General features: G+C 43.0%; 1 long non-coding RNA gene across 4 annotated transcripts; it reads right to left on the reverse strand.

Annotated features, from left to right (window-relative positions):
- Window positions 1-12,744: 12,744 nt before the first annotated feature.
- On the reverse strand, window positions 12,745-26,703 carry LOC115280546. Of its 4 annotated transcripts, XR_003903835.1 has the most exons (9): window positions 26,525-26,703; window positions 25,120-25,188; window positions 24,665-24,759; window positions 23,873-23,973; window positions 22,825-22,969; window positions 19,492-19,631; window positions 17,455-17,586; window positions 13,336-13,468; window positions 12,745-12,910 (listed from the first exon to the last, which is right to left on the reverse strand). It is a non-coding gene; the product is annotated as an uncharacterized LOC115280546 (long non-coding RNA). The 4 variants fall into 4 exon arrangements; XR_003903836.1 differs by lacking the exons at window positions 23,873-23,973; window positions 24,665-24,759 and adding an exon at window positions 22,623-22,690; XR_003903837.1 differs by lacking the exons at window positions 23,873-23,973; window positions 24,665-24,759 and having other exon boundaries at window positions 13,367-13,468.
- Window positions 26,704-72,089: the final 45,386 nt, after the last annotated feature.

Raw genomic sequence — 72,089 nt, forward strand, 5'->3', positions numbered from 1 at the left:
ACTTACACTCTTGCTCTCTCCCTCGTGATGTTGGGCATGGCCATATGATTTGCTTGCTGGCCAGTGACATTAAGGCAGGAGCCTTCACCAGGCTCCTGTGCCCCTGTCACAGCTATCACACAGGAAAAGATTCACATGAAGGTGTCATGAGACCAAAGCCATCTTGCGTGGAGGATAACCCAACCCAGGAGCCTAACTCAACCAGCAGCAAACTTGCCTTGAGTGAAAGACAAACTCTGCTACAGAGATTTCGGTGCCGTGGTTGCCTAACCTAGCCTTTCGTGACCGGTGCAAGGCTACAGTAGGGTGCGTTTTTGGGAGAAGGAGAGAAGTTGTTGGCTGCTCTTCCCTGTGGTGTGGTCTTTCTAGGATTCTTTCTTCTGTTCTGGGGGAGATGGATCTTCCACCACCGATGGGGTTAAATTGGCTTGGTGTTCCCTCCTGCTTGAGAAATGTCTTCTTCCATCTCCCTTTGCCCCACCTTAGAAAGCCAAGCAGAACCAAGGGGAGACCCCACCACTCTCTCTGAATCAGAAGCTCTGAAATTTGATCCAAGCTATTGTGATGTGTATCTTAAGTTTGAGTTCCCCTGGCTTGGATGCTCCTTCACTTCCTCTCCGTGACTTATCTGTTGTTTTCTGAATCTTTGAAAGCCTGGAAGTACTGCAGCTCTGGCTTTCCACCAGTATGCGTGGAATCTAGGAATACCTTTTTAAAAATTATTCTCAAGCTAGTTAATATACTTGGCTTCAGGGCTAGAATCCAGTGATTCATCACTTGCATAGAACACCCAGTGCACATTCCAACAAGTGCCATCCTAATGCCCATCACCCATTTTCCCCAGCCCTATCAAACCTCAGTTTGTTCTCTGTATTTAAGAGTCTCTTATGGTTTGCCTCCCTCTCTGTTTTTAGCTTATTTTTCCTACCCTTCCCTTATGATCATCTGTTAAGTTTCTCACATTTCATATATGAGTTATATCATGTGATATCTGTCTTTCTCTTCTGACTGACTTATTTCACTTAACATAATACTCTCCAGTTCCATCCATCTTGTTGCAAATGGCAAGATTTCATTCTTTTTCATAGCCAAGTAGTATTCCATTATATATATATGTGTGTATATATATATACATATATATACACACACATATATATGTACACACACACACACACATACACACACACACACACACCACATCTCTTAATTCATTCATCAGTTGATGGACATTTTGGCCCTTTCCACAATTTGACTATTGTTGATAGCACTGCTATAAACAGTGGGGTGCATGTGCCCCTTCGAATCAGCACTCCTGCATCCTTTGGATAAATTCTTAATAGTGAAATTGCTGGGTTGTAGGGTAATTTTATTTTTAGTTTTTTGAGGAACTTCCACACTGTTTTCCAGAGCAGCTACACCAGTTCACATTCCCACCAACAGTGCAAGAGGGTTCCCCTTTCTCCACATACTCGCCAACATCTGTTGCTTCCTGGGTTGTTCATTTTAGCCACTCTGACTGGTGTGAGGTGGTATCTCGTTGTGGTTTTGATTCATTTTGAGGGGGGAGGGGGAAGTGCAGAGAGAGAGGGAGAGAAGGAATCCCAAGCAGGCTGCATGTGCTGTCAGCACAGAGCCCAATGTAGGGCTTGATCCCACGAACCATGAGATCACGAAAATCAACCAAAATCATAAGTTGGCACTTAGCTGACTGAGCCTCCCAGGTGCTCCTCTAACAATGCCTTTTAAAGAAAAGACAGAACATGTTCTGCTTTGCATTGGTGTAGGGGCAAGATTTGTATCACCCTCACTGATTTTAAGTGAAAGATTCAGGCTGAATGGGGCCTGAAGTTCTCTCTCTCATTACTGAAAATTCTCCTTTGGCTATTTGTTCTCTTTGGCTCTCACATGCTCCACCTCAGATGCAACATTTAGATTCATGATTGGCTGCCTTGCTGATATTTTCCACCTTAATTCTACAGGAGTCCTCGGCATATAATGACATTTCTGTTTTGAGAGGGGAAGAAACTCTAGGGACACCCACCCAGGTGGCTCAGTCAATTGGATGTCTGACTTCAGCTTAGGTCATGATCTCCTGGCTTGCAAGTTTGAGCCCCACATCAAGCCCTGTGCTGACAGCTCAGAGCCTTGGAGCCTGCTTCAGATTCTGTGTCTCCCTCTCCCTCTGCCTCTACCCTGCTCATGCTCTGTCTGTCTCTCCTTCCAAAATAAATAAACATTTACAAGAAATTTAAAAGAAAGGGGAAAAAATTCTAATGGTGCAAGCACCGGGGAAAGACTATTACTCTCTACACGAGGCTTTCATGGCTCCTTGGTGAAGATCCACCAAAGCCACCATAGCTTTGGCTGCGGTGCTGGACTTCATTCATGCTACTGCAGTCCCGCACTTGGATACGTAAACTTCACATTAGGCCTACCCTGGATACAAAAGCTCCACAATGCTGTCATATTTATCCACAGGCAGCAAAGAAACCCCTTCAACCCTTTCTGAGCCCAGCTGGTCCCACCAAGCATCACCCTAGCCAAAGCAAGAGTCAATACTTGCAGCTTGGAATCTTATTAGCGGGCCCATTGTATAGACCGACATTCCTGCCAAGGGGAATGTGGCTAGAGAAGCCCACCTCTGGTTCCCATTTGGAGGGGTAGCAGGATGCCTTAGGCAGAGGTGGAGAAGAGGGGCAGGCTTCATGAGATGGGGCATGGCATTATCTACAACAACTGCGACTTCCACCCCGTGACGGGCAGCGGGAAGACAGAACACTGTGAGCTGAACTACAGACGCTATGGTATCACATTTTGCTTCTGTTAGAAAGGAAGAATTCCAGATGAGTAACGGTGACATCGTGCCGACATTTGGGCACTGGCTTCTCCTCCAAAGCGATCCTCACATGTGGGAGTATTGCATGTCAGAGGCATTATATTGACACATCTTGGGGACTCTTTATGGTGAGACAACCAAGCACCATTGAGCTGCAGTAGAAGCAAGGGCCGCATCTCATCTCTCATTTTTATTTTATTTTTTACTTGTTATGACAAATGATGAGTGTATAACACAGAAAAATGAAAAGGTAGAAAGAAATAAAAAGAAAGTATAAATTGCCCATAATGGCCAAAACAGAAGTAACGTTTATTAACATGCTGGCCTGGGTACTCTCAAAGTTACATATAAGTATAATCAAATCCGACTATACAGAACATATATTATTATATCTTTTTTTTCACTGAACAATGCAGAGTGAGCTATTTGCCCATATTATTACCAAATCTCCAAAAATCTTCAAATCCCTACACGATGATTCAGTTTTTTTTTTTAATGTATTTATTCTTTGTTGGACAGACGTGTCCCAGGGCTGGGCTGGGCCCTGGGAATACAGTGGTGAGGAGCGATGCGTTTCGCTGCACCCACCTCTCTCTTGTTGGCTGTGGGGGTCAGAAATCACACAGACACTCAGGAGCCCCCAGGTATCACCCACAGGTGCTATGGGAAATGGTGGTTCGTGATTCTTGTACTCTGAGTGGACCTGCCTATACTTTGGACTTTCTAAGATTCAACTTGCTGCACACAAATTGGAAACCGCTGCTCTGGCTGCCTGCGGGGCGAGGCCTGATGTCTGTATGGTTTCGATCAATGACAAGGTGAGTGTAATAAGCAGACCGCCTCTCCTCCTGGGGGGCACTCACTGATTCATGGCGCCACATCCCGGGTTCCCTTCCAGCTCAGTGCCACTCACTGGGCCTGGCCATTAATCTTTGACAAAATCTCCACCTGAAGCTTTCCCCAAACTCCACTGCGGCCCATGAGTCCCAGACGTGTGACTGGGGGAGGCTCGCAGGAGTAAATGAGGGCATCCACGTTTAGAAAATGCCAGCCTTTGCAGCGTGAAAACAGGACACACCATGGGGTGTGTTTGGTGCCACAGAGGAGTTGTTGAGGCCCACATCCACGAAGTAAGTGTAATTTGTTTTTTTCAGTAAATTTCACCATCGGTGCTCAATATTCTCTTGGGGCTTGGGCTCATTCTCTGCTGTTTGGTTGGCATAATGGCTGAGGAACCTGTACTTTCAAGTGCGTCATTGCAAAAGCTAATAGCTTGTTTGATTCTTGGGGATTCTGAGTCCAATTTTTTTTTTTTTTTTTTTTTTTTTGCCCATAAGAATCATGTGGATAGTAGTGGGTAAGATGTTGTGGAGGTCGCTCCAGAGCATTTTCATGGAGGATGCAGCCAAAGGTAGCATCCGTGTGCAAGGACGAGGTTCCCATCTGGGAGCAGGGATGGGTAGGAGGCAGTCTTGGCTCTCCATCCTAGTAGAAGACTGCCCCCTAATGGAACTTTCAAATAACTTAAGCTTGCTTTTGACTTTTTTCTCCCTTCCTGGGCCCTTCTCCCACCTTTGAGGACTCCCTGACTGTCGGAAACTCTCACTAGAGGACCTTGACCCCCCCGCCTGCCTCATTTCCTCATGGCACCTGCCACCTGCGGGGCTTACAAGTACAAAGCTTAAGTGGTTGACGTATGCTGGCCTTGTCACAGATCCAGGATTGTCTTCTGAGGCTTCTATTTGGTGGATTTCTGGGTGGACCAGCAGAGCGAAGTAACACAATTTAGGTGGGAGTTGTGGCTCTCTTTTTGCTTAGTCATCTAGGAGAGTGTGTGACCTCACTTCTGCCTCTTTGTGTCTCTTTCCCTTTCTGCGTTCTTCACCAACAGCCTCCCTGAACTTGAGTTAGAATTGGAGTCTGAAGGCTGAGGGTGTTGGGGTAGAGCCACGTTCTGACAGCTTGTTAGTCACACAGTCATATCCACCTGCAGGGGAGGCCGGGGAAGCCGTCCCTCGCTAAGTGGCCTGGTCCTTAGCATTTTCCTTCACTTATGCAAGTAAAGGAAAATGAATCTGGAGCATGTCTGAGCTTGCTCAGGCTGCCATAACAAAGCACGACAGACTGGATGGCTTAAAACAACAGAAATGTATTTCCTCACAGTTCTGGGGGCTCCAAGTCCAAGGTCAAGTTGTCAGCAAGTTTGTATTTTTCTGGGACGTCTCTCCTTGGCTTGTAGATGTTTACGTTCCCCCTGTGCCTTCATGTGGTCTTTTCCTCTGTGTCCTGATCTCTTCTTCTGAGGATGCCACTTGTACTGAATCAGGGCTCACCTGTATGACCTTACTTGTCACTTTAAAGACCTTATTTTCAAATAGTCACATTCCGAGGTACTGGACATTAAGACTTCAACTCATGAGTTTTGGGAGGCACACAATTCACACCACAACAGGGAGGATCTGAGAATTTCTGCCACAGTGCTATATCCCTGCCCTGCCCGGGATGTTGTCCAAATTTTCTTATTCTCATTGCAAATTAGACTGAAGGCTTTCTGACGGAAGTGGTGATGGCTCTTGGTCTTGATTTCCCTCTATAGCATTCGGCGCAGTTGCTGTACACCGTGAATGTTCAATAAATGTAGTTGACTGAGTACAAGTGGTAATGTTAATAATAAATGTTGTGGTGATGCAAAATAAGACAGTAATCGCTAAAATATATTTACAGATCCTGCGTAAGGCAAAAATCATTTGGAAAGGGTTAAAATAAAGGAGCGGGATATATATGTTAACTTACTCATTCATGTTCTTTGTTAAAGAACTATTGATTTGGTACCAGTTATGGACCACTTTGTTACAGGCGTTGGGGATACCACGGTGAACAAGACTTTGTCCTCACAGAAGTTACATTCTGGATGGACAAACAGTGACAAGTGAAGTAATTAATAAGATAATACAAATTTGTGCTAATGGCTATTCAAGATAAAAACAAAACAATAAGAAATTTAGTTTGAGAATGGCACTTACGTGTTCAGAAGGGTTCACTGTGGGGAAGGCACTGGAGGCGAGGCCTACAGTTGAGGAAGGAGCAGACCCTGGAAGGGGTGAGGGGAAAGCAGCAGGAAGAGAGAGCAGCGAGGGCCAGGGCCCTGAGCTGTGGCCCCGCCTGTCTGTGTGAGGAACAGAAAGAAGGCTGGTGGGCCTGGAGCAGCATTAGGGAGTGGGGTGAGGTGGGAGGTGACTAAGCTGGAGGTCAGGAAGACCAGAATGTGCAGGGTCTTGGAGGCTAAAGTGAAGGCATGGATTTTAATCTAAGGAAAATTAAAGCAAAGAAGTAATGATGCCGGATTAAACTCATGGATACACTACTAATAATAACTTCCCTTGCTACCCCACCATACACAGGCCACCATGATGGTCATGAGTTTAGTGGTTTGAATATTTTTTAAATGTTTATTTATTTTTGAGAGAGAGAAAGAGTATGAACAGAGGAGGGGCAGAAAGAGAGGGGGAGACACAGAACCTGAAGTAGACTCCACGCTCCGAGCTGTCATCACAGAGCCCAACATGGGACTTGAACTCACAAACTGTGAGATTATGACCTGACCTAAAGTCAGACAGTTAATCGACTGAGCCACCCAGGTGCCCGTGGATTGAGTATTTGGATCCCCTGACTTATGGAGAGGACATAGGTGCATTCTAAGTTCCAGAAAATATCTAAAAATAATAAAATGCCTGCAGTGCTAATGCTAGAACTAGACTGAGTATAGCTAGTATCTGATGTGTGCAAAGGCCCATTGAGATCTGTCTGGGTTTTGGAATTATGATCATTACAAACACCAACTCTTATTGTCTGGCTAGAGATCAAATTGAATGTGCAAAGGTCTTGAGATAGATCTTAGAAACTGCTTTCCAAAAATATATATGCTGCTGTAATTATAAAATGTTTATTAATTTATAGGTGTATATTTACTTACAAAATTATTTCAAAAATTATTTCTAGCGTGGCTTCCTTGCCTTTGTCAGTCAAGCCCTTTCTTGTAAAAGTGCTGGAAAGAGTTCCTGTAAACGGAGCCCTCTAAGTGTTTGGATGCGGGGGCCTGAGAAATCACTGGGTTGTAATTAGAGAGTTGGCCACCTTGATTGGCTGCAGAGAATTATAGGAACACCAAGTAACGATGCAACAATTATGCCCCAGCAATTAGCAACCAATAAAGCAGCAGACCTCATTGATATAGCTGTCCTACTTAAGAAAAATATTGGAAAACAAATACCCTACAAAACAAATAACATGCAACTAGCTCTGGAAGAGGAGCAAAGTGAACTTGTTTATAGGAAGGAATCTAAGAGCAATGGGCCTGGGCTGACGCGAAGCGATTGCTGAGTTCGGGGCGGCTGACCTGACAACCTGGAGAGCTAACCCATGCCCCTCCCCCCGTAGGAGTGCGTAGTGTGTGTCGAAGGGCCATTCTAAGTGTTGAACAGGCTTGGCCGGCTGTATTTCATCCTCACCACAACCCACAGAGAGAACTACATTGTCAGCCACATTTTACAGATGAAGAAACTGAGGCCCAGAGAGATTACGCCATCATAAGGGGCAGAACCTTGATTGGAACCAGAATTTAAATTAAGCCTAGAGTATGCGTGCTCCAGGCTAGGTCATCTGGCATTCCTGACTGAGCCAGTCTTGGTTGGAGCCCCAGGGATGCTTCTTAATGATGTCTCCCCCACTCTCAAAACTGATTGCTATTCAGCCCCTGGATAATGGATCCTTGTTGTAAAAGTAAGTCCCTTCTGATAGACACAAACCATTTAAAGCATGTTTGATGGTGTGTACTCACCACTTGTGTTTTGCCATTTAATTTTCAGCAAGCTACGGTGGTGATACAGCCTGACCTAACACTGGGATCATTGGACTTGGCCAAGATTGCTTTTTTTTTGGTATTGTTTTTAGTGTTTATTTATTTTTGAGAGACAGAGACAGAGCACAGGTAGGGGAGGAGCAGAGAGAGAGAGAGACACAGAATCTGAAGCAGGCTCCAGGCTCTGAGCTGTCAGCACAGAGCCTGACATGGGGCTCGAACTCACAGACCACAATATCATGAGCTGAGCCGAAGTCAGATGTTTAACTGACTGAGCTACCCAGGAGCCCGGACTTGGCCAAGATTTCTATGAATTGGGAACACTCCATTCTGCCCTGAACACGTTAAATTGACTCACTGCCCACTCACCACTGTTCTCCGTTTCCTGGACCCATCCAGGCCCCTCCCTCTTCACCTCCACTTGCCATACTTACTCTCCTCTGCACCTGGTCCCTCAGTATCCAGGCTTCACCCGAATTGGGTTATGTCCTCCCCCTGCGGTGCTCCAGCTTAGAGGACCTGCTTTATCCTCCCTCTTCCAGCCAGCCCTCAGAATCCCCTTACAGCCCTGCCCCAGATCCACATAGGAAGGAGAGCCACGTGGTGCTTAAAAGCTTGGGTACATACTTCCCTATGTGGCCCTGGGTGAAATGTTGAATTGCTGTGAGCCTCAGATTCTCCACCTGCAAGCTGTAAGCATCAACAGCATCCTCTGCTCTTGGTTGGCACAGAGCCAGTGATGAAATCACGCTCAGTACCTGTATAGCACTGTCCTTTCTCTAGCACGCACCCAGTATGGTTGTGATATGATTGAACCGTGGCTGGCACTTTGGGTGTGTTCGGTACATACTAGCTACTAATGAAGAGAAACCTCTGTCCACCCTGTCCTGGCCAGCAATCCAAGGCTGTTCTCCAGCTAAGGGCTGAATTGGAAGAGAGATGGTTGTGTCAGAACAAACGTTAGACTTGTGTTCCTTCTTTTGTAGTCCCCGCATCTGGCATAGCTCTCGGAAGATTACAATACTAGCTAGAAGAAAATTCGTGCACAGTTATTGAGCACATACTAATTTCTAGGAACTATAGTAAACACTTCATCTGTGATATCTAATCCTCACAAGGATTCTCTTGGTAAGTCCTTTAATATTTCCCACTTTATGAAAATGAGAAAGCCAAACTTTGAAGAAGTGAAGGGATTTGCACACACAGTTAGTGGCAGCCAAGCAGGAATTCCAAGTGAGGATGGTCTGTCTGTAAACCCTGAGCTTTGACCATCAAATATGATGCTTTAGTACACAGTGTGAAGGAAGGAGGGAGAGATGGTGATTGGAAGGAAGGAAGAAGGGAAGGAGGGGGAGGGAAGGAGAAAAGAAGAGAAAAGACCCCTTCTGGAGTCCCAGACCCTAAACTTGGTTGCATGCTGGAAATCCTTTGGCCAACTTAAAAAAAAAATCCTGATGCCTGGGTCCTACCCCCCCCAGAGACTGTACTTTAATTGGTCTGGTCTGCAGCCTGGTCATCAAGATTGTGAAAACTCCCAGGGGATTCTTGGGTGCAGTAAAGGTTGAGCCCTGCTGTCTTAGCCAGAGCACATTGCCTCTGTCCTCCAAGGTGGCCAGAGAGCGCTTTTCATCAGCACATGTGAGCAGCACCTGAGGCCTCCGATGGCAGCTGCAGGTGCGCCGGCTGGGCCCTGACAGGGCAAGGGTACGTGCAGGGCCGTACGGCAAGGTTGATGTAGAACCCAGAGGGGCACAGAGTTCAGGAAGTGGGGTTTATTACAGTCCAAATGACAAAACCTCCTGTGGCGAGTTGCATGCTTAGACTGCTGGAGGGGATTGACACAGTCCCTTCTGGTGAGTGTCCCCCTCACTGCTGTGACAGGGCGCCTTGTGTCTGGAATTTCCTGGACGATGGCTTTTTCAGATTGCCCCAGCTGGTTGCCCCAATCCACCCCCAGGTCTCGCTCACTGAGGCTGAGCAGCTTCTCAGCAGCTGGGCCTGGGGACTCCCCGGACCACCGGGCTGGGTGAACCCTGGGGCTGGGCACCGGGAGGGGAGGAAAGATGACAGCCTATTGTAGGGGGGCGGTGTCTGAATCGCAGTAGGAGTCACTCAAACTATTTGGGCTGCACTGCCAAGGGATATAGCATTTCCTTTGATTCGGGAAGGAAACAGAGCTTTTAAAAAAATACGCGTTGGTGAATATTCCTCAGATTCCTTGCCAAGCCTGGAACTGGAGGCTGGCCTGCACAAGTCCCCAACTTTGCACTCCGCGGAGAGCCACGCAGGTGGTCTGCGCTGCATCTCTTGGCCACCACAAGATTCATCAGTGCACGGGAGATCTGCCCCCTGCAAAACACAAACAATCAAACAAAAACAACCATTTTCCATGCTTGGCCTTGCTATCAGCTCAGAATGTTCTCGAAGCTCACAATAAAAGTGGCTACTTATGTTGCTTGGGTCCCCGATCGTGTGCTAAGTGCTTTACATTATGAGATCAGCTAATCCTCTCTTGCTCTCCAAGTGGTACATGATATTACCCCCATGTCAGAGAAATGTTTCTGGGGTTCCAGAGAAGTGAAAATGCACTACTGAAGGTCAGAGAGCTTGCATGTAGCTGAAACAGGATCTGGACTAAGTTCCACCACAATATATGTACTCAGTGACCTCACTGCATTGCCTGCGTTTCATCTGCCTGAATTTCAGGGCCCTTGCACAGAGTCCAGTGCCTAGAAAAGCCACAGTAGTGTGTGTTGGATGGATGGAGGGAGAGATGGCGGGATGGAGGGATGGAGGGATGGGTGGATTACAAAGGAAGCTGTTACAATCATTCTGTTCTCAGTTCTTCACCTATGGAACTGTAAGAACAAAGAAATGATGTGTGTGACCAAGCTTTGAAGTGGGGATGTCCTACATAGCTAAGGAAAGCTTGCTAATATTCATTAACGCACTCAGAAAATTGTGTTGAAAGGGTAAAATTTCTCACTACAGCTATTCAGAATCTGCCTATTTATTTTCCTGAAGCCCAAAATAATCAGAGTAGTGAGACATCAGATATGAAAGATCTAGAAAATTTTCTAGATGATAGAGGGTTGACGTGCGAGGAGATTCCATTTCAAGACACTCATTTTTTTTTCTTTCCGTCCAATAATTCAGTGCTTGTGGAGATGGGAGCTAGAGGGAAACTGTGAGGCTGTGTGTGCAGTGTCTCATGCCAGAGATTAGGAGACACAGAGGAGGCCGGCCACTTAGCCAAAGGCACAGAGAAAGTCGGAGGAAGAGCTGTGGGAGCATTGAGGTTCTGATATGCAGCCTCACTCACACCCTTCCTCCTGCCTGGAGCTGGGCTGAGCCCGCTGGAGCTGAAGGGTGACCCACGGCAGCATGATTGATGCTTCCTCTGCTTTTGTCATTTATTTGCCTTGTTTTTTTTTTCCTTCCCCCCAACAGAGCTGATAAGGAAGGTGTTGCTAGAGAATCAGGTATCTCTTCTTCTTTTTTTTTTTTCCCTTTGACCAGTGAGATGCAGTTTTCATTACTCCAGCCACTTTTCAAGGGTAAGCACTCCTGCATTATTTAGCACCTAAACTGGGCCTAGAAAGAGACTCCATGGAGGCCTCTTAATGTTGGGGTGATGTTCTCCATTCTCTCTGTCCCAACAAAGACACCCATCTTTTCAGGCCCGCATTTCCATCCAAGATTCATCGGAATCTTTTGTTATTCTTGCTGTCTGTGTTTTTGTGTTTGCTGGGAACACGGATGGGAATTTGCAGGCTGGGGATGAGGGTTCATCCACACACTCCTTCTCGGGTGGTGTGGTGTGGCGTGGAGCCGTGGGCAGCGGGCTGAGGGATCGCGAGCCGGCGCTCTGCCAGTGCCGAGCACGATGGAGCCCAGCACGTTACTCTGCTTCCCCGAACTGCGGGCTCCTGCGTCAGTGAAGCTGAGACCTGGGTGGGGACGAGGGTGAGGCAAGAGAGGCCTCAGGGCGCAACATTTACAGAAGCACTGAAAGTGCCTGCCCCTTAGACATGGCGCTTGACAAGACACCTCTGCCTCACGTAGTGCGTGCCCTGGTAGAGATGGTTAAGATCATAACCACTAACTGTTATAAAGCGCTTACTATCTGCCTGCCACTCTCTCAAAAGCTTGATGTACTGTACAGGTGTATACAGTAGGTGTTATTTTATCCCCACTTATTATTACAAATTTTTTAATGTTTATTTTTGAAAGACAGAGGGACAGAGCATGAGCGGGCGAGGGGCAGAGAGAGAGAGAGAGAGAGAGAGAGAGAGAGAGAGAGAGAGAGAGAGGGAGAGGGGAGACACAGCATCTGAAGCCAGCTCCGGGCTCCAAGCTGCCAGCACAGAGCAAAACACAGGGCTCGAACTCAAGAACGGCAAGATCATGACCTGTGCCGAAGTTGGATGCCTAACTGACTGAGCCACCCAGGGGCCCCTGTTACCCCTACTTTGATCAAGAAACGGATCTAGAAGCTGGGGCCCTCCCGATCACAGGGCTTGTAAACGGTAGAGCCTAGATTTCTCCTCGGCCGGCTGACACTTAGTAGATGCTTAAATAAATGCGCGGCAGTTATTCACGCTGCGGCTGTTACTCAGGTGTGAAATCAGCAGGCACGCTCCTGCCCCGCAGCAGCCAGAGTTTTGCCTGGGACCTCAAGCGGCGTCTGACCACCTCCACCAGTCCTGGAGATGACAGATCCGTTTACAGCGCTGCTGAATGGAGTCATATTAACTTATCCATCTCTGCCAAATGCTATTCATTGTGAGATCTGCCCCATAATGAAGCATGATGGATTGCTTCTTTTGGCCAGAGAATAACTTAACCTCTGACTCGAGTCGGAGGTATGTTTTCCATGAAAAGGTGGTTAACAGCTTCTTGCAGTCGTCGAAAATACTGGCCAAGGCTGTGTGAAGTTCCAAAAGCCGTATTACATCCTCCAAGTCTGTGAAAATACATTCCTCTCCATATATTATGTATTTGGTTCCCCATCTGGGTTTCCAGGAATTAGAGCTGTTATTGTACAGTCTAATTTTAAATCTGGAGCTTTATTATTCGAAAGAAATGTCTTTTTTTCCCCCTCTTGTTCCTTTTCCTCCTTGCTCTGTGTGCATTCTGTAGCAGGTTTAATTGAGTTTTCCCCACAAGGATTCCATTGCAACTCCAGGGCTTGAATATCCTGATAGTCAATGGAGCTTAAAAAAAAAAGAGAGAGAGAGAGCTTTTGCAGCCGTGACTGTATTCAAACAGAATCCCTCATTTCCATGGAGAAGGACAACATGTCCAAGTGAGCTGGTTTTATATTAACTTCAGGGCAGGAGTGGAATCTGAGAATTGAGGACAGGCTGTGTCGAGGCTGTCCCCATGGGGGGCTGTGTGGCTGTGAAGATGCTTGTCAGGGGCGGGGCCTAGGCAGACAATCTGGGGCCCCCAGCACCTCCCCACTAACCTTTTCCTCTCCTTCCTCCCTGTCTTTCCTCCCGCCCGGGGGTGGACGCACTCCATATCAGATGGACGTTACCCTTAAGACTCCTAGGTTGTGATGTCTTTACCTACCAACTCTTTCTTTCCTGCCTTTCTAGGTGCATGTGTTTTAGGGGGAGCGTAACAGGGGACTCACAGCTAAGTTCATGTGCTTTGTCCTCTTTCACCTTGCTCCTTTGGAACTGGTCTTCTACACACAGATCTGAGCCTTCACTGTTTTTGCCCTGTCCTGGAGACCAGAGTGCTCATATTTGAAAGAGATTTGTAACCTACGAGGCACATGCAAAATAAGTAAAAATCAAATTGGATTTAAAAATATTCTTAAATATTCTAACTGTTTTTTTTTTTTTAACATTTTCTTTTTAAGGGGGGCTTGAGTGGTTCAGTCAGTTAACCATCCAACTCTTGATTTCAGCTCAGGTCATGATCTCAGTCTATGGGTTCAAACCCTGGCTTCAGGGATTCTTGGGACAATGAGAACCCCAAGTTTTATATTAACTTCAGGGCGGGGGTGGAATCTGAGGATTGAGGACGTGCTGTGTTGAGGCTGTCCCCATGGGGGGCTGTGTGGCTGTGAGGGTGCTTGTCAGGGGCAGGGATTCTCGTTGACTCCCTATTTCTCTGCCCCTTCCCTACTTGTTCTCTCCCTCTCTTTCTCGAAATAAATAAACCTAACTAAAAAAATTTTTTTAAGTAACATCCACACCCAATGCAGGGCTTCAACTCACAATCCCAAGATCAAGAGTCATACATTCTACCAACTGAGCCAGCCAGGTGCCCCTCTTAAACATTCTAAAAAGTGTTGGGGGGCAGCTGGGTCGCTCAGTTGGTTAAGCGTCTGACTTCAGCTCAGGTCATGATCTTGCAGTTCGTGGGTTCGAGCCCCATGTCAGGCTCTGTGCTGACAGCTAGCTCAGAGCCTGGAGCCTATCTTCAGATTCTGTGTCTCCCTCTCTCTCTCTGACCCTCCCCTGCTCGTGCTGTCTCTCTCTCTCTCAAAAATAAATAAGAAACATAAAAAAAAGAAGAGAAAATCATCTTAACAAATAAAAAAATAAAAAGTGTTGGCATAGAGCATGACAGTACTTTGGCGCTAACACACCACAAGCCCAGCTCTTTCTCCTCTTAGCTGGGTGATATGGATCACGATCTTGGCCCCTTGGGTTCTCAAGTTCCTCATCTCTGAAATAAGGCTAATGTCCTTTTTATTTCAAAGGCCATCTTGCATGTTTAATGAGACGTAATTCTCAAACTCCTCCCATGGCGCTGACATTAACCCTCGATACTTACTTGTTGGTGATGTTGATGAGGGGGGAGAAGGATATGATTGTTTATTACCATCTCTTGGCGGGGAGCCTTGCTTTTACTCTGGAGTATTCCATTTGAAGGCATGCGATTTTTAGAGTGGAAAGTGACTCCTGTTACGTCTGCCTTTCAGCGGCACCAGGAAATGGTTCCTTGAACTGTGGACTAATGCACATGTGGTCTCTAGTAAAAGCCATGTGAGGAGTGAGGGTGGAAAATTCCAGGTCTGGCTGCTGTGTGGGTGGCTGACCCTATTAACCATTAACAGTTTATCTTGAATCTGATTCTGATTCTATCTCATTTGTTCTCTTGGCCCCTTCCTTCCTTGGTTCCCTTCTAGAATTTACATTAGAAAATGAGCAGCAAGTGTGTCCCATTTGTTGGTGTTGGAGCCATCGGCCGTTCTCCCTTGTCGGCTCACCTAGGCATTCTCTTGGTTTTTCTTTTTGCTAAGTCACCACCACATCATGGATGGAAGAGAGATGGCCTTTTCTCTGTTATTCCATCTAGAAATAAAATGACCGGCTCTCAACCATCCTACATCATTTTGGCCTTCAACGGCAATGGCTTTTGAGCTCCTGAACAGAAAAGCACTTCCAAACCAGGAGGGCATAGTAGTGTTGGATCTTAGGTAGAGGTTAGGCGGGTGCAAAAGACCAATCATAATTTGGAAGGTCACAGTTACCCCTGTCACTGATGTAAATTGCCCAGCGAGGAAGCACAGAAACCAGGCTGTCGTGCTGTCACTCTGGATGTGTATAACATTGGATGTGTCCCCATAAAATGTATACAGACTACACATAACCTGTAGAATACAATAGAGCCATGTGCTGTGCGTAATTGTATGCTGTTTTTGAATGATCTCAAAAAAGCGTGCATGTAATTGGATTTGGATATCCAGTACGTGCTAGATTCTGCGCCTCTCTATCACAACTGAATTATTTTGCCTTTCTGTGAAAGAAGTTCTATGGAAATAAATTGCATTTCAAGATTTAGCGAGTTTAGTGTCTCCACTATTATATAAACCTTATTGGAAGAGGAGCTCACCTGTAAGGTTTGTCCCACAGAAATTAGGGAGAAACCACCACAGAGCAAAACTCTAGCCTTATTTGATTGTTACTAGGATAAGAACTTGCTGAGTTCACAGCAGCGGGCCCTCAGACCAGTGACTGTCGCATACGGCCTCATGGGCACCCTTAAGCCTACAATCCCGCTTACTCCGGGCCAGTGATGCAGAGAGATTAGTACCAACCAGAACAGGAGTGAAAGCCAATAGTAATTGACTGCTCTCTGTGATCTAGGTTCTATACCGAGCCTTTTGTATGTGCTATTCTCTCCATACTTTCTCTATCCCCATTTCACTGATGATGAAACTGAGGTGTAGAGGTGTTCAACACCAGGATAAACTGCTAGCACCCGGGATAAACATGCTAGCAGTCTGACTCCAGAGCTTATGCTGTCTGCCATACTTTGAATGTTTGTGTCCCCCTAAAATTCATATTTGCAATCCTAACCCCCAAACATGATGGTATTCGTAGGTGGGGTCTTTGCAAGATGATTAGGACATGGGACTGGAGCCTTCATTAATGGGGTTAATTAAAGAGCTCCCACAGACATCCCTAGCCCCACAGCGAGAAGGTACTATTGATGAACTAGAGAGAGGCCCCTCACCAGAATGCAATCACGCTGGCCCATGCTAGCCCTTAAATCTGAGACAACCAGCCTCCAGACCTGGAAGAAATAAATTTCTGTTATTCATAAGCTACTCCATCTGTCGTATTTTATTATAGCAGCCCAAATAGACTGAGAATCTGTCCGAAGGACACACAAAAACCAAAGCTTCCATCTTGGTCCCTCTCCTTCGTACTTGGGAGAGCCATTTTATCTCTCCACATCTCAGGTTCCCCATGTGTGAATTGAAGACAGTGGTATCTGAATAGGAACTTTAAGCAAAGACATTGAAATTATGCTTGAGGAATTGGTGTGCAACTTCATAATGATAGACGTTTATAGGTTGGTGTTAATTTAAAAACTAAGACTGGGTGGATAATTGGACGACTGGCTCCTAGTGCCTCCTCCCAGTGACGGTTGGTCAAGAAGACCAGCTGATTCCATCTCATCCCTTCCTCGGCCCCTTCGTCAGCCAAAGGTGGTGGGGGGAGGATGGACATATCTGTCTAATCGTAGAGTTTTTCTTTTTTTTAAGTTTTATTTATTTTTTTATTTATTTTTAACTGAGAGAGAGAATGAGAAGAGGACAGGCAGAGAGAGAGAGAGAGAGAGAGAGAGAGAGAGAATCCCAAGCAGGTTTTGTGCTGACCGCACAGAGCCCAGTGGGGGACTGGATCCCACAAACTGTGAGATCATTCATGACCTGAGCCAAAATTGTTTAACCAACTGAGCCACCCAGACTCCCCTGGAATTTTTTTTTCAGTCAGGGGTGCTTCTGACTTTTCTTCTAATATATAGTCTTCAAGGAGTGCCCTGACCCACTATTCCGAAAGGGCTGGATCAGTACCAGTTAAGGAGATGAGCACTGAATCTGTTGACTTAAGAAAAAAGCGAGTCCTTGCCTTTGAGACTCATTGCTTAGATACCTATTCATCTGTGATAAATTGCCTTAATAAAGGCCATTGAGCCCGGGAACAATGAGAATGAGGGTGAGTTATGAATAGAGGGCACTCTTCTCCAGGAAGATGGGCGATATGATATGCAGCATCCCAGGACATTTGCAGTGCAATGATGCTGATTCCAGAAAGCCTGTGGAAGGAGGCAAGGCACTTTTCTACTTGGTGGGGAAAACGACAGCAGCTCAGCTGTCTCATACATCGAAGACACATTCTGGCACACAGTAAAGAGGAAAGAAGGGGTCTGGCATCTGGCTGTGATCAGCAGTCACTGCTGGCAGAAAGTGCTGGAAGTTGAGCAGCATCGGTTATGGCGACCTTACTTGATGTTGTTTGAGGGAGGCCAGCAGCACTGGGGGGTCCGAAGCTCTGAGCTGGAGTGCAGGCTCCTCCTTGTTGGCTGTGTGACTTTGACCTGATCTCTTGGTGTCTCAGCTTCCAATCACTTCCCTGGGCTGAAGGGTGAAAAGGTCAAGTTTGTGACAGGACCTTATGAACCGCTAATAGCTGCTTGTAAATGAAAAATAGTCCTATCAACGTTTATTAAGCACCTATTTTGTGTGACACACTGTGCTGCACTCTTTGGGGTATGACACTGAACAAAGAAAGCCACATGGCCCTGTTCTCAGGGAATTTGTGGCTGGTCAGTGGAGATAGACAATAGCAAATAAATAAGATGGGAAGGGGGAGATTTGAGCAAGGAAGTGATAGAAAGCATCTGATCTGAGTCTCCAGAGGACAGTACAGAAAGGGGCAAATTAAAGAATAAACAAATACTTGCATCCTAGTTTTATTTGAAGAGGGTGACTGAGAAACCATTGTTGATACTGTCTTTTTCAACATATCATAATGTACAGGTAAAGCATGTTGCAAAAGGATTTAATTCCTAAAATTTCACACAAATGCCAGTTTCATAGCAAATTTCAGATGTCATTTTATATTCAGGATAAAGTGCTTCTTATGCATATGATCTATATAGCTTTATTCTGAAGCCATAAACATTGCATTTATTAGGTCCAGAGGACTAGTTAATGGTAAGTTCATCCCTCTGGCCCATATAGTCATTAATGGACTCTTCCGGCGTGCCATGAGGTACTGTGCCAAACCCCCGTGTGACCAAGGCATGGCCCTGTCCTCACTGTGACTGCAGCCATCAGTTCTTTCAGGATTATGTTAGCTCCTGAATGCAGCCTGCAGTTTTCTGTGGTGAGGAGGGCTTTGTAAGCAGCTCCATGTTCTTCATGCTCTTCGGGTTTGCTGCGGCTGGAGGAAGTAGAGTCAATGGTTGGGAAGGTGAGCCTGGGCCCAGTGCAGGTAAAGCGGTTGGGCCCAAGGAGAGAAGTTTCTCATGGGGGAGCACTTGCATCTCCAGGCCAGGAGCCCACAGGCTGGCTTGCTGATGCTCTCCAGCGCCTTCTGATGTGAGTTCCATGGAGAGCAAACCCTAGGGACTCCCTGACGTGTGTCTCCTTCCCTTCTAGAGAAAAATCCTCTTTTCTCAGTATTTGCTGAAACTTCCTTGGTTGCCTGGACATTTTCATCTTAACTTATACTTGGCACTATTTTTAGATTTATGAAAAGTCTAGAAAAGTCTAGAAGTAGAGAGTTTCCATCTGCCCCTTGCTTAGCTTCTCTTTAATATTAATGTCTTATTCGATCACGGTGAAATATCAAAACCAGGAAATGAACGCCAGGACAATACTATTAACTAAATGGCAGGTGTGTGTGAATCTCACCAGTGTTTACCCCGTGTTCATTTCTCTCTTCCAGGATCTGGTCTAGGATCCCATATTGCATTTCATTGTTATTTGTCCTTATTGTCCTCCCACCTTTTTATTCCTGGGTCCTTCCTTGACCTGACCATCTTGAAGGGCACAGAACCCTTGGAGTCACTTTAAAGAATGTGAGGGCTGTTGAGTTTTGCTGTGGGTGGGCAGTCTGAAGTGGTGAGGCTCTAATCATCGTCATCATTGGGGCAAAATTGGGAGGATGTGGCTCCTCCATAGATTAGCAAAGGGAAAAAGTGTAGGCATGGAGCTGGGCTCTAATAGGGATGATGAGAAATGGAGTCTCTCATTGTAGTATCTTTCTCCTGAGTTCATGTTGTGATCATCCCTCCTGGTTTCAATCTGGGCAAGTTATTTCATTTTTCTAGACTTCAGTGTTCTACTCTGTCAAGTAGAAATCATACCAATGCAAATCTTGGGTGGAGGGGGTTGAGGAAGAAATGAGATAAGGCATGCAAAGTATGTGATGCCATATCTGGAACATGAAAAACTTGATATATGTTATTTTTATTCTTATTTTTACATGTTATGTTTTACTTGTTAGGCATGATGCTAAGCACTTTGCCAGCATACCTCACTTTGTCCCAGCATTTCTCCTGTAAGGTAGTTGTCTGCACTTTCCGGATAAGAACCTGAGGCTCATAAATGACTTCAGACCTAATTCTGTCCAGCCTGGTGTCCACGTTCTTTGAAACACCACCTTCTTGCCTCACCTGTAATAATGGAGATATTATGTGTTTCAGAGCTCTTTCTCATTTATGGGTTTGAATTTATCTTTGAAACATTCTAGGGATGGGACAAAGATATCCCATTTGATGGGCAGAGAAAGTGAGGGACAGTTTCAGAAGCTAGTGAGATCCTTCTCACCCATGCACTTATTCTATTGGGCAAGATGCCACTAGAATCTTGACATGAGCCTTCCAAGCCCTTAATAAGCATGCGCTGATTTTCACAAAGCATTTCAGAGTTGTTTTGTATGGTAAGTGTGTGATCTTTCAAGCCCATGGAGTACTGAGGATGTCTCCAAGGCAGTGGGTTGCAAAGACTTCAGGACCAGCTCAGGGTAGAGACCTGTCATTTCTCTCACCCGCAGAGAATGTCCAGCTAAAGAACCCTGAAATTGTCCCACATTTGCCAAACAATGCTGTAATTTAGAATTTGTCTTTTCTCCCCGCTGGAGACCCCCATCCGCAAAGCCCAGATCTCTTGTGGTTTTGTTTGGATTTTCTGGCTTGAAAAGCCTTGCATTTCAGGAGCAAACATTGGCCATGATTCTAATGTTTGGGGAGCGGCATTAGAGACACTTAGAGAATATAAAAGTAAGCACTGACATTTTTAATTCCCATTGAAAGGAACCCAATGCAAATGGTGGGTTAGGAAGGGCAAAAATCCATTGAGTTAATCCATTGAGCACTGTGCATAGTGGGGACCACAGGAAAATGAGACTTGGTTCCTAGAGACATGAGGATGATCACAAATGACACCTGCTATGTGCCAGGGAAGTGGTCTGTGTGTTGCAGCCTTATTTTATTTCTTCACAGACCACTCTGCAAGTCTCCACTCTCGTGGAGATCCAGAGAGATTGAATAAGCAACCCAAGTTCACATAGAAAGGAAGTCTGGATCCAAGATTTGAACTCAGAAAGGCCTTGCTCATATATTGCCACCAGGCCCTGAAAAAACATGTAGGACCAACGTGCAGGCTAATTTTTGTGTTGTGGTGGCTTGACTACCAACTGGGTTTCCCCTCATAATTATGTGAGTAGACACCAGAGAGGGGGTACCTAATCTGCTCTCAGAATATGCTTCCCAGGGTCTTCCCAAGCCATGTTTAGACCTGCTTTTCTTCCTCATCTGCTTGAGGTGGGATACACATGGCTTCTTACCTTGCAAAGCGAGCATGGAGACAACAGAGAAGGGAGTGAATAAAATGGCTGCCTAGGAATGGACCTGTGTTAAATCCAGATAAATTCAGTTCATCATTAAAAACGTTGAGCCAGAAGGCCTCTGACTCGTGGTAGGCATTCGATACATGTGAGCTGAATGACTTAATGGGTAAGGGAGTAACTTTTGAGACCGAAGGAGGTTCGTAAAATGCCTTGGCATAAAATGGGCTGATGAATCAGCTCTAGCTCTAGCTCTTTTTGCTCATGTGTGGAAAATGAGGTAGAGAGGGTTGCTGTAAATCAGCATCACCGAATGTCAAGGGGCAGGGAATGAGCTGTACCAACATGCACACGTGCAATTGCACTTTTGCTTATTACAAAAGACTGTTTATGAGAAAAGGGCTATTTTAATCACTACACATCCAAATCGTGTACACAGCCAAATCACCACTCAGCCAAAACCTGGAAGACTGACAATGCTAAAGACCGACAAGGATGTGGACCAACAGGAATTCTCTTTCACAGCTGGTTGGAGTGTAAAGTGGCACAGCCATTTTGGAAGACAGTGGGAGTGATTTATTACTACCTAAGCACACTCTTAACTGTGTGATCCAGAGACCTTATCTGGGGTTTACCCCATAGAACTGAAAATGTGTCTGCACAAAAACCTACACACAGTTGTTTTAGAGCAGCTTGATTCATAATTGCCAAAACGTGGAACCAGTAAGTCAGCGGGTAAACAGTGGTACATCCAAGCATCGGAATAGTATTCAGTGCTAAAAAGAAATGAGTTATCAAGCCATGTAAAGACGTGGCTGATTGTCAAATATGTATTACCAAATGAAAACAGCCAATCTAAAAAGTCTGCATACTATATGATTCCAACTATGGCACATTCTGGAGAAGGCAGAGCTATGGAAATAGCAAAAGCATCAGTGGCTGCCAGGGTAGCAGGGGGAAGAATCAATGGAAAAGGAGAGCACAGAGGAGTTTTAGGGCAATGAAGGTATTCTGTGATGCTGTAATGGTGGATACATGTCCTTATGTTTGTCCAAATGCACAGAATGTCCAACACCAAAAGTGAACCCTCCTGTCAATTATGGACTTTTGCTGATTGTGATGTGTCAATATAGGTTCATCAGTTGTAACAAAAGTCCCACCCTGGTGGGGGAGGTTGTGTATGTGTGGGGACAGAGGTAGATGTGACACCTTTGTACCTTTCTTTCAGTTTTGCTTTCAACATAAAACAGCTTTAAGATGCAAAGTCTTTAGGGGCACCTGGGGGGCTCAGTCATTTAAGTGTCCCACCTCGGTTCGGGTCATGATCTCACGGTCCATAAGTTCGAGCCCCGAGTTAGGCTCTGTGCTGACAGCTCAGAGCTTGGAGTCTACTTCAGATTCTCTTTCCCTCTCTGCCCCTCCCCTGCTCACACTCTGTCTCTTCCTCTCTCTCTCTCTCTCAAAAATAAACAAACATTAAAAAAGTAAAATAAAAGGGCACCTGGGTAGCTCAGTCAGTTGGGCTTCCAACTTCAATTCAGGTCATGATCTTATAGTTCATGAGTTCGAGCCCCATGTTGGGCTCTGTGCTGACAGCTCAGAGCTTGGAGCCTGCTTTGGATTCTGCGTCTCCCTCTCTCTCTCTGCCCCTTCCCTGCTTGTGCTCTCTCAGTCTCTCAAAAATAAATAAACATTAAAAATGTTTAAATAAAATAAAAATAAAATACAAAATCTTTTTTAAAAAATGAAGACAAAGACAGAGGGGAATTTCCTCAGCTTGGCAAAGATTATCTCCCCAAACCTACAGCGAAGCACTTACTTCGTGGCGAGAAGCGTGACGCTTCCCACTAAGATCAGGAACAAGGCAAGGCTGTCCCCTCTCCCCACCTGCTTCAAACGAAAGAAACAAAGAGGCTGAGGGAGAGAGAAGGAAAGAGAGAAAGAGAAAGAGTTTTAAAGCTTTGGGGGAAAAAAAAAAGATTAGAGAGGAAGGTTTGGGCATTTCAACTCTTACCCCTTACCTGTGCTCTCGTGCCGTTCATCCAAGGAGACTGCTCCACTCGTGTCTTTTTCCAGTGTTGTGATTCTGGGAGCTGGAACACCGCCCTCGGCTCCAGACAATTGAAGACGATCTGGGCTCAAGCTTGCTTAGTGATAAACCATGACCTATTTTATATTTTCACCAAAAAAAAAAAAATTGCAAGTGAGGTAATGAACATCGTGTCTTACTTATGATTACTACATAATTAATTCATGTGAGTAAGGAAAAACACATTTAGGGGCTGCCATATGTGGCTTTGTTTTCCTTCATTTTTCATCCGTTCGTCTGTGAGAGCCATGGTGTATTATGTGCCATCTGAAGGCCGACGGAAAAGGCTTTGCCTCGTGAGCTTTAGGCTGCCTTGTGTTTCAGGGAGTTGAACTTGGACCAGGAAAGAACGCAGGAGTGAGATCATCTGCTGTGAGTGGACAGGCAGCACAGGCTTCCCTGTCTGACGGGTTCGGATGGAGGCCAGCGCCACAGGGAGCAGGTGGGCCTCGGTGGGACTCAGCCCTCAGTGATGCCATAGCCCGACCTTGTCAGGTCTCAGTAACATTTTTTAGGAGAAACTAGGAAACTGGTCTTACAGGTGACATCCCCCAATCTTCAGTGTTTGTCTGCCATTGTTATTATTGAAAATAGTTTTAAATGATGAGATCCAAACAAGGCACAAGCATCGGCCGGTGTCTGACGTCTAGATTGGCTCTGGCGTAAACTAGGATGAGAGAATGGCTTCTTGTCTCTTGTTCACCTTTGCAGATCTACAGAGAGCCCACAGCTCCACCATAGAAATTCACAGGTGCGTGGTCTTTGGGGAGCTCTGGGTGCTCCGTGAGCAACAAATGGGACAATGAACATGATGTACTACCCGTTTTAATATCTGAAGGCAAGAATACAACCTGGAGACCCCAGCTTTCCCCAACCAGCAGAAGCCACTTCTTTTGGTCTATACAGGAGGCCTCTCCACTCTGTAACCCCCCACGCACACCCTGTGCCACACAGCTGGCCAGCTGCCTGCAGTTTGTCACCTGCTGGATCCTTGTAGGCATTTGAGTTGTAACTCCTCTCTTAAGCCATTGGTTACTAGCATCTCAGGAAAATAACGCAGGTACAGCTAGCTTTCAGACTCCTTTGGAATGAGACAAAGAACAAGGTAGGCCCTGAGCCAAAATGGAGAGATGTAATTTTCCTATGTTCCAGTTCAGAATTCCTCAAACATTCTCCACTCCACCATATAAAAACCTACAAGTCCCCCACATCTGCACATTCTGTTGCCTGGTCAAGTCTTAACTGACCTCTTAGGCCACGACTTCTGGGTCCCTGAGCAGGATTTGTGTGTTCCACTTCTGGGTTCCTATCTGAGCCTGACACTATCGTGACCCCCTCGATCATATTCTCATATTTTTCACTGAGATATCTACAGCTATGAGCGGCTAGGGGTAGGGTTGGTTTGTCTTTTCCTTGGTCTCCTCAGGACCCAGTGTATTTTGTGGCACACAGCTGAGGGGTCAAAAATATTTGCCAATTAAGAAATGACAAAGACGAAGACTGTCTTCCAACTGGATGCATGGCTCCCATTGAAAGCTGTTCTGATGTACTTTCGCCATGGACCCTTCCCCACAGGACCCTGAGATGAGGTAGGAGTGCTAATTTCCCTCTTCCTCTTTTATTCTTTTTTTCTCCTTGGACGGGCATGAAGAAGGAGGCAAGAGATAGTGTGGAAAGAGCAGTTTGGAGACTCTCCTCCAGCACACCATCCATGCCACTGAGGGAAATTAAAACCCAACCTCTTCCTATGAAGACATGTTCAGCAAACTTACTGCTGGAATCCAGTTCATTCATTAACTATCAGAGCAGCCGATCTGGATATGGTGTTCCCTTCAGCTGACCACCGCTGGCCGCATGGCAGGCAGGGCTAGGGGGAGGGCCAAGCGGGAGCCAGAACGGGGGAGAGAAGGAGGCAGGGGTGGTGAGCTCTCCACGCAACATCCTCCCTCCCCCGCCCACTTCCAAATCGTAAATTAACAACCGTGGACCTTGTTAAGTGCAGCTTCACAAATTAATATGAAATATAGTGCTTTTTCATAAGCTTGAGAACCAGATTTAAAAGCATATTGGTGTTTGTACACAGCAGGCCGTAATGATCCATTATCCTGCAGACAGAGAAGCTCGCAGCAACACATAAAGAAGATGCAGTTGGGCCATCTGCTTTGATTTCTGCAGCGTCCCCAGAGACACAAAGGAGGAGCTGACAGTCCTCTCCATCTGCCCTTACATTATCAATTACAGTTGAATTATGCCGTGTGCTGTAGGGCTGACAGATACGGATGGGCGACGGTGGCACCTGAAAAATATAGAAGGAAATCCATATGTTGGGAGCCAGCTGTTTATTTACAAGTCCCTGACATATTTCCTCACTTTCTCGGCTGCTGCCTTTTTTAAGGTTCCTAGAGACATTTCAGTTTAGTGTGAACTTGAGAAGAAATTAGGTGTAGCAGCATAGCACCACATGAATAATATTTCAGTTTCCTTTTTTTTTTTACAGTTGAAATGTGCGCAGAGCAAAAAAAAAAAAAACCAAAAAACATCAGGTCGAACAGATTTTAAATTATGAAAAAAAAATAAGTTGTGAAAACATCTGGGGTGGCTGCCACAGCTTGTTATGTTTATAAAACATGTTGGAACAGGCGGGCCCAGCCCACTGTACATTTTTGGCAGCTTAGAAATCATGTGTAAAACTGTAACTTTTATGAAATGGTAAGTGTTTATGAAAGCTTAGGGGGTGAGGTAGACATCGGAGCAGCCCAGCGCTTTCATGAAGTCTCTGGCGCAACTTCTAGAAATGCTGCTTCGAGGGCACCATGTTTTGTTTTGTTTTGGCTGGTACTTTTCATTCTTTTCCAACAAGGGGAAGTCCCTGGTTCCTGGTTCAATCCGATCTGGACTGGGGAGGGGCAGGGCTGCCATCCCCCGTCACTTGCGCTTGGGTTTTATGGTGTAGTATTGCTTCCAACCGTGTGGGAGTTGACTCTTGGTTCTTATTTCACGCCATGTCCTCTCCCCACATCCACTCAACCGGAGAGTCGGTGCCTCGCATGTTTGCTCAGCTGAGTTCCAACTCAGTGTGTCTGGAGGGGAGGGAGTGGGTTGGAGTCGGAATTCAGCACTTGCAGGTGGCAGGGGACAAGGGGCCTCATGCTGGCTGTGGCTATTTCTGAGATGCCCAGGAGCAGAGATCTTTGCAGGGTGAACTAAGAGACTTCGATTGGGAGTCAAGCCTTAGTTGTCCACCATTCCCTTGCCCCTTGGGGCCAATTCAGGGGGACCTCGTGGTCTGTAGGCTAACTCGGAGATCCTACATTTAACACTTTGTTTCTTGCGTTATACTTAGGCTACGTCCTATACATATGAGATCAGTAAGTGGAGAGCTTCCTGAAGGAAGGGATGAACTTCCTTAGGTTTGCTTCTTTCTTAAGACCAGCATGACTCCTGGCATTCCCTGAGAGTTCATCAGATGTTGGATGAATGAACCCAGGGATGAATGAATGATGCCTTAGGATTTACTTTACATTACGTAGGAGGCTTAGCAGTCACAAGTGCAAAATCTAGGAACTACAGAACCCTGTCGTTCTGTGATATGACCATTGAGATGCCAGCTTTTTGTCACTAAGAACACCTACCTTCTCAAACCTGACCACTGTCAGCAGCGGTCATTCTCTTTGTGACCACTGGGCAACTCCCTGGAGAAGAGGGGGACCCCATGGGAGTTGTGTTCACAGGCTATATGCTGACTGTTGATCTTCTTTGTCCCATAGCCTCTTAGCCACTGGATTCTACTGACCTTCTCCTTGTGTCCTGCTGGGTCCTTACTGCTGAGGCTCACAGCCCACATGATCATTCATAGTGTCATAGAGATGATGTCACATGTGCACAGTGATCTCCAAGGTACTTCATCATAAAAGCTCAGAGCTTTCATGCATCAGCATTAGGACCCTATATAATAATTTGTGGGACCCAGTGCAAAAAGAAAATGTGAGGCTCTTGGATCACAACTGAAGAATTTTAAGGGGATGATGATGAAGCATTAACCAAGCACAGACCCCTTCTGAGCAGGGGCCCCTCTAAGCTGCTCAGGCCACAGGCCCAGGAAGCCGGCCCCCGTTGGTGCTGTTGTCGCACGTCTACTGGTGGCAGCCCCACCACACCACATCCATCTCTTCCCTCAGCTTCCTCTTCCTTCACAAGGCATTACTCAAGAATCTCTTACCCTGCTTCCTGTCTCATCATTCCCTTTGCCCCAGTTCTTTCATTCAGATACTGAACAGAATGGAGCCTCACAGTGGTGTCAGCATTTTCCTTTCCTACTTCTTTTTTCAAAAAATTTTAAGGCTTTTATTTATTTTTGAGAGAGAAAGAGAGAGAAACAGGGCATGAGTGGAAGAGGGGCAGAGAGAGGAAGGGAGACACAGAAGTTGAAGCAGGCTCCAGGCTCTGAGCTGTCAGCACAGAGCCCAACACAGGGCTCAAACTCATGAACCTCAAGATCATGACCTGAGCCAAAGTCAGATGCTTAACTGACTGAGCCACCCAGACGCCCCTCCTTTTCTACTTCTGACTTCTCTCCTGATTGACTTAAAATGTCTCAGTCAGGCTTTGATCCCCCTCTTGAGATGGAACCTAACCACACCTACTTCAGCAGGCTGCTGCGCTGCTGCAATAACAATACAAATATACATATTAAAATATAAATTTTACACATCCCTTGTAACTTGGCAGGTGCACCCAGAATACCAGCTATCCTCAGCTTCTCCCCATCATTGGCTAGAATTGATTCCATCGTATGTCCAGCAGGAATCCTTGGGTCTAGGCAAAATTTCCTTCCGTCATTCTTTCATGTGTCATAGTAATTTTTCTCCCTCTTTCATTAGTTCTGGCTTTGTTGTTTTATTTTGTTTGTTTTTGCTATTTGTTCCATTAGTCATTGTGTTCAGCATCATTTATTGATTCTCAAAATACACAAAGATGGAAAGAAGGCCAGGGTAGCCTGTATTATTTTTTATGATTTCTCCATCCTTTCTTCCAGGTGTCTGCTCTCCTGTACTCCTCATATTTAAGAGAAAGGGTGTAGCAATAAAATTGCTCAGAGAGGTGAATTAAATTGGCTGAGACCACATGGAAGGTTAGTGGCTACTATGGACTCAGTTGTGCCCTGCTCCCCCATTCATATTTTGAAGCCCGAACCCCAGTGTGACCAGACTTGGAGACAGGACCTTTATGGAGGTAACTGACATTAGAGAAGGTCATAGGCTGGGGCCCAATCCTATAGGACCGGTGTCATTTTAAGACAGAGACACCAGATAGCTCTCTCTTTCTCACCATTCACACACAGAGGATAGGCCACATGAGGGCCCAGTGTTAAAGCACCTGTCTGCAAGTCAGGAATATTTCTCATTAGAAACCAAATTTGCTGGTCTTGATCTTGAACTTCTGGCCTCCAGAACTTGGAGAAAATAAACTTCTGTTGTTTAAGCTCCCCAGCCTGTGATATTTTATGTTAGCAGTTTGAGCAGACTGCTAGAGCAGCAGAGCCTGGATTAGAGCCTAGCCTTCACCTAAGAGCAGGGACTTCTGAGTTAGCCTTTAGCCTATAAAGTCCGTGCAGATGGTGACTGAGACTTTTACTACCCCCGCATCTCCCATGGACCCCAACTGTGCACGCAGGGGAGGCAGAGTGACAGTGATTGCATGTGCAAGGGACAGAAGAAAGTCACTGATGCTCCATCAGCTGGTATGTAATAACTTCTGCTTTGGATACCTCGCTAGGGCTACTTAACAATCACCATGTAATGTAATCTGATGGCTTAACACAGCAACAGCTATGCACTTGCTCAGGATTCTGTAACTTAAGCAAGATGCAAAAGGAGAGCTCATTCTGCTTGAAATGGCCTTAGCTAGAATGGCTTCTTTTTTTTTTTAATTTTTTTTTTGTTTATTTATTTTTGAGAGAGAGGCTATGAGTGGGAGAAGGGCAGAAAGAGAGAAAGAGAGACGCAGAATTGGAAGGAGGCTCCAGGCTCTGAGCTGTCAGCACATAGCCCAACATGGGGCTTGAACTCATGAACTGTGAGATCATAGCTTGAGCAAAAGTCAGATGCTTAACCGACTGAGCCACCCAGGTGCCCCTGGAATGGCTTCTAAGTGGCTGGAGGGTCCACTTCTCAGAGGGCTTACTTCTATGGATTGCAAGTTGGAATGTGGGCTGTCTGTGAGGAGCTCAGCTGTGGCTCCCCGCCATGTCTTATTTCTCCCTCCTGGTCCCTCTTCCCCCCGCTGGACTGGACTTCTCACAGCCTGGTGGCTGAGATCCCAGGAAGAACAGCCTCACAGCAGATGTCCTAAGCAGACGAGTCCCAATGTCCAAGCCTGCACTGCCCAATTGAGTAGCTACCAGCCACATGTGCCTACAGAGCACTTGACGTCTGGCTAGTGTGAATTAAGCTGTGCTTTAACTGCAAAATACACACCATGTTTGAAAACTTACTCTGAAAAATAGGAAAAATAGCACTAGGACCTTTTTTCAATATTGATCACATTTTTGAAAAATATTTTAGATATCTATTGGGTGAAATAAAATATACTATTAAAATTAATGTCATCTGTTTCTTTCACTTTCGTTTTTAATGTGACTGCTATAAAACTGGAAATTACATCTGTGACTTACATTGTATTTCTGTTGCACTGGTCCCCAAGTTTATCAGGCCTCTGCTCGTGTCATCCTTGTTATTTGTCAGGAACCAGAGCTGGTCACATGGCTAAGCCAGAGTCATCCTGGGAAGGAGCTCCACAAAGGTGTGACTATTGAGAGGAAGGGTTCATTGGGAACCACCCAAGTGATGGTCTACCATGGCTGTCAGATTTCCATCTTGTTCAATCTTCAAAAACAATATAATACACTTTTGTAAAGTGACCTGATATAAAAGCTCTGTAAAAAGTCAGAAAACTGGGAAGCCTGGGTGGCTCAGTCAGTTAAGCTTCTGACTTCAGCTCAGGTCATGATCTCGTGATCTGTGAGTTCAAACCCTGCATAGGACTCTGTGCTGACAGCTCAGAGCCTGGAGCCTGCTTCGATTCTATGTCTCATTCTCTCTCTGCCTCCTTGCCTCTCATGCCCTCTCTCTATATAAGAAAATAAATAAACATTAAAAACATTTTAAGTCAGAAAACAACTTCCAGCTTCATATATAATAGGATATAGTATTGTGACCATGCAAGTATTAACCACCTGTTGTATACAAAGCATCAAGTGCTGAGGAAGAGACATAAAAGGTTCCCATGTGGCTTGAAACCTGAGACATTCACAATGAATTTCTTGAATGGAAGAATGAATAATACAAAAACTCTGCCATATTTAGATCTAGTTGTGTGTTACAAAATAAATGTTATGTGGGTTACTTGCTTATCCATTGTCTCTCCAAGTATATCATAGTGTGTGTGTGTGTGTGTGTGTGTGTGTGTGTGTGTGTGTGTGTGTGTTTATTTCCCCATCTAGGGTTTCTGAGATTTAATTCAGAGGATTGGAAGTAGAACCAGCATGGGGATGTTTCATGAGTATAATTTAACAAGATCATTTCTTCTGTGTATTTCTAGTGGAGAACCATACAAGGACATGTCTCATGGGTATTCAGAGGAGATGCAGAAGGAAGAGAAATGAGGTCGAGGGTACTTCTGGAAGAAGAAATTCTATTTTATTTATTTATTTATTTATTTATTTATTTGAGAGAGAGAGAGAGAGAGAGAGAGAGCAGGGGAGGAGCAGAGAGAGGGAAACACAGAATCTGAAGCTGGCTCCAGGCCCTGAGCTGTCAGCACAGAGCCCGATTTGGAGCTCAAACTCACAATGGTGCAATCATGACCTAAGCCGAAGTTGGACGCTTAACCAACTGAGCCACCCAGGTGTCCCTGGAAGAAGGGATTCTTAGAGGTGTGGTGGGTTTCAGCCCCTAGTGAGAATTCAGAGGACACTAAGATTTTCCCGTTGTGTCATATCAGCTGACAAAGCTTCTGAGATTGCTTCACCCTCTGGCATCTTGGGGGTAGGGATGGCAGGAAGGTGAATTTTGTATTTTTTATCGCAACCTCAAGGGCCTGGGTTATGAGGTCCACACAGGGATGGAAGACAGTTGTATTAGTTTGCTAGGGCCACCATAACAAAGTGCTGCCGACTCTGTAGTGTAAATGACAGAGACTCACTTTCTCACAGTTCCAGAGGCTGGAAGTCCATGACCAGGTTGGTCTCTCATGAGGCCTCTCTCCTTGGTGTATAACACCATCCTGTCCCTGTGCCCTCACACGGTCTCCCCTCTGTTGTGTGTCCTAGTCTCCTCCTCTTACAAGGATACGATTCAGATTGGATCAGGGCCCTTCCGAACAACATTCTCATCCTAACCACCTCTTTAAAGGCCCTGTCTCCAAATTCTGCCACATTCTGAGGCACTAGGCGTTAGGAATTCATCATATCAGTTTTTAACACTTTTGAGGAACACAATTCAACCAACAGCAAACTATTTCTGGGACGGGCCCTGTCACCGACAGGATGACTTCTGTTATTGAAAAACATAACAATTTGGTTGAAAAGTACAAATAAATTGAATATCCCAGATGTATTACAAAGTCACCTGTTTCTTACTTTCTGAGGCCATCTTTCTGCTACAAAATGAGACCAAAGGCAGGGTTGCAAAATTAATGGGAAAACTGAGAACTTCAAATAAGTATTACTGCTTGTATATATACATGCACATACCTTCGGAGGACCCTTCCTGATACTTTTGTTTCCCCTTGCTTGCATCAGAAACAGTGCCCTAATTAAAACAAGGACACAGCCCTGGGGCTTTGGACAGGAGAGCTTTTCTTTTCTTCCTTTTTTTTTGTGTGTTTATTTCTTTTTGAGAGAGAGAGAAAGAGAGAGAGGGAGAAAGAGCATACATGGGTGAGGAGCAGACACAGAGGGGGACAGAGGATCTGAAGTGGGCTGTGCGCTGACACCAGCATACCCAGTGTGGGGCTCGAACTCATGAACATTGAGATCATGGCCTAAGCTGGAAGCTTGACCAACTGAGCCATTCAAGTGTCCCAGGAAAAGCCTTTTATGAGAAGCCAGGAAAGCACTGGGCTGTAGACTCAAGTATCCCAAATCCTACATCAATTGAAGTTAGGAGTTAAGTCATACCACATGAGAATTCTTCACGCCTCATCTTCAGTGCTTTGCATACTGTAGATGATTAATGCATTGTATAATCACTGCTGAAAACACCTAAAATTCTCTCTCCTGTTATGTACTAAAGCTGGAAGTTTTTTCTCAGACTTTCTATAGAGCTTTTAATATCAGGTCATTTTACATGATTGCCTTATATTGTTTTTGAAATCAAACAAAATGGAAGCATCGGAAGATGTGGGATAATATTAAGGATGTATCAACTTGATTAAGGCAAAGGGAAGAGCATTTTCCAGAAAGAAGGAAAAGCATGTGTTGGGAGGGAGCAGGGTGAATCCCAAAGATTGAAAGTTGCCCACTGGGACCACAGTGGACCATGAGGGGGTGTATACTTGGAGACATGGTCTGGGACATCGAGGGTGTGTTATTGGGGATGGGTAGAATCACAGAATCTTCCATCTCTGTCTTGGAGGACTTTCCAGGTGGACTGAGTGTTTTCTTTCACTGTTTGTTTTTCATACCTACCACCCTACGTGAGAAATTTTCATGGATTCAGGTGAGTGGGTGACCTCTCCATGTGTCAGAACTCCTCTTTTCTTCTTAACCCCCAGTCTCCATGGCAAGAGAACATCCTAGTAGGTGGTTACAAAAAGTACTTGTTCCTTGGCTAACCTAACCTCCTACCTAGACATTTTTCTGGTGCCCCTCCCAGTGCTGCAATGGGAGGTGCCTCCCCTGTCCTCTGATAACATTCAGTCTAACGGCAACTGGTCTACTTGACATCTTCCATTTATTTTTCTCTCTGTCTCTGCCTCCCCTTTCCAGAAGTCTTAACGGTGAGGATGCTTGAAGGTATCCCAGCTCATAAAGCTTGAGGAAGTCCTACTCACATCATGCAAAGGGTCTTCAACTCAGGGATTGACAATCCCCTCCTTCCACATTCTTGGGAAAGAAAAGAAATGGGAGCCAACCATAACTCATTCATGAATTATAGCAATTCATTGCCATTTTTGTACTTGCCCCTACTTTTGCCTGGGATGCTTCTTCCCCAAATACCTTTATGGCTCCTTCCTTCATTACCTTTAACTATCTATTCAAATATCAGTAAGGGCTTCTCTGGCCAACCTCAAATAAAATCACCCTTCACTGATCATCTTCCTTACCCTAAGTTCTTTATTTTTCTTTATCTGCTTTAGTGTATCCTAGAAAGTTAATGTCCTCTGATTCTGTGGTAGCCATTGTTCATCCACCATTCATTCATTGTATAAATGCCTTTTGAGCACCTACTATGTGGCAGGACCATGCTATGTGGTACTGATGCAGGACACAGGGAAGACTTCTGCCCTCCTTCTAGTCTAGACACGACTAACGAAGAAGTGAATAAATCCATCCAGTCATCTCACCCTGCCGACGGGGAGACCTGTTGAGGATTGCCTTAACTTGAGTGGTCAAAGAAGGCTTCTGTGAGAAAAGGGGAAAGGATCAGAGGGAGAAGCCTGCACCAGCCTCTGCTTTACCAGTTTCCAGCTCTTGGTTCTCTCACAGCATGGGGTTTTGCCCAGGGTTGGGGTGGAATGGGCACAGATGCTGTGGCATCCCCTCCATCACCCTGTCTTCCTCCCTTTCCACTTCACTTTCCATCAGTTCCAAGGTCAACCCTTCTGTGCATGACTGTTGATGGGTATCACAGGTAGTCCAGGAATGGGGGGACTGGGAAGAAGACGGCACATTCCAATCATGTGCCATGACATTTTAGAATGGTTCACCCCACCTGGGGACTGCTTGCCCAAGCCTAATTTTGCAACCCTTTTAATCTGACGAAACCCCAAGTATTTTCAAGGTATAAAATAGTGACCTTTTCAACATGCAAATCTGATCATACCACCCCTCCCATCCCCCTGCCCTAGTTTAAAACCTTACAGTGGCTTCTCTCTGCTCTTGGGATAAAACCCACTTCAGAACCATGACTTAAGAACCTTGTGTGGTCTGGCTCCTGCCTCTCCAGCCCTACTTCCTGCTACTGGGTCTCACTGAGTACCTTTAAACCCTTTGGAGTCATCCTGCTCCCTCCAGCTTTTCTATATGCGATCCTTGCTTTCTGGAATGCTTTCCCCTCCATCTTAACCAAATTAACTCATCTTTATTTTTATTTATTTATTTTAATTTTTTGATGTTTTATTATTTATTTTTGAAAGATAGCAGAGCATGAACAGGGAGGGACAGAAAGAGAGGGAGACACAGAATCTGAAGCAGCTCCAGGCTCTGAGCTGTCAGCACAGAGCCTGATGCGGGGCTCGAACTCACGAACTGCAAGATCATGACCTGAGCCAAAGTCGGACACTTTACCGACTGAGCCACCCCGGTGCCCCTTAACTCATCTTTAATATTTAATTCAAACTTATTATTTTTTTAAGGAATCTTCTCATGATCCCTTGCATTGTCTTTTATAACATGTGGCATGTAGCTGATTCATGTCATATGTCCACTCTTAACACAAGACCTACAATGTAGCAGGTACTCGTTAATGTTTGTTGAATGAGTGAACGGGTCAACAAATGGAAAACAAAAGAATCTTTCTTTGTGCTCCCCTTTGGGCATAAACAAGATCAATAGCAATTATTGGAGAAAAAGTTCCCGTCCAGGCACATAGTCCATGGTGTGGAACATATTGGGGTAGTGACCCGACGGGGCAGTCCCCTCTGCTTGCAAGTGATCTGTTAGTTTTGCTGGAAAGAGTCCTGCCTCAGAGACAGTGATGTTCCTATTCAGAGTGGATGAGGAGGTGGGGGGTGGGTCTGAGGAAGAACACGCCAGGTGAGCTGACCTCTCTCTGTATGAGTGCCCATGTACACCCGTATATCTACACAGCCTACACCTACATGTATTTTCCTACTCTTCTTCTTCTGTTCCTTCCTTCTCAACCCAAGCTATGCTTTTTTTCCCCAATGGTTGTTGGTGTGAATGGAAAATTGGTTAGGGTCATAAATAAGATTCAAGGGGAGTAACTGGCATAGGTTTGGGGGATTAATGCCCCTCCCTCCTCCTCTATAATTTATTGTTTTTCTTCTGTAGAAAGCCAAATGATATTTCTCTAATTAACAGACACAGTCAACTATCGTATAAATCAACCTCACAGCCTTTTTAGTGATGCAATCACTTTATGATCAGGGGATATAAATTAAACATCACAAATGCGGCGTCTCAAGCAGCAAAACATAATGGAGGAAGAAAGAGGGGTTTTCTGGCTCTGGGGATGGGAGGCACTGAGAGGGATCCTCACTCAGGAAGCTGCTGATTTTGCCCCAGTATAACTGGGGTTGGGGTACATAGCCTGCTGATGTACAGGGGCGCTGTCCGTTCCTGTCCTTTCTGTTGTATGTTGCCTGTAAGTGTGATTGCACGTATGTGCACAGAGAGCCCAGGATCTGGGTGGAAGATCCTATTCCCTATGTGACCTTCAGGAAGTCACTTGCTTCCATGAGCTCCGTTTTTGCGTCTGTCAGTCAGAGACAATCACAGTACTTACGGCATAGCACGACTGTGGGCATTCGTGCACTAATGCATGCAAGGCACTTAGGATAATGTGAGACATGGAAACAGAATTTTAGCTCATTTGCACTCTTACAACTGTGATTATCATTATTTTTATCCCCAGCCTCAAATTCCTCTCTCCCCATTTTACTTTGCACCATCACTTCAGATACTGACTGACTTCTGGGCCACAGACCCCTCAGCCTGGGGTCAGTCCCAGGACTCTGCATGCAAAATCCTATTGATGCTTCTGATATTGGGAGTCTGCAAATCACATGTGCAAAAGCGTGGATGCCATGCACAGAACATTGAGGCTTTTACTAACTTCCTCACTTAGCTTAAATTCTACCCACTAGGAAGAAGACAGAGCCTAAAAACATCCAGAGAGCAGATTTAAACGATTTTTATACAGCCTTCTAGGACGTGGCTTCTGGATGGAATGACTTTGCTGGAGGTACCATCCTTCCCCTCCTCCCTCACCCAGAGCTAGATTTCCATGAGTATGGGGAGTGCTGGGAGATGAAGTCCCATCTCGTGATAAGAGTGGGGCAGCTGAGCTAAAATGAATCCTTTCTATTCACATACCTTTGGATATGCTGCCTTCCTCTCCATCTCTAACACTTTCCCCAAACTTAGGATGCTTTTTTTATTCCTCCTCCAACACAGAACCTTGGGGGAGAGGATACTATGTTACAGCTTATAACATATTTATATGTTCATGATCTTATATAACATGCTAATGTGAGATTAGCAGCAAAGAGAGATTATGATCACCATGTAACAGATAAGAAGATTGAGGTTCAGAAATAAAAGGGGACCTGGGAATCAGGGTGATTCTGTAGGTTGAGCATCTGACTCCTGATTTTGGCTCAAGTCATGATCCCATGGTCAGGGATCGAGCCCTGAGTTGGACTCTGCACTGGGCATAGAGTCTGCTTGGAATTCTCTCTCTCTCTCTCTCTCTCTCTCTCTCTCTCTCTCTCTCTCTCTCTCTCTGTGTCTGTCTGTCTGTCTCTCTCTCTCTCTCTCCCCCCCTCTCTCTCCTCTCTCAAATTTAAATAAATAAGTAAGTAAGTAAATAAAGAAATAAAAGAAGGTTTTCCTGAGGTCACACAATTCTTAAGGGATGAGTCTTGATTCTCTTGGACTTCGTTTTTTTGGTTTTTTTACATTTTTTTTTTTTTAATTTTTTGAGAGAGAAAGAGACAGAGAGAATGAGCAGGGAAGGGGCAGAGAGAGACACACAGAATCTCAAGTGGGCTCCAGGCTCCAAGCTGTCAGCACAGAGCCTGACACAGGGCTTGAACTCACAGACTGTGAGATCGTGACCTGAGCCGAAGTCAGATGCTTAACTGACTGAGCCCCCCAGGCACCTCTTGATTCATTTTAATCTTAAATCGATTACTGTGTTTGGCATTGTGGCATAGAGGCTTTGGTGTGTTTCCTTGCTTATAAACAAATGGCTGTGGTGAATGCACAGTTGTGTATAGACTACCATATTTTGGGATGAAGCACACTTGTGTCTGTGTCAGTGTGTCCCTCTGTGTGTGTGTTGGGGGTGTGCAGAGCCCCTGTTACAGCTCCTTGCTCCCTTTTCTTGCACTTTCTGGGTGCCTCCAACACTATCCCACTCAACAACCTCAGGGACTCAGCTAAGTTTTCCATGTCCAACTAAAAGAACACTCTCTTGAGTCTATTTCTGTCATTTTAAGCATGTTCAGTGGCCAGAGTCTCTACAAGTCATGGGATATTTTATGGAACATCATGACATTTTAGAAGTTGAAAGAATCATGTGTTTGAAGACAGACACCTTTGCCATTCATTCTCCTTTTTAAACCTTCAGTTCAATCGTCCAGGTATTTCTGTGGTACCGCTCAACGGAAGGGTGAGCCAGCCACAATGGAGAGACCAAAAGGAGGATTCTTGTGTTGGTTTTTGCATTCTCAAAGCCTGGGTGAGGGGAAGATCCACAAGCATCATTTAGGAATAGATCTGGGGAATTCTGATTAAGCAAGAAATCAAAGAAAGCCCTGGACTTTGGGAAGGGAAAAGATGGCAGGGAGGTGAAGAAGGAAAGAGTTTGGTGGCCTTGTGGTGTGGGATCTGAATGGAGGGAGCCTGTGGGGCAGGGCAGAGCCAGCGTCCAAAGGTTCCTCAGCCTCTGCCAAAGGATCTTCTAAAGAGGTCTTGTTTGTGGTTTGCTTTTGGGAAATAAATGGGGGCTTCTTCTGTATCTGTAGGGGCTCAGCCACTACTTAGCTGACTGTAACACAGAACCTGCCCTGGGGATCTAGCATGGGTGCCCTTCCCACTGGATGAGCCCCTTAGCTCAATCAGGATGCTGTGGGGGTGACTGGCCCACAGTTCAGCCCTGCTGAAGTCAGATCCCATCCAACCCGTCCCATGTGACCAACCCCCATTTCAATACTATGGGACACTTACATACATCTGAGACAGAAGACACATGCCGTGGACATCCACATGGTATTGTCGTGGGTTTGGTTTCATTCGGTTTTGAGAGGTTTTTTTAAGAACTCATTTTTTTAAGAACAGATTTAGGTTCACAGCAAAGTTGGGTAAAAGGTGCAGAGATTTCCCATATATATCCTACCTCCACAGACACATAATCTTTCTCATTATCAACATTGCCCACGAAAGTGAGACATTTGTTACAACTGATGAACCTACATTAACACATGATCACCAGGAGTCCATAGTCTGCATTAGAGTCCACTCTTTTTATTTTTTTAAATTTTTTTACATTTATTTATTTTTTGAGAGACAGAGACAGAGAGAGTACAAGTGGGGAGAGGGCATAGAGAGAGGGAGACACAGAATCCGAAGCAGGCTCCAGGCTCTGAGCTGTCAGCATAGAGCCAGACACAGGGCTCGAATCCACAGACCACGAGATCATGACCTGAGCTGAAATCAGGCGCTTAACTGAATGAGTCACCCAGGCATTTCTAGAGTCACTCTTGATGTGAGACATTCTATGGGTTTGGGTGTGGGAACACATATCCTCATTTTAGTGTAACAGAGACTATTTTCACTGCCATAAAGGTCCTTTGTGGTCTGCCTGTTCCATCTATTCCTTCCCCTACTCCCTTGGCAACAACTGATCTTTTATTGTCTTTTACAGAATGTCAAATAGTTGGAAGCATATGGTTCCTGGCCTTTTCAAATTGGTTTCTTTCACTTAGCAATATATATTTAAGGTTCCTCCTTGTCTTTTCATGGTTTGATAACTCATTTCTTTTTAGTGCTGAAAAAAAAATCCCATTGTCTGGATGCACTACAGCTTATTTATCCATTCAGCTACTGAAAGATATCTTGGTTTCTTCCAAGTTTGGGCAATTATGAATCAAACTGCTATAAGTATCGTGTCCAGGTTGTTGTGCTGACATAAGTTTTCAACTGCTTTGGGTAAATACCAAGGAGCAAAACTGCTGGATCATATATAGCAAGAGTGTGTGTAATTTTGTAAAAAACTTCCCAACTGTCTTCCAAAGTGGCTCTACCATTATACAATTCAACCAGCTGTAAGTGAAAGTTCCTGTTGCTCCACATCCTTACCAGCCTTTGGTGTTGTCAGCCTTCTGGATGTGGGTCATTGTCCTAGGTTTTTAGTAGTGTCTCACTTTGTGGTAGCAATGTTAGAAAGAAAACCTTCAGCACCAGTTCTTGAGTGCGACCCGTTAGTTAACCCATCTCAGAGATCTCTTCTATCTCCAAAGCCGAGAGAGTGGTCAATAAACCCGTGTTACACGTATCTACCTGGGAAATAAGGCCATTCAATTGTGCACCATGTCCAGTGTGATTTTATACAATATTTGAATATAAACATGTGAATACAACTGCCAACAGTTTAGAAAAATTATGCGAGGAAAAACTTGAAGTGAGAAAAGTCTATCAATCCTTTTTCATGGATGCAATATATGAGTTGGTTGATACGGTATCCATTGGCTGCAAATCTGAAAAGGAGAGCCAGTGTCTGATTACAGTAGTAAGATCCATGCCTGGCTTCTGGAACATCAGTTTCCAGGTAATTGTGTCCTAAGAATCCCTCCTCTCTTCCTCTGGAGTCCTATCCGATTTGCTTGCAGACAGTTCCGATGCCGGACACCGGGACTTCAGAGTGGTGACAAAACAGGGAGGCACGGGGGCCACAACATCCTCCTTTCCGCCACAGTTACCTATGGCACTTTTAAAGTCACAGAAATACCATGTCCTGATTACTTTGTTTTGCTTAAATGTGAGCCGCAGTCCACGAGGCCAGGCTGTTCTGCTATTGCTGCCAATCTGATTCCGCTGAAAACCAAAGCTATTAAAAATCTTCTCAAGGAACCTTGAGATAACATGGCTGCTAAAATTTCTGCTTTTACAACCATGTCTTTTGTCCCCTGCTGCTGTTCTGAACTGTGAGTTCCATCCTGCATCAGCAATCTTCCTGTTAAGGCCCTATTGATCTGGAGACGGATGAACTTATTTTTCTTTTCAAGGTATAAAAGTACACGTGGTCCTGGCACTTAACTGACTCAATGGTGGGAGGAAGTCGGGTTCCAGTCCCCCCCGCTTTGCCCACCATGTCTAATTAACATGGAGTCCACCTTCTTTGATGAGTTCATAAGTGTTTCACAGACAGGCGGGATGTAGCAACTTTGCAAGACACTGTTTAAAGATCTTCGACATCTGAGAAAGCCACAAAATCCAATAATCGTACTTTCAGAACTCCAGGGTGTCCACTGAGATCAATCTCATATCTAAACATCACATAAAGAGAGTGCATTGCATTATAGACTGGTTTCTATTGAACACCACCTAAGAAATGGCATTAGACAGTTTTGGGGAAAAAAATGGAGTCTATACCAGAGGGAGTGGAAAAGGTTGTCAAATTCTGGAAAACTTCCCCCTTTATTAAAGCTGCACTTTGAAAATCGTTCCATTATTAACAAAAGTCAGCTGGGCTTCAATTTATCTTCTGGACAATTTCTTGATGGATTAAATGTTGGGAATAAACTTGAGGGGCTTTTATTGCCTCCTTTGGACACAAGCAAAGCTGTTAGGAATTCTTTCCTTGGTAACTGCAGTAGGACCTGCACAAGGTCCCGTAAAGGGGTCAACGGTCGATGAAGGTTGTGTTTTCCTTGGTCGGGGGCACCGAGTCCTGTGCCCATTCTGGCATGTGCCTCTGAGCACCTTGTCTCAATGCAAGGTGTGTCCAGCATTTTTAAGGAGCCAGGGCCCAACCACCAGAAAAGGAAACCTTGGATTCAGATGTGGCCGATCTTCCTTAGCCGAAGCTGAAGGGAGAAGTGAACTCCTGTAGCAGTGTTCTTTCTTGAAAAATAATAACAGCGAGACATACTTTTCATTTTTCTTAGAAAGAAATAGATTTACTTAGCATAACCTATTTAATTTTCTCAGTGTTGTTTTTATCATTATTAATATTTCCAAAACTATGCTCTGTGAAACACTAAATCCATGTTATGAACAGGTTGAGAGAGGATGAAATTAAAAAAAATTTTTATGTTTATTTATTTTTGAGAGAGAGAGAGAGACAGAGTGGGAGCAGCGAAGGGGCAGAGAGAGAGAGAGGGAGACACAGAATCTGAAGCAGGCTCCAAGCTCTGAGCTGTCAGCACAGAGCCCCATGTGGAGCTCAAACTGTGAGATCATGACCTGAGTTGAAGTCGGATGCTCAACCAAAGGAGCCACCCAGGTGACCCGAGAGAAGCTGAAATTTTAAAAGGCTACTTCATTGCAGGACTTTTTAGAGCTTTAAATATGGTTATGTGTCCTGTGTGTCTTTTAGGGGTTGGAGAGAGAAGCTAATGTGAATTTCCAAAATCTATCTGATCACGATATTCTTTATCAACAAACCTCTCTCTCATGACTGAGGTTTTGGGAATATGCTTTTGGAGAATGCTGTTCCCAGTGCACATCATATTTCATAAGCACCTCACCTTTTAGTCTGAGAAGGAGGGCTCCAAAAGAAAGGAAAGCCAGGTGGGTTAGGGTTTCCCTTAAAATACCCTCCTACATCTTCTTTGAGCCAAGTCTGGTTTTCCAGAACCTTAATTGCCTAAGCCGCCAATTCAAAGGCCGCAGTTGGTCATTTGGCTAGATCTGAGCTGTCATAGATAGAAACAATAGCTGGGGATTTAATTATATTTCTTTGAGCAATTTCCTCATGCCTATTCTGTTTCTGTATACTCAAGAAGCTCAGAGTCAAGAACTCTTATCTATTTCATGCTTAACTTCAGGATAAAAAATAAAAAAAGTCATCTCAGAGGTGCAGTTATTTTTCTTACTAAGTGGTACAAATACACCTTCTTTCTAGAAGTCGTGAAATTGTTTCTTTCTCTAAGCATCTTATGATATCTCCTTTCAGCCAATGTAGGTTCCCAGTGTTTTAGCCTATATCATGATTACTAGTATCATTTTATCTGACCTAAGTCCCTATACTCCACCTTCTCTCTCTCTCCCTCTCTTTCAAAAGCGGTTTAATCTGAATTTTTGCCAGTAGGACATGGACCAATGCCCTTGGGACGTGTGCAAGATGCGGGACTTGGGGACAAAAACAGATTAGAGGAGAGTTAAATCAGAAGCCGCTACCTGAGAACCATAAAGTCCTCACACTATGGTCTGTGGACACCAGTTCCAACTTAAGTATGTTCCATGGCGTTTAGTTGGTATAGACACTAACTCTTTTATGGCAAAACGAATTAGTGGGTTATTTATATATTTTAAACTTACTTAGACACTCCCTTAAGGCTCACAGCCAAGTCAATAAAATTATGTTTGAAGATGGAGTTTGAAATTCTATTTTCATTCATTTTAATGGTTTACAAGCAAATTGCATTTTCTACTTCATTCGGTGACATAAGTCAATAGGTATCCAATGTAAATGTAGTTCATTTATATCTGAATTGATGTTCTGTCCACCATTACCTTATGTTTCTAATGCATTCTGATACATTAGTAAATAGGCTTGTCTGATTAATCATTAGCACATGAAAAGAATTAGCTGCGGCCTGCCAAATGGAATTATTGACACTGATAAGAGTACCAATGATAGGATCACCTGGAAATGGAGTATGTGGGTAATTCAAGAAAGAAAATGCCTCATTAAATATTCAGAACCTTAAAGGTATTTCCTTAATTCTTCATATGATAGGCATTATGACTTCTATTTAAACAACAACAACACAATTTCCTAACATTCAAAACTCGACGAAAGAAAGTCTAGATTTACATCACAAACTTAGTTGCCTAAAATCTACATATATTTTTAGGCTGGGAAAGAAACTACTTGATCATTACCCATGCAGGGTGACAGAGGTTTTAGCCCTTTTGAGAAGAACATAAACATGAAGAAAGTCCCTAAAAACCCTTCTGTTGTGACTCAAGTTCTGCCTGAAGTTTACTTTTTTTAAAAGTGTATTTATTTACTTTAAGACAAAGAGAGACATAGGAGAGGCAGAAAAAGAGAGACAGACAGAATCCCAGGCTGTCTTGGTGCTATTGGCGCACAGCCCGATGTGGGGCTGGATCTCATGAACCTGAGATCATGACCTGAGCCAAAACCAAAAAGTGGGTGCTTAACCAACTGAGCCACCCCTGCAGTTTAGTCTTATTTAACCTGAACACCTACCTACCAGGTGGCCTACCTTCATTTTGGCCGGAGAAATCTGTGTGCATACACGCATGCACACACACACACACACACAGGTGTGAGTTTACGTGCTCCTTTGGAGAAACCCCAGCACACGGTCTCCATTTACGAACACTTAAGGTGGAACTTGGGCAAGGGGGATGGACTTGAAGTCTGTTCCTGGGAGAAGGCAGCATGGTATACCTAAAAGGGTCATAGCCCCGTCATTTTGAAAATGCTCATATAATTCTGCTTTGTTATTGTCTGAGCCATTAGATTTAAAAGCCCTTCTGTGTGATTGCCAAGTACATTAATGTGAGCAAATGATAAAAGTCTAGCTGCCAAAACTTGTGCAGTAGCTTCAGGCAGCACTGCAGTGTGGCGGCAAGCTGCAGAGTCACTGTTGCAAGATTTGCTTTATTCCAGGTTTCCGCGCAGTGTAGACGATGGTGTGAAAGAGCACTGTTTGTGGGCGCCTTTGCTCCTGGATGACCTGAAGCCGAGGTGCTGAGTGCTTTTGTAGTATGGCTGATGATAGGGCATATCCCCTTAGGAGATTTCATTATTGCTCAAGGATGCTGATGAAATGAGTCAGGAACCTAACTTCTAACATGTCTTTAGTTATTTGCATTCTCTGTTTCCTCAGTTTCCCGATGTGTTGAGTGATAATAAGCCTTGTGGTTCTTTCTTCCTCCCAGGGTGTTTGTTTTTCAAATGGTTATGAAAACATAAGGAAGGGCATATTAAATGCCAGATGGCAGAGGACTTGTTCTTATTGTAGTATGTCTTCGCTCTTTATTTATTTATTTTTAAGTTTCTTTATTTGAGAGAGAAACAGTGAAAGAGCACATGTGTGCTGCACTGTCAGTGTAGAGCCTGATGCAGGGCTCGAACCCATGAACCATGAGATCATGACCTGAGCTGAAACCAAGAGTTGGATGCCTAACTGACTGAGCCACCCAGGTGCCTGTGTCTTCTCTCTTTAAAATTAAAAGCTACTTGAAAACCTGTACTATGGGTTCCTAAGCAGCACAGAATGAAGAAGTATTTATTTAAATTTAATTAATCAAATGACAAGCATGTATTTCATTTTCTCATTTCAAGTTTTGGAGCAGAACCTTCTCTCATGCTTAATGTCACCATCACAGCTCAAGTTTTATTCATTCAATCCATGGATAATGCATGGATTCCTTTTGAAGTTTGTGTTGTTTCCGAAGGGAAGCTAACCAAGGATCTGTGTGGGTCCTCAGCCCCATATATGTTCTTTGATATTGGTTTTAGTGGGAGGCTTACTCTATTGTTTTCATCGGAAAAGTTTTCTAAGGCTTAGCAGGAGAGAATGCATGCAGGGAAATAAAAATTCATGGTTCGCTCAGGGTTGATCTGCTGTTCAAGAGCTAAGGATATTGGAGAAGTAGAACAAGAGAAATAGCAGTTCAAACAGTGGGCTCAGAAACCTGATTGCCTGTGTTCTCATCTTGGGCTTCTCAGTTATATGTCATGTGGCTGTGGGCAAAGTTATTGTATCTTACCTCAGTTTCCTCATTGGTAAAGCAAGAATAATGATACCACCTAACTTGTAAAATTATCAGGAAGAATAAAAGGGTAAAGCACATAAGACATTGAGCATATCTGGCTCATAGTGAGCATTCAGAAGATTTTACTAGCGTGTTCATTGCTGAAGATGATGATAATGATGGTGATAGTGAGGGTGATGGTGATGACAATGATGATGATGGCAATGGTGATGGTGTTGGTGATGGTGGTGGTAGTGGTGATGGTGATGGCACTGGTGGTGGTGGTGGTGATGATGGTGATGGTGGTGGTAGTGGTGTGGTGATGGCAGTGGTGATGGTGGTGGTGATGATGGTGGTGATGATGTGATGGTGAGGATGGTGATAGTGGTGATGGTGATGGTGGTGGTGGTGGCGGTGGTAGTGGTGATGGTAATGGCAATGGTGATGGTGGTGGTGATGATGGTGATGATGGTGATGATGGTGTGATGGTGATGGTGGTGATAGTGGTGATGATGGTGGTGATGGTGATGTGATGGTGATGGTGGTGATGGTGATGGCAATGTTGGTGGTGGTGGTGATGGTGGTATGATGGTGATGGTGGTGGTAGTGGTGATGGTGATGGCGATAGTGATGATGATGGTGGTAGTGATGGTGATGGTAGCAGTGATGATGGTGCAGAATTAGTGGCCAGGGCGTTTGGCTGCCTGTGAGATAGGATGTGAAAAGTTCTGAACAGTGTTCTTAGATTTCCTCGGGTGTTGACAATGTGATCAGGTCCTCAGACTGACTCAAGCCTGGATACTTAAAAATCTCTTCCCCCAAACTCTGAAGATTTTTGCCTCTTTCATTTTTTTATAGTGCTTGTCTCTCTTTTTCATTGCCATCTCACCAGTGCCAAGAATAGTATCTGGTGTCTGGGTGGCACACAGTATTTGTTAAACATAGGAATGACTCTTCAAGTCCCCAAAGTGTTCCTTTGCTTTTTCTGTTCAGTTGGAGATACACTTGCCAGATTCATTGCAACTGATTTCCTTTTCCTTATACCTAATATAAGAGTAATAGGGGACTATTTTTTCTCTTAATAAAATAGTTTAAGTGTATCAACACCAGGCCATTAATACCACCACACTACATATCTGGGGCTGCCCTGGAGTCACCTTTCAATGAAACTGTCACTGAGAAGGCACTCAGCTGGAACACAAGGGCTTTCTTATGCCTTCCTCCCCACTTGGATCATCAGGTAATCACTCTGCTTCCCAAAACAGCACCCAGAAAGGTGGCAGCAAACCAGTCCCTGGGCAGGGGCAAGAAAGCTGGGAAGTGTGATATTTTATTAATTATTACAAAAATAAACTACAAGGCTGAGTCTCGCTACTGCAAAGCACAAGTGTGAAAATCCCACTTTGCTAGTGAAGAAAAAACTCCTTGTTAACCACAAAGATCTTCCCTCAGCAACATGTAAAGTAGGAGGAAAAGAAGAGAGTGCAGACGTTATCAGCATTTTAAACAAATGAAAAAGTTTACCTGTGAAAGATGATGTTGTAAATCATATTTCCTTCCAGGGTAGTAGTATATTTGGCAGTCTCAGGCATTTTCCCAAGACTTTTTTTTTTGCCCCAAAAAGAATTTAGGAAACAGGTTGACCATTGATTCATGTCTTCCAGTATGTTAGCTATTAATAATGCTCTCATTTCATAATTTTTCCCTCTTTTGAATGCATTCCAGATGTTCACCTTGCAAATGTGAATTTTAAATGCTTACTGTTGCAATCATTCTGTGTCCCAGGGACTTTAAACACATTTGTAGCCCTCTTTTCAGAACCTTAAAGAGACCGTGGTAAGTTAAGGAGAGAGAGGGCCTGAGAAAACATACCTGTGATAGAACACAGAAATATGGACACATATTTGAAAATAGATACATCATTTTGACTTCAGGGCATCTTATGACAGTATGTCTGCATATATTTTTTTAAGAAATTAATTTTATTATTTTATTTTTAATAAATATTTTAAGAAATTGATTAACAAAATGGATTTATTACAGAGTAACATTAAAATAAGTAAACTTAGGTTCAGCTTGTGGTCCGGACTGCTATTTTCACACACAAAACATGGCAACTGATGAAATTCTCAAATCAGTCCACCCACTGTCTTACATAGTGGCCTTTTAACACAATATAAGGTGATAAAAGTGGATGCAGAGGACATGTGAGAACAAGCAACTTTTTTAAACAAAATGGACTTTTTACCTATTGCATATTTGTCAGGTGAACACTAGGATAGAATTTTTGATCAGGAAATGATTTTAGGTTCATGTGATTTGATTCATGAGAGTAAATTTCTCATAGAACAAAGTCTGTGGTTTAGAGTATTGTTTATGAATATCTGGTCCATTTCTGGAGACTCATGTGGACACTTGAGCAAAGCTCTGCGTGCCCTACATCAGTTTGCCATATTAATTAGGGCAAGGTTTTGCTGTGGTAATAAAGAGACCTAATAATATAAGAGACATAAAGAACAAATGAGTTTCTTTCTCTCTCCTGTACCCAGGTCCCATGTGACCATTCTGGTTAGGCAGGAGAGCACTGTTTCCACATATGCATGCATGGATCCAGGTTCCTGCCAGATCTTTGCTCCTTTATACCCACAACCTTGTCGTCATCTCAAGGTTGAAACTGGGTTGCCATGATATTCAGGTTCCAGCCAGTGGGAAGAAGAAAAGGAAGAAGAAGCATGCTCAGTATTTCAATAACCAGACACATGACTTCCTGACAAATTCCACAGATGAGAACTTTGTCACCTGGTCAACCAATCACACACGGAGAATCTAGGAAGTGTGTCCTGAGGAACACCAGGAAGCCCTGGGGCAATTCTATGCTTATGAAAGCAGGCGGAGACACAGTGGTTGGCCTTCCAGCAGCCTCCATCACAGCCAGCTTTTCCTACCCTAACACACACAGCTTCAGGCCTGTGTGCTCGTGGGCTGTCGCCTACCCCATCACACAGGGGTATAGAATTTTGCCAGGCACCAGGACTAATTTTGGTAGCCCCTTTCCCTTGCTCAGACTCTCTCCTTTCCCCTTTCCCACAGGAATATGATCTCAAGGTTGCCAACTTCTTACACCAGCTCTCTTTCTCCATCCTAAACCTGCAGGGCACAAACAAACCAACAGACACCATATCAGTCCTTCTCTGTCCATTCACTTTCTGTCTCCCAACTTAACCCAAAGTTCCTCTCTTGTAGCCCTTTCTACTTCACAAAATCTGGAGACTGCCTTGAAATAAACTAACTAAATAAACCGAGGTGTAATAATGCTGGCTAAGTAGAAGTCTTGTGCCTTTTTTTTTTTTCCACCTTACATCAACCTTTATAGATGGCATTTCTTCTTTGGTCCTTGTGGCTTAATTTGCAGGACTGATATAGACTGTGTGAAAATATCTACTGCTCATCTTCACAATGTCAGCCTCTAAAATCAATGTGAGTGTGGTCTCCTGTGGGAGCCAGCATGTGTTAAGAATATGGACTTTGGAGGAAGGCTAGTCTGGTTTTGAGATTCATTTGCTGAGGAGCTGTGGTTCCCTTTCCAATTCGATTCAATTCAGCCTCTGTTTACTCATGTTTACTTGGAGGATAATAATGTGATTATCATGGGCATCAAAGGAGTTAACAGAGGTCAAGAATCTGGCATACAGGAGTAGGTGGAATTAGCCATCTGAGTTCTTGAGCCTCCTTTGCTGTTGACTTGTTATTCTTATTTAGATGAAGCATTTAATTCTTCTAGTTTCAGCAACTCACCTGTAAATCAGGAATAAGGTTTGCCTTACTTTTGAAACAGCACTATTGTGAGGAACAAGGAAGACAATAGATGGGAAGACACTTAAGGGATAAAAAGCAACAGATCTTAAAAAGGGCTCTACTACTATGTGGCATTTCCTACCAGTGTTCCTATACTGAGATGCTGGCTGCTTTGGTTTCCAACTAAGGGTGATATTCTTCCAAATATGCAGCTGTATCCAGTGTGTCCTATAGAATCCACAGAATATGAAAGATCCTCTAGGCAACTATTATTATATCCATTTAATGCCGAACCCTGTCACCTGACAAAATAGGAAAAATAATTTGTTCTGTAGTTGGGGTCAGACTGGTCTAATATTTTCAGCCTTTAATCTCCCCCAGTGGAAACACCCTCCATTAAATGCATGCACTGGAGAGAATGGAAGGAAATTAACAGAATGTTGACAGTAGCTCAATACTGTGAAAAAATATTGTAGACTTGTTCTCTGGTTTTTGGTTGGTGATATGATCTTATAGCCAAGTGGGAGTGTTCTGGACAAGAGTTTGGCTATTCTTCCCTATGATGTGGTTTTCCTTGTTGCTGTAGTTGGTTTTATATCCTAAAGTTGGCCCTGGCAACTGAATATTGACAAATCAGCTTGTTTATTTTTTTAATGGGTAATGTTTGTTTGTTTTGGATTTGGGATTATGAAAGTATTTATTACAGAAAATTTGGAAAATGTCGACAGTTATAAATAAGAGACTTATTGAAACATCATAGCTCTTAATAAATTGGTTGATTTCTTCCGAAATCTATTTCCTTACTAAGAATGTGTAATGAGGGTTTGAAGTTAGAGACATATTTTTGGATCCTCACTTTGTGGGGACAAGGACTGGGGTAGGTATTTGTGTGGTTGCTGTGGCCAATGTAAAAGAAGGAGAGGGATAAAAGCAAACCGAGAAGTGTGTGTGTGTGTGTGTGTGTGTGTGTGTGTGTGTGTGTGGTGTGTGTGTGTGTGTGGTGTGTGTGTGTGTGTGTGTGTGTGTGTGTGTGTGTGTGGTGGTTCTTCTGTCTTCCATTTTCTAGTCATCAGTAAACCTCTGGTCAGGCCTGCCCTTATGCTATCTACCATCTCAACACTTAAGTGGAATTCTAGAGCTAACCCACATTGTTATGTTATGAGTGTGAACTACTTCCCAAATCCATTCCACATGTCTTCCTTCAGCAGGTTTTCATCTTCCTATGATATTGCTCATTCTCACTTTCTTATTCTTCCTCCTCTTTCCTCAGCATGGCCTCCCCATCTGAACAGTGATGTTGGCAGGACTGATGGGGTGGGTCACTTACAGGTATAGGCCTCCAAATTTCAGTTACTTAACATAACAGAGACTTTTTTTTTCAGTACAAGTCTCCCCACAGGTTGGCAGGAGGACTCTGCTCATCAGGGTGACCCAGGGATTTAGGTTGTCAGAGGTCCCACTTGACATGTTTCCATGACAATCTGGCTCTTTACACTTCTGCTAGACATGACAAACATATCATCAGGTTACATTTTATTAGCCAAAGGAAGTTATGTGGTCACGTCTAACTTCATATCCCCAGGAGAAAAGAAGTAGGATGTTTGTGGAAAGTCCTAATGACAGCCTCAATGGGCAAGGAGAGCACCATGTACCTTCCAGAGAGTTCCTACAATGCCCAGCCAAGATTCTTCCAGGTATGGGCAATAAGTGTTCCTTTCATGAGTCCTGCCTCCATAAGTCCTAAACCCTTGCTAATATGATATTCACCCCAGAACGTACTAGAGAACAGAACCTGTCTGCTCATCTTTCTATATCAAGCCTCCAATTCAGATCTGCCCAAGGCAATGGCATTGTGCCTTGACCAGAATCCATTATTCTTTGATAGAATTACCTTGGGAAAATAGTAATATTAATATCAAAAACTGTGGCTCTTATTTTTTTTTCTTTTATGTACAAGTTGTTTTTTGAGTTAAGGCAACCTGCTTTGATGTCACAGTTCATGTTGGAGAGATCATACATTCATTCCAAAATATACATGAATACATAATAAGCACTCAGTATGTGGTTGGCACTATGTCCTGAATTCCTGATGCAATGATGCAAAGGAAGAGAAAAGAATGAAGTCTTTATCCTTAAAGAGCTCTTACCATGTTAAGAGAGGCCCACACTAAGGAAATAATGACAACATGAATGTAAAATTTCAACTGCAATAAAGGGCTATGAAGAACACTTTGTTCTGATCTGATGAGAAGTAAATGTTAATGAGGTCCAGTGGTGGAGAGGAAGGGCATTTAAGGCCAAGGACACAGCACGGGCAACAAACAGCTTGGTGGCAGGAAGATAAGGATGGCATTCTGGAGTCTGAAAGAGGACTTGATTGAGTAGACAAACAGAGAACAGCATGGTTGGCACACACGACCTGGTAAGCTCTGATAAGGATTACTGTTTTAATCTAAAGAGTCAGAAAACTAGATTTGCATTTCAAAACAAGTGCTCTGGAGGCAGTCTAGAAAACGGAAGTCAGGGGTGCCTAGCTGGCTCAGTTGGTTGAGCATCCAACTTCAGCTCAGATCATGATCATATGGTTTGTGAGTTCAAACCCTGCATCAGGCTCTGTGCTGACAGCTCGGAGCCTGGATCCTGCTTCGGATTTTGTGTCTCCCTCTCTCTATGCCCCTTCCCCACTCATGCTCTGTCTCTGTCTGTCTGTCTCTCTCTCAAAAATAAATAAACTTAAAAAAAATGGAGGACCATAGGGTGGATGCTGAGTGCAGTGTGAGCTCAATTACATTTCCCCAGATTAGACATGAGGTTAAACTAAGATGTGGTGTAAGAGACACTCAACAGACTTCTCAAAAACGTCGCTCCACACACAACAGGAATGCTAAGAACAAGCTACAGAGAATGTCTCTCTATCGGTGACTATCACGGAAGAAGTCTACCATGTTGAGTGGACAAATAGAGGGTTTTATATTGATTCGCATTTCAAGGGTAGAAACGTGGGGTAGCAGTGGGTACAAAAGTGTTGAGTATCCAGCTATTAGGGAAGACTGCTTTTTCTCTTGCCCAAACGCTCCTGGGTATATCAAAAAAGAGAGCTAAGTGAATATCTTACTTTGATCCTCTAAATATTTCTTTTTTGGCACAGAATGTATTGCATTATTTATATAGCTCCTGATGGAGACACAGGAGCCTCACGACCATTGTCCAGACACTTTATGGCTCCACCACTGATGTCATTTGTTTGTGTTTTACCTGGCTTAGTGGAGGAGTTGTCATTGTTCTTTATGATAGAGAACTAAGCCCTAAAATTAAACTCTGGGCATAGACATCTGGCCCATACTCTTAGAGCAGACCATATGTTTAAAATAAAAATGAAAATTTCTGCATGACTAATGAGGTAGGGTCACAAAATAAAGTCAGTGGGGGACCGGATGTCAACTCTTCCCTGATTCCCTCCCTAAGGACAAAAAAAAAAAAATGCTTCCAAACAAGTCTAGCCCTGTGTGTGTTTTCTTTACTTCCATAGTTCATTATGCACACTGCTGTAATTTGTTGATAGTACAAGGCAAATCCATGATAAAACCAGAAAACTTCTCCAAAGTAAATATTTGGTGCTACAAAATAGGACATTTTTTTGCACATTAATCCAATAATAAAATGTAGTCTGTGGGAGGAATAAGGAGTGCTTGCTGATTTCCTAAATTGCTGTAGGTCACAGCAGCCTCTCAATGACTGGAAAAATTATTTTGTTTATGGAGAAGTAATATTCCCAGTCAAGAGGCACAGCTCCTTAGAGCTGTGGGCAGTGGTGGAGGCCTCCGGATGCCATGCAGAGGTGGGGGGGCGGAGAAAGAAATGGGGATTCAACCCGTCCCCGCCTACGCCCTGGATTTGGAAGGCAATATGAGAGGACAAATGTAAGTGGGTTATGAGAAGCTAAAACTCTGCCCCAAGTATTAGAGTCCAGAGCGGCAGGTGGCCTTTCCTCTTTGGTTAGGGCTTATCTTTCCCATCCGTGCCTAAGTTACAGCATTTCTAGACCTTGACTTTGCCCCGGAAGGAGCTCAGTGAACAGACTATGCAAAAGAAAGTGGTAGATGGATGTGTGACACTAACATCAAAGAGAGAAGATGTGCAGAGACTTTAGTAATTACGAGACAGTGGCAAGCTCCCCTTGCAGAGGGTTGGGCTGAAAACTACCCATGCCTAATGTGTTCTTTCTATCACGGTGGCCCAAGGAAGTGTTGGACTCAAGTGTGGGGGTGGGGGGCGGATCGAAAGAGAGCTTCTCAGAGAGGGTGACACTTTGACTTTGGAAGCAGCAGTAGGGCTTTGCAAAGAGAAAAAATGTTATTCCCACATCCATGAACTTAATAAATTAGCTGTATAAGCAAGCTTACAGCTGTAGCTCTATCAGAGTTGATGCATAGAAGGAGATAGGATGGAAAGTAGTAGATATTATTTTATAAATATTTATGATGTACCAGGCACTGTGCCGAGTGTTTCCCATACATTGTTTCAGGTAGATAGTATTCGTCCCCGGGGTTGATGAAAAAACTGAGAGTTAATGAACTTAAACAGTTCTCCCACTCGGCTTAGCTTGGGAGAAATCTGAACTGGAGCCACTTGGATGTGGAGCGCTGTGCTTAAACTCAAATATTATACTGCCACTCAAGCTGACCACTGAAACATACATGAGGCTGAAGGTAAAAGAAGTTGTATGAGGTTCCCAACTGAAAAAGTTTTAAAAACTGGGTAATATAAAAACAAAATTCGCCCTGGAGAATGGGAGGTGTGTGACTCTCGGTGACCGTCTACACCATGCTGTCGTGACATAGAAGCCCTGCGATTCTACCGCATTGGGTCCCACCATGCCTGGATTCGCAACGGCGCTTTGAACACTAGTGATCGAGGAAGCTCCAAGGGGCTGTTGAACAATTCGTTGAGGGTATATTGAGGTCAGGTCTCACTCTTGTTAATGGATTATGTTTTCTTACATCTTGTGACTTCCCACTTAGTTCTCTGTAACACATCACTTTGGGGGGCACCTCAGTGGGGGAAATCCATTAACTTGCCTCACTAGCATCTTGTCGACACAGGAAGAATAGACCGCGGCTTTCTCAAGAGCTCCAGGAGAGTCAAAGAGCCCAGATTTGAAATGTAGGCAAATGAAATTCAGCTTGTTTCGCTCTGATGGGAACACTGGGCAGCCCTTCTTTCTAATTTCCGGGGTGTCCTTTACATAAAGGGTTTTTGGTGCAGTCTCTCACTGGCAATGCTGGTGCCCCTTTGTATCAGAAGGAAATTAGCTGCAAGAAAAATCGAGGTTTGACAATAGAAGGCCAGATGCCACACCTTGTAAATAAATTGGAAAAAAAGAAAAAGCATGCACTCCAGGCAGCTGCGCCGTATAAACTCAGGTTTTTATACCACAGTGCTGTGTTCTTTGTACCCTCATTTGGCTCCCACATCTGTTCATCCTTGTCCATTCCTCCCATATATTAGTTATAATTACAGACACAGGAAAACAGCTTCTGTGAACCTCCTACTTACTCTGATAAAGACACTGGTGGTGGGTTTTTCTTTTTCTTTTTTAGAGATTAAGCTCTGGCTGAATTCTGGGGAGCACAAACCCAGATTTGTCTGTCCCCTCCCCGAGGTAGACAAGTGCTTCTCTACTTCTCTTTTACTACTCATTCCCCCAAACCTGCTTTCTCCTGGCTTTACCTTTGTCCCATTCCATGCTTTTTGATGCTCTACCAAAATGTTACTCAGTTTCCCTGTCTTCCCAGCTCACCCAGCTGAAAGAAATCTTTCTTCTCTTTCTCAAAATTTCCACCGAAGTTACTACCTGTGATGCATACTGAGTGAGTAGCTGTTTTATTTTTTCCTGGAATTATGTTTATTTGTTTAAGTCACTACTTCCTGATGAATTCCAAGAAGTCAAAAACTGTGGTCGTAGGTCTCTTGTTGAACCTAGCACAGATTGCTATGAATAGTGAGTATTTAAAAATAGTCTGAGTACATTAAAATGAGCATGTGGTCTAGTAAATAAGAGATTTAAAAAAAAAATTTCAGGAGCGCCTGAGTGGCTCAGTTGATTAAGCATCTGACTTCAGCTCAGGTCATGATCTCACAGTTTGTGGGTTCAAGCCCCGCATGGGGCTCTGTGCTAACAGCTCAGAGCCTGGAGTCTGCTTCGTATCCTGTGTGTGTGTGTGTGTGTCTCTCTCTCTGCCCCTCCCCTGCTCATGTTCTGTTTCTCTCTGTCTCAAAAATAAGTAAACATTAAAAAATTTTTTTTTAGTTCAGAGAGATTAACAAATATCAGTTCATGGTTTAACAGAGTCTGGAGATACATTTTCAGGCCCAGGTTGAAATTTTTTTTCCAAAATTGACAACATTTAAAACTCAGACAATTGCACAGATATCTCTATTTATTTCAGTTTGACTTGTAAGTCCAATGGTGGCTCTCAGACCGCACTTTCTTATTTAGAGAGGGTGGGTCATTTGCACTTTGATGGTCCTTACCTGTCACCCTTCCCCCATTTATTTTACCTGCCTGACCTCTGTAGAAATTTGACTTTGTAATTCCTGCAGTAAGATTCCAGGTTTCTATGATATCTGATTTTTATAATAACCAACCTCCCTTCCCACTAGCTTGTATCACACGGAGCCCACTGACTGAGAATAATTAGAAAAGTCAGGTATTAAGCAGGCTGTGTTGTAGCTTATGGGCAAGTAATAAATTGTATCATGTATCTTGAATGTATCATAGATAAGCTGCTATATAACGATTGCCACTTCAGATAGCTGTGAAAATAGGTGATTAACTAGTTGGTACTTAACCTTCTAATTTCTGTATAAGTCTAATTACATGAAACAGAAGTGGGGGTTTTGATTTTTTACTTTGCTTTTCTGTTTGGAGTGTCATTGTAACTACTGTATTGTAAATGACGGAAAATAATTGCATATGTTAAAAAAATAAATTGTGTTATATTAAAAAAAAAGAAAAGTCAGATAAATGTTCAAGTAAATTAGTTTGAATGTATTGGAGAACTAGTGAGGCAAGGATTTAAAGAGTTGTGGTTCCAGGAAAAGGGGAGTGCGTGAGGATAAACCTGAAAGTCTTTCAGAAAAAAACCCCACCTTTCTCCCCGAGACACTTGCCGATTCATAAGCAACAAGAATATATATCCTAAGTAGAAAATATCACTTACAAAAGAATCTGAGCAAAAGATTTGACTTAGGAAGATAAAAATTGAAATATAGAATTTGCAGAGTAGCTAGGCTATGGCTACTCTCAGGTAAGAGAGGGCAAAATCCTAGAGAAAAAAAATGTGAAGAAATCCACTCAGTATCCCCCAGGACTTTTTAAGTCAAGGCATGTGACAATGTGTAAGCAGCAGCCCGGAGACTAAGATACTGGGCAGAACTTTTGACAATCTTAGGATCCTAGGGAGACAAAATTGGGGTTTGGAGCTTTCCAGAAAGAGAAGGGCTTTCAGCAAACATCCCTGGCTCGTTGGGCATCGCTGACTGGTGCATCCTGGGGATGAAGGTGACTTAAATGTAGTCTCAGTATCAAATGTGCTTCCCCTGGAAACCATGCCTCCTCTAACTGTCTGGTAAAGCAGAGTAGACCCTGGTTGGATGTAGATAACATCATTTGGAGCCTCTGTAGATTTCATGCACAGTAAGTGACTCTCAGTAAAATGGCACCAGACTGCAAGGACATAGGACTAACAAGTAAGAGCCAAAAGGCAAAAAAAATAAAAATAAAAAAAAAATGTCAGTAAAACAGAGCCATAGGTAATTCAGATATGGGTGTCTTCATATATAGATTTAAAATTATTTTGTATTTTGTATTCAGTAAAGTAGACAACAAGATGAATGATATCATCAGAAAAATAGAATCTATAAAAAAGAATGAAATGAAAGTTACGTTACTGAAAAATAATTTAAATTAAGAATTCACTATACAGGTTGAATGGCAGATAAAACACACTGAAAGAATAATTAGTGAAATGAAAGACAAGTCAGAAGATATTCAGACCAAAGATATTCAGGAGCACAATAAAAATGGATAACGCATGCAACAATCTAACATACGTGGAATTGAAGCGTTGGTAGCTGGGAGGAAAAGAATGGAACAAAATCAGTATTTGAGAAGATAACGACCTAGCATTTCCCCGAACCAAAGCACCGTGCTACGGGAGTGCCTAGGTGCACAGTCATAAAGCCACTAAAAACCCAAACCAAAAAGAAATGCAAAGGCAGCTGTTTGGGAAGGGGTTGTTGGGAGGTATGAGAGGAGAAAAGTTTACCAGCAAGAAGCAAAACTGACAGCAATTTTTCAACAACACAGTGGAAGTCAGAACACCAAGGAAGACATTTTTAAAGTTCTGGAAGGAAAGACCGTCAACTTAGAACTCTGTATCAAGTGAAAATACCCTCCAAAAAAGGTGGAATAAAGACATTCATTTCCAGACAAACATAGTCTAAAATAATTAGCCAAAGCAGACTTGTACTAAAAGAAATAATAAGGAGGTGCTTTCAGATGAACACATTAAAATGAGTCAAAGCATTAGGAACATAAAGGCTATAAATATGTGGGTAATTTACATTAATATCAATGTTTTCTGGGGTTTAAAATATAGGTAGAATTAAAAATGCATAGTGATTATACAAGCCATAAAACAGAAGATACAATTAAAGCTTTCTAAGATCTTTGTGTTAGGCAGAAGTTGGTAAAAATACTTTTATTTGTCTCTATCAAATCAAGAATCCATATTGTAATATCTAGTTTAACCACTGAAGGAACAATGAAATTATATATAACCAACAATTAATAGGGTGAAAACCAGAACAATCTAAACTGCTGTATTTATCCAAAAAGAAACAAGAAAGAAGATACAGAGGAACATAAAACCTGTGGAACAAATTTAGAAAACAAAAACACATATGTCAGTAATTGCATTTAATTTATTCAGACTCAATGTCACAGTTAAAAGACAAAGATCCTAATACTGAATAAGACTTCAAAATTTAATTATCTGCAGCTTATAAGGCAACACTTAAATGTAAGGTAATAGATAGGGTGAAACTATATGCCATTAAAGACACACCATTAAAACACTAACCACAGGAAAGCCTTGTAGGTAGGCCGATACCAGAAAGGTAGATTTGACACAAACATGAGTCATAAAGGGGGATATTTCATAATGTTAAATGAAGTAATATGTCGGGAAAATAGAATAATTCTAAATTTGTCTGTACCTCAAACATCGCCTCAAAATATATAAAGCAAATATCATCAGAACTAAAAGAAGAAATTTAAAAAAAAACATAAGCACACTTGGAGATGTTAATGTACCTTTCTCAACTGCTGAAAAGATGACTATCTGAAAAATGATAACATGAGAGACCTGAACGACATGACATGTACAGCACATTGCACCCACAACTGTAAAGCTGCAGAAACACATATTCTTTCTTAAGTGAATATGGAATATTTACCTATTTGGGGCCATAAAGCAAATATCAATGAATTTCAAAGGAATGATATTATCTCTGGTCTATTCTTTGACCTCAGTGAAATTAACATAGATATTATTTTTTTAATTATTGGAAAATCCTCACATCGTTGGCTATCAAGGAGTGCATGTATAAATAATTTATGTATCAAAGAAAACATCATAATAGAAATTAGAAAACATTTTGAGCTTAATAAAAATACAATATGGTAACATTTTGGGATGCAGTTACTGCCATGATTAGTTTGAGACTGAAAGCCACCTGTTTGAAAAAGGTAGATGGATGGGCACCTGAGTGGCTCAGTTGATTAAGCGTCTGACTTAAGCTCAGTTCATCATCTCACACTTTGTGAGTTTGAGCCCCACATCCGGCTCTATGCTGACAGCTCAGAGCCTGGAGCCTGTTTTGGATTCTGTTTCTCCTCCCTCTGTTCTTCCCCTGCTCTCTCTCTCGAAAATAAACAAACATTTAAAAAAATGAAAAAGGTAGATGGAAAATTAACATATTCATGTCAAAAAGTTAGAAAAAAGAAGACAATACTCAAAATAAAAACAATAGAAATAATAAATGGCAGAAATTAATGAAAAAATATAGAGAAAGAGAATCAACAAATCCAAAAGAAAGAGTTGCCTTAAAAAGATCAATATAGTTGGTACAATCTTGCAAGAATGGAGATGATCAAGAAAAAGTTTGTAAGAAAAGATGAACCAGAAGACCCGGGTTCCTCAAATCTTGCATATTCATAAGAAAGGCCTGTGTTCATGACAAAGTCTTGGCCAGCCACTGGAAGATGAGCTCTGAGCCCTTAGAATATTCTACTTGATAAGGGCGTTAGAGGTCTGAGGCGGCGGACCATGCAGCACCACTTTGACCAGAGAGTTCACACAGACAATGTAATTTATGGGGAACAACTGTTTTCCGGACCCAGGGCAGGAATATGACCAAGTAGCTGAAGTTAGGCACACAAGTGTTGCATGCCTACATGAATGATGTCCAATAAAAACCTTGGACACCAAGGCTCACAGGAGCCTCTCTCATTGATAACACTTTGCATATGTTGTTGCACTTTGTTGCTGGGGGAATCACGTGTGTCTATGCGACTCCAGTGGGAGAAAACATGGGGAAGATTGACCTGGTTTCTCTTGGACTCTTCCCCATACCGCTTTCCCTTGTGCTGATTTTAATCTGTATCCTTTCACTATAATAAATTACAATCATGAGTATAATGACTGTATGAAGTCCTGTGAGTCCTGCTAGCAAATTATAGCATCTGGGGGTCGTCTTGGGGACCCACAACCACACACACACAGGTCACACATTACTGATATTAGGAATAGAAGGATAATAAGAAATGATTCTGACAATTTAAAGTATAATGAATTTAAACTAATACCTTTAAAAATGTGGACAGAATCAGCAAGCTAATACAAAGCACAACTGTAAACTTACAAGTAAAATAGAATATATGGCTGGCCATGTATATGCATCGTCAAAGATCTGTTTACAAAGAAAGCAATTCCTCTTGAGGATCAGTATTAGTGAAAGCAGCTTGAAGAAAAATAAAATTCAAGAGTTTACATTTCCAGATATCAATATCATTACAAAGCTGTGGTAAATAAAGATTATGAGTTTTTTTCCAATAATGCAAACAATAAAATAAAGTGGAGGGCCCCCAAATCCCAGGTCCACACAGATGGACAGATGGGATACTATACTGCAGTAGAGAAAGAGCAGTCATTTCAATAAATGGTTCCAGACCAATTGAATATCCATGAAGAAAAAGAAGTGAATCTTGGCTTCTGTTTCACACTAAAGTCAAGAATGAGTTCCATGTTGAGTAAAGATTTAAACGTAAAAGATGAAAAGAGTTTTCTAGAATTGATATAGGAGAATTATTTAGTGACCTAGGGGTAGGCAAATATCGTGTAAAAGTTCACAAAGAAGCACTAACCTTAAGGGCGAAAAACACCTATAAATTGGAATTTTAAAAATAAAGAGTCAAAAGGAAGAGTGGGAGAAGATACTGTAATCCATTTATCTGATTCAGGGCTGGTACTCAGAATGTGCAATCAAGTTCTACACATCAATCACACGATGGACAACCCAATAGCATAACACGCAAAAAAAATAGTTTGAACAGGCACCGTACAAAAGAGGAAATTCAAATGGCCACTAAGTACGTGAAAAGCATCAACCTCCGTAGTCATTAGAGAAACACAAATTAGAACCACTATGGTTCATATCCACATACAATAGAATGTTTAAAATTTACAAACTTAAAAATACTAAGTGCTGACAAAGATGCAGCCTAATGGCTATCTTGCTATGTTGGGGTGGATGCAAATATTCTACATACTGGTACAACCACTTTTGAAAGCTAGTAATCTCTGCTACAGCTAACTGTATAGTGGACTCGTGATTTAAGAATTCCTCTGATAGAAATTTACCTAACAGAGACACATACGCATGTGTACAAAGAATGTCTAAGAATGTCCATGGCAGCATCTTTGGTGGCTAAAAATTAGAAACAGTGGGAGTGACTACCAACAGTAAAATGTAAAAATAGATTGTAGTATAGCCATCCAATGAGATATTTTCAGTCAATGAACAGTGAACAGGCTACTGCTACATTCCAAAACATGGATGAATTTTGAATGAAAAAGAAAAGCCAAACACACACAAAAAATACCTATTATGTGATTTCCTTCATGCACACTGGAAACAGATTAAATTGATCTGTGTTTTAAGATGTCAAGGAAATGGTTACCTTTGGGAAGAGGTGCGCTTTGACTTGGAGGGGATATTAAAGGATGTCTGTTTCATTTATTAAGCTGAGTAATGGTTATATAAATGTGCTCACTTTGTAAAAATTTACTGAGCTCTACATGTATAATTTATGTACTTTTTTCTTTGATATACATCAATTTAAAAAGTGTACTAAAAAGAAAAACATTTTGTGTCGATAAAGGTTAACAATGTAATTCTCTATGGTATTGAGTTTCCACAGTGCTTGGAAAAAATGGCATTTCTTCCCCCCTGGGGATCCTTGAGAATCAGCTGCTGCCTGAAGAGCAGACAGAAGCATCCCAGGGTTTAGAGACTGTCTTCCACCATCAGGACCACTTAAGGCTCAACTCTAAAAATATCTGCCTGTGCCTTAACGTTTTGACCAGGATGAGGCAGGTTACGGTTTTCAAAACACTTTGCCAGTGTTTCCCCATTGAGACGAAAAGAAGCTAAGGCAAGGATTAAACTATTCATATTTTCTTTCTGGTTGTTGAGAAACAACCATGGTCATTAGAAGATGGTACAAAGGCAAGAGATTATGCATCCGAACTTGGGGCGGGTGTGAGGAATGAATCAGCCATAACTGACATTGTATGAACTCATTGCTAACAAAAGAAAACAGTTCCATTTGAGGGAATTCCTGGAAGATTCACTTCCTTAAATTTTGCTACTCAAATTTTGCTACTCCTTGTTGAGATTATTTGAAGATTTACTCCAGTAATTCAGATTTTCTGTAGTTTGTGGGAACGACCTCACGGTCTACCAGTTATTTCCATTTTTGCTTTATGTTAGTGGAATTTGTATCTGATACTTGCAACCAAAGAACCCTAGTTGATAGTCATGTGACCATCTTGCACAGCATAGAGACCCCTGGGTCTTGCATAGCTAGTGTCTAGATGACAAGCAAACTCTCGGAGTAAAAGGCAGTGAGAGCCAAGTCTCAATGCCCAGTGATTCCCTTAGCTAGCAGGGAGGGCTTGCACTGCTGAATTAGCCTCACTTTTCCCTTCCTTTTATATATATATCCCACAGGGTGTTGTCATTCCCACACAAAGTACAAAAAATGTGGGATACTCTTTTTTTTATTTTTTTTATTTTTTAAATGTTTTATTTATTTTTGATACAGAGAGAGAACAAAGCATGAGATGGGGAGGGTCAGAGAGAGAAGGAGACACAGAACTGGAAGCAGGCTCCAGGCTCTGAGCTAGCGGTCAGCACAGAGCCCGACGCGGGGCTCGAACCCACGAATGTGAGATCTGACCTGAGACGAAGCCGGAGGCTTAACCGACTGAGCCACCCAGGCGCCCCCAAAAATGTGGGATACTCTTGGGAAAAGAAACTTTCAGGGGGTGGGGTGGAGTACAAAGGAGTCATCAAGTGTTCTGGGAGCTCGGAGATACTCTGACAAAAATAACTAACATTTAGGAGAACCTGGGGGGGTTCAGTCAGTTAAGCATCCAACTCTTTATTTCAACTCAGGTCACCGTCTCATGGTTTGTGAGTTCCACCCCATGAGAGGCTCTGTGCTGACAGCGTGGAAGCCTGCCTGGTTTGTTAGTAGATAGTTGACGCCCCATAAGCTGGTCAGATGAGCTTGTTGGCTCTCATCACTGTATAGACAACATGGGGATGCAACAAGTTGCCTGCATCTAAGAAATGATAAAGCAAGGATACTGTTCAGGTCATTAGGCTCCAAAAACAACAGTCTTCACCATGACCCAATTTTGAAGTTTGGGGAAAATAAAACTGGTCAGAGAATGGAAAAAGTCTTGGTGGAGCAATGCAACCAGAAGGCTTTGCTGACCCCAAACTTCTATGGCTTTAGAGCTGTCCCCTTGTTTTAAATCCAAGTGATGATGTCGTTAGGATGGTGTGGAGAGGCAGGAAGGAAACAAGTGTACCATTCAATACTTGTACACAGGATGAAATGAATGACTGTGAGCAACTTTATTGATCTAATTGATAATTTTCCCAAGTAGTCAATAGGTCGAACATGTTCATCTGCTCACTTTTTAGAATCACAGAAACTTTTCATACTCAGACTAATTATAGAATGAAAACAATTATGAAGTTCAACTGATCACTAAATTATATGTATTGAGAAAGGAAGAAATGGAGACACAAATGGACACTGGTTCCTAAGTAGCCATTTGTTTTGGATATTTAGTTCATGGTGACCAAACCATTGAGATCAGGGGCAATTTCACTTTCCCAGGAGACCCTCCCCTACATTTGGTTGAAGAAGTTCTGTGTCCTCCTTCGTAAAAACAGCCAAAAAAGACATCAACAAATCTTACTAAAACACTGTTTATGTCTAAAATGATTTCATATCCAAGAATGAACTGCAATATCAACAACAACAACAAAAATCTCTAAGTAGTGTCATTTGGAGAATGAGCCTCTAGGAATTTTTTAGGGAATTTGTGATTTCAAGGGAATGTCAAAATCTGCTGTTAGAAATTGTTACTGTTGGTTTCTGTTATATTTTTTCTGTATTATTCTAATTCCCTTCAGATGCAGGTGGCAGAAACCTGACTTAAACTATCATACACATAAATGGTGGTTCAGTTGTTCACATAACTGAAAAATCTAGGGTCATGTGCCTCAGGTAAGGATATGTCCCAGAGTTCAGATGATGTCATGAGGATTCCTTTTCTCTTGCCCCAGCTTTCATTTCTGCTTTTCCGTGTGCTTCATTCTCAAGTAGGTCCTCTCAAAGGGGTGGCCTCCAACAGCATCACAACTTGAATCATTCTTCTGACTCCCAGTTGCAACCAAAATCCAGGAACTTAGGGTCATTGGCTTGCCTGGAGTGCCATGAACCTCCCTACACTGAAACCAGGACTAGATAGAAAAACAAAAGTACCTGCTCTAGGAACTTACCTTCCCCAAAAATGTCTCTGACCTCACAGACCATGGAGAGGTTTACAACTATGCTTTGGATTATGGCAATTCACCTCTGGAAGCTAGTCTTTTTTGATAGATTTGATAAAGTGAGACCCTTCTTGGTCATAGCCTACCATTGTTTTGCTGGTCTAGTCCAGGCTGGTTCCTTTCACCCATGTGGGCTTGACTTCTCCTCCTTCAGAAACTAATGGAGCAGGGGAGGTGATCATAGAGTCCCAGTGGCTATAAGGGGTCCCTGGGTGGCTCAGTGGGTTGAGCCTCCAACTCCGGCTCAGGTCATGATCTCACAGCTTGTGGGTTCAAGCCCCGTATCAGGCTTTGTGCTAACAGCTCAGAGCCTGGAGCCTCAGATTGTGTCTCCTTCTCTCTCTACCCCTCCCCTATTCATGCTCTGTCTCTCAAAAATAAATAAATGTTAAAAGAATTTTTTTAAATAAGAAAAAGAGTATAGAGATAAGACATGGCTGGAAGGTGAGGACTCTATATCTGGAATCCTCCCTTGGTATATCATTATTTTCTTATAAATTATTAGGCCTTATGGTGTAAGGGTTAATGCAGGCTGAAATATAAGATGGATCAGTATTTATGTTAGGTCTATCATCTAATATAAAATTCTTGACATATCTATAAAATGAAGATATTAAAAATATCTACCTCACAGGGGTGTGACTGACTTGTGACCAAGGTTGGTGTCACTATTATCCATCCTATCTATCCAGTATTTACCTTTGTGAACAACATGTTCCCCCTTATCCCTGAGTTGTACTCAAAATGAAGAGGTTTTCCCCTCCTAAATTCTAGATTTTACTCTCCCAGCACATCTCATTCCCAGATAATAACTTCTCAGATAACCCTCAGTTCAGATCTTTCCTCTTCTACTCACTTCTTGGTTGACCCTAACCAAGAAAAACACTCTGGACCTCAATCTCCTCATCTGTCAAAAGAGATTATTTACTACCTCCCAAGGATGTGGTGAAGTTTAAATCAGACAGTGCATGTACTGCATCTAGATCACAATAGGTGCCAGTTAGTTTTTCTCTATTTAGTGATTACTTGCATTCCTGTGCCAATCGTGTTTTAAGTACTTAGGAAGTTTCAATTCGCTTAATTCCACTTTTAATTAATCTTTAAATGTTTATTTATTTTTGAGAGACAGAGTGCAAGCGGGAAAGGACCAGAGAGAGAGAGAGAGAATGAGAGAGACAGAGAGAATCTGAAACAGGCTCCGGGATCCAAGCTGTCAGCACAGAGCCCATCATGGACTCAAACCCACAAACCATGATATCACGACCTGAGCCAAAGTCAGACATTTAACCAACTGAGCCACCCAGGCACCCCAATTCGTTTTCTTAAAGAATTAACCCTACCTTTATTACTTTACAGACAAGGAAGTGTTGAGAAGTTTAGCGAGCTGCCCCAGTAGACTGCTGGCACATAGTGGCAGTGTGATTTGAACCCAGGCAGTCTGACCCAGGCTCCAGTGCCTTAACCACATTTTCCTCTCTCGCCTACTTCTTACCAGAAGAAGGTGGGTGTGTGGTCAGAATTGAGTGAAAGTTTGGGATGCTATCTTCTATCTTTTTAGTGGAACAAGCCCATCCTACTATCCAACAGTGGATTTGCCCAAGGAAGTAGTTAGTTGTGGAGAGTGGCAGCATTTCCCTAAGAAATGCCATTATCTTTTATGCATCCTCTTTGTGGAAGGCTCACTCAGGGCAGGAACCACATTGTATCACTGATCCCACATCATCAAAGCTTCACAACCACCCAGTGACACAGCATCAAAGCCCTAGTGTTGCTCAGCCAAGATATGGGAGATCCGTGATTTGAACCCAAGACTCTTGGTCTTCAAAGGGCTTGCCTTTCATGGACATCCCGTACAATCACTAGTGTAACAGAGACACTGAGAATCCAGAGGAAATGTCCTCTGCATGCCCGTGATGGTTCCTGGTTTTGAGAACCCATGTGGAGATCTTGCACAATGAATACTTTTACTTTTAAACCCTGCATTTATTAAGCATTTACCATGGTCTGGACAATAACTCTGTGAACCCTGAAGGAGAGGTCACTTTTGAGCTGTTTCACCCAATTTTGAGACATTGCCCCGGTCACATCATCTCTCCATTCCTGCCACTCTTGCGTGATGGGATGTACTGATGTGACTGGAGGATATGTCATCGTTATCACTGATTGTCCTAGTTACAGAACTTAAAATAAATGTATGGTTCAAGTTCCTGCAAAACAAAGAACTGAAAGAGTAAAGAGTTAAAATGAATGAAAGAATTTCAGACTTACTCTCCTAGTGGTGGTCACTTCTTGTAATCATAAGATTGCTGACAAGAGGGATGAGGAAGGTGATGGTTAATCTCACAAATATTGGACCTCCCATGGTCCTCATCACCACATACTTTAAATACTGTAGTAGCCTTGGGGATATCAAAATTTTCCTAGATTTGAGAATGAACATGGCTAAGACTGATTACGGAGTTATAACTGAGAGTCATAGTTAGAAGGTAAATATTGTACCAGTCAAATTTGACCAACATTAATGAGCTATGTCTGCCAATTCAAAAATGGGAAAATGCCTTTTTCTCTACTCTTTACCTCCCGAGCTTTATTTGTTTCTTAGCCCACTTGGGCAATGGCATGTAAGTTTGGGGGAAAGAAGCAATAAGAGCTTGCCAGAACAAATAGTTACAGTTTACTAATTTCCTGATGACCCCGCATAGCATTATTCTAAAGTTTCTCACTATTAAAATCTGGGCTCCACTGTCTCCGTAGTGACCCTTCTGGCCAAGAAGACGATCAAGAATCTGTGGCATCTCAACCATCTCCCATCCGCAGACCAGCCTGATTAATCCTGATCGAGTCTTTGGAAAGCACACAAAATATAAACTATTCATTTATTTCAAATCGGCGGGTGCCGTGGGGAAGTTATCACATATAATCTAGTGTTAGTCTATCCACTGCATCATAAAAATTAATTTGTCTAATTAATGACATTAGTACTTTTATACATGCATAATTCATATTAATTGATAGGTCTGCCTAAAAAGAATACCTTTTGGAAGAAAAATGATCCCATTAGTGCAAGTTTAATCCAAATCAGGGCTGACAAAGCATGGAGCCTTCAAGGCGTATCTTCAGCTTTGTTAATTGTCATAAACATTCTAAATTGATTATTCTTACATTAGCATGAGACATTTCATTCATCAACGCTTCGCTGTAAAGGAAATTTGTCTAATGGATTTGGGTAGCTTAACGAAATAAGTAGTATTTTTTTTCCCAGGGTAGCTAGAGGGGCATTCAAAGCATATTAATTCACTAATACTGGAGGGAAGAAAAATTAGCAGTGGAAATATATAGAAATATCATACAAAATTAGATTTCTGACACTGAATAATTTTTGTGATATCTATTTCAATGGTAATTGAGTGAGCATGCCTGCACTTTTATTGCTTTTCTGTTTTGCAAGCTCTGTGATAAACAGCTAATGTTAATATTTCTTATGAGTTATGTTCCTGTACCTGGTAGGGCCACAGGGGGATGAAGTGGAGGATGAATGAGATGAATATGCATTTTTGGGGAGGACTGCTAGAAGGCACAGAGGTTCTATAAGGATTGGTCATAGCACCATGGACTTTGGGCTTCTGGGAAAACCATTCCCACAGACATGTGCAGCCAGCTAAACCATGGAAAGACCGTATACATAGATTTGATTGTGTCCCTGTTCAGACAGACTGGAGATCTGGAGATCCATCAAATTTGGGGGCAACCTCTCCTTTTTTAAGGAGCCACTGAGGAATTCTCTTTAATGGCCAAAACCAAAATTACTCATTCATGGCCAAAGATTTATACAAAGCTGGTTTGGGATACTCTGTTTGGGAAACAATAAGTTAAGAAAGAGCTAGTCTCCTACACGGAGTATCTCCTTCTCCTACTTCTTCTTCTTCTCATCAGAATGAATTTGAGGTATTTTAATACTTTAGACTACATAGGCACTGGAGAAAGTACACTTGTATTAGAGTCTTAGACAGTCTTAGTGTCTGGGTGGCTCAGTCAGTTAAGCATCCAACTTTATCTCAGGTCATGATCTCACAATTCATGTGTTTAAGCCCCATGTTGGGCTCTGTGCTGACAGCTGTCTCCCTCTCTCTGCCTTTCTCCCACCAACGCTCTATATTTCCCTCAGTCTCTCTCTCAAAAACAAATAAATATTAAAAGAATTAAAAAGTGGGGTGCCTGGGTGGCTCAGTGGTTTGAGCGTCTGACTTCAGCTCAGGTCATGATCTCATGGTTTGTGAGTTTGAGCCCCACGTCGGGCTCTGTGCTGACAGTTCAGAGCCTGGAACCTGCTTCAGATGCTGTCTCCCTCTCTCTCTGCCTCTCCCCACTCATACTCTCTCTCTGAAAAATAAAAATAAACATAAAAAGTTTAAAAAATTAAAAAATTAAAAAAATTAAAAAGAAAGAGTCTTAGCCAGCAATCAGAAACTGTGACCTTGGGCAAGTTGTTTAATGTCTTTGAGCTTCTTCTGTCTCTAAAAGCAACAATTTCATTGTGTTGTTCTGATGATCACGTAAATGGGATAATGCACACACAAAGGGTTTAGGATGACACGTGACTCATCACAATTGTCCAATAAGTGGAAACAAATATTATTCACTATGATTTGGCTGAACTAAATGGAAACAAAGGAAGCTTTCTTGTGTTCTTACTACTCTTTTTAATTTCCCTTTCCTTCTTTGCTGAAGAATTTTTGATACTGACATTTTTTCATAATCTCGATTTCCCTTGAGTTCAGAGTAGACTCTTTTGGTCACTTGGTATTCACAGAAATTCCAGGCAAGCAAAAACTGCTGGAGTGCCTGGGTGTCTCAGTAGGTTGAAGGTCCAACTCTTGATTTAGGCTCAGGCCATGATTCCAGGGTCGCTGGATCAAATCCCATGTTGGGCTCCATGCTGAGATGAATGTGGAGCCTGCTTAAGATTCTCTCTCTCTGTCTCTGTCTCGGTCTCTGTCCCTCTTCCCCACTCTGTCTCTCTAAAAATAAAAACGTGAAACAAAAATTTCTTTAAAAAATAAAATGGGCTAACAACCCCCCATCAACCTTCCAGAACATTGTAATAGTTGTTATTCCAAGTGTATTACTTCAAAGCCTTGGTTCTTTGTCAAAAGAGTCAGACTTGTGGGGTAGATTAAACTTGAGTTTCAGATTTAGATAAACCTGAACTGAAAACCTCTCTCACTCACTCATTTACTCATTCATTCATTCATTCATTCATTCACTAATTGATTCAGAAAAGGTTAAATTGAGTACCTGTTGTATGCCAGGCACTGTTCCCGGTCTTGCAGATACTGACATGTGTTCAAGGAGTTGGTATTCTGATTGAGTTGATGGAAAATACATCTGTGAGCACCAACATAGAGAACTGAGAGAGAAGTGCTGAGGAGGGAGGTAGACCAGGAATGTGGTGCAGAGTGGCTGGGCTGTGGGCAGAGGGGAAAGTTTCTTAGCAAGGATGTACAGAAAAGAACTCTGTTATGGAAGTAGAGCAATGACAAAGAGCCATCTTTCCAGGCAGAAGGAACATCAGAGGTGAAGAACCTCTGCAGAAGGCAGGTTCTTGGCATATCTGAGGTCCAGAAAGGAGTGTGTGACTGCAGAATTGTCATCAAGGGGGAGAGTGGTAGGAAATCAGTCTCAGGATGGGCAGGGACATGAATCAAACTCATCTCTGCCATTTACTAAACTTTATTTTCTCAAGAAGATTTCATAGACTTCTCCAAGCTTCACTGTCCTCATCTGCAAGATGAAACTAATCATGTTTGTTTTCTCGCAAGGTTTTCTTCATAAATAAACAAGGTACCTTAAGAATAGAGATGAATCGGGGTGCCTGGATGGTTTAGTTGGTTAAGCATCTGACTTCAGCTCAGGTTATGATCTCTCAGTTTGTGGGTTCAAGCCCCACGTCAGGCTCTGTGCTGACAGCTAGCTCAGAGCCTGGACCCTGTCTTTAGATTCTGTGTCTCCCTCTCTCTCTGACTCCCCCTTGATCATGCCTCTCTCTCAAAAATAAATAAAACATTTAAAAAATTAGAGATTAATACAGCCTCATAAAATGTTCCCTTGTCTCTTTCCACTCCCTGAGTACCATTCCGTGACATATATTGAAGTATTTTCACTCTGTTGAATGGCCCTTGCATGATTTATTTTGGGGTTTTCATACAATCCACTAGACAGTTGCATATTTCCTTCAACCAGAGAAACCTTCCTCTACCTGGTGACTGTATGTCTCACTCGACAAGATTGGGAGGGTCTAGAATAAACAGTGAGGACTAGAAGGAACTCATCCCCAAGCCCCCATCTTCTGAGGCAGAGCTACCAGAGACTACATTCTGGCCACATCTTTGGATGTGTTCATATTCCAGCATCCTTCACTCACTGCTGGCTCTTCTGGGATGTTTTCAGAAAACTGCCAAGTCCCACGTATCTCAAGATGTTCTCCCTGATTCCTCAGAACTGAAATCATTTTTTTCCCTAGGCTCTAATCTCTAATCTTCTTGTTCTAACAGCTAATGATTTACACATCCATTTTCAGTCTGTTCACCAAGCTCTCTGTTTAGGTCTCGATTTACAACAGAAAGGAAACACTTCCTAAAGTTGTTCATTTTGGTTTTCAGTAGACAGAATTTGGGCAGGATAGAGATATTGCATATCCCACAACTAAAATATACCAGATGTGTCCCTTTATTCTGGTTTTTAACATATAATATTCCTGTTTTCCTAAATGTAACTTAATATTGCTTTCAGCATGGAATGTGATACCCAAATTAGACAAAATGTAAGCCATACCACTCCCCAAATATATATTTATACATAGACTAATGGACAGGACTAGGGCAAGTGATCTGTGTTAGATATTCCAAATGTGAAAAAAAAAGAGGTTTGTAGTGATAGATTTAATAGCTATTGGGGGAGTGCCTACAATAATTGGTTATTGTTAAAAAGAAGTGTCAGATATCATTATTGGCATTTACAATTTTAATTAGCTTGATTCTGGAGCCCAATGCGTTATATTTTTCTCTTTTCAATGTCTTTTTTTTTTTTCTGGAAGAAATAAAACCAATAGGCTTTCACAGTTATTTAAGGAAATATTATTAAGATCCACAATGCTGGGATGTACTAATAGTTTAATGGATAAAGAATAAGGGTCATTTTTCATGCTAAAACACAACCTTGAAATGAAATACTTGCCCCATTTCCTACAGACCCAGAGTAACAGAATGTACTATTTCCTCAAAGCCCTTGGTTTGCTCAAGGTTTCCTGTACTTTTTGATCTTTGTGCCATCCATTCTCCAACACCCACCCTTGTTTCAAGGAAGAGGATGAATGGGGGGGGATTTTGAGTTGAAGAACTGAATTCTGTGTGAGGCATGGTTCTGAAGCTTAAAAGGCAAGACGTCCTTCCTTCTGGGCACCTCTGGAGTTAGAAGTTTCCTGTTTATTTGCAGGTGGTTCTAGACAGTTTTGGTAGCATCCTACACATGCCACTTCATTCTGCAAGGTGTTTTATAAAATTAAAATATCCATAATTATTCAAGTCATCTCTAATCATCTCCACATAGAGCATTTTCTTGGTGATGTGTAAGGTCGGCAGCGATCCCAAGGTAATCCCTTTTCTAAAGCAAACAATTCAGAATGTAGATGGGTTTTCAGAGACAAGTTAATTATTTATTCATTGTGATATTGTGACATAAGAAAAAAAATGTATATTTTGATGTTTACCCCAGCTCTTGGCCAGAGCTCTTAAAACCCGTGAAATTTCCTATGGGATGCAAGTACAAGGAGCATCTTTTGTTCTGATATTTGGTCTTTTCTTCGGTTCCTGACACAGAGCTCATAAATTCCTTCCAATTTCTAAGGCAACAGGATAATTTTTGTTCTAATGAGGTGATTCTTGAGGCCCCAGCTACCTTCAGGATGGAAGTTGGCCATCAGAAAGACAAAGTTATGATTGGAAGCTTAGACATTTCAGCCCCTCCCACTATCCTCGGGGATAGAGAGGGGTGGACAATTGAGTTAATGATCAAGGCTTGTGAAATAAAGCCTCCATAAACATCCCTGAGCTACAGAGTTTGGAGAACTTTCAGTTGGTGGACACATCTACATGCCAGGAGGGTGACATGACCCTCCCAACTTCATGGGGAAGAAGCCCTTGCACTCATGGCCTTCTGGACCTCACCCTATGTACCCCTTCATCAGTAGCCCTTATCATATCCTTTAGAATAATGCATTT

The sequence above is a fragment of the Suricata suricatta genome, chromosome 16, assembly GCF_006229205.1.
Source record: "Suricata suricatta isolate VVHF042 chromosome 16, meerkat_22Aug2017_6uvM2_HiC, whole genome shotgun sequence".
Lineage (NCBI taxonomy): Eukaryota > Metazoa > Chordata > Mammalia > Carnivora > Herpestidae > Suricata > Suricata suricatta.